The sequence below is a fragment of the Streptopelia decaocto genome, assembly GCF_964273445.1.
Source record: "Streptopelia decaocto genome assembly, chromosome: 2".
In the NCBI taxonomy this organism is placed as follows: domain Eukaryota; kingdom Metazoa; phylum Chordata; class Aves; order Columbiformes; family Columbidae; genus Streptopelia; species Streptopelia decaocto.
This window is the reverse complement of record NC_138655.1, coordinates 160,589,582-160,661,670: the sequence shown is the minus strand read 5'-3', so window position 1 is coordinate 160,661,670 and position 72,089 is coordinate 160,589,582. Positions and strand designations below refer to the sequence as shown.

Genomic DNA, 72,089 nt, shown 5'->3' with positions numbered 1-72,089 from the left:
TAAAAATATATATGCATACATATATATATATATTTTAAAAGCCATTATTAAGGCAGCGCTGGCTGGTTTCAGGTGACACACGGTGCGGGGATGGGGTTCAGAAAGGTGGCCTGAGGACAGGGGTGAAGCCCCCGGCTCTGCGAGCAGGATGGTCTCCGTTCCACAGGCAGCTGCTGCGGGTGTTTATCCTCCCGTGTGCTGCAATCCAAGCCGGGGAAGATGTCATTACTATTAAACATGATGTTGGGTGCCAAGTTCATCCATCCACCGCTGCAAACCCCGGCATCTCGCTGCCCGAGAGGGAGTCGCCACCTCCCAAAGCTGCAAAACACACCTGGGCCCAAGTCAAACGGTATTTGCCTTTTGAGGGATCGCAGCTCCGCAGGGAACAGCTTTTTCTGTTTGGTTGGCAGAGGCAGGGAGGGGAATCCCTGCCCAGAGAGGTGGTGGATGAACCATCCCTGGAGACATCCCAGGCCAGGCTGGACGGGGCTCTGAGCAACCTGAGCTGGTGAAGATGTCCCTGCTCATGGCAGGGGTGGCACTGGACGAGCTCTGAAGGTCCCTTCAACCCAAACTATTCTATGATCCACATTGCAAGTAAGACCCCAACCCACCAGAAAGTCCAGCGAAGCTCCTGAGTTTGTATTTTTCTGTATTTTCCATGCACCCAGTAACTTGCCCGCTCACAAGTTGCAGCAGCAGCAAGGTTTTCATTCCTAGAGAAGCTCATATTGCATTCCAAGTCCTGTTTTCCAGCAGATTTGCAATAATCAGGTTTAATTTTATCATGTGGTAATGCCAATATTAGGAAGTTTACTTACAACCCTTGAATTATAGCACAGTGATGAGGAGATCCAAGTATTAAAGAAAAATTTCCTGGAGGAGGAATGTGGAGACCCCCCCAGTTCATTCCCTGAAAAATATTTAGCTTATTTTACTCCTCAAAAAGAAACTGTAAGGTCACGGATTTATATTGCAAAGGGTCTCCAGAGCTCACGTGGTTCAATGTCTTGTCCATAGCAGGGGGTTTCTCATCATTTTATTTCCTCGCTCCTTTCTCAGCGCTCAATCCAACGTCGTGGACCAAATCGGAGCCTTGACCCACATCATTCCCAGCCCAAACATCTGCCCTGCTGCTGGACATCAAGAAATACTTCTTGATGTGCCTTTTAGGATAAGGACTGAAGCTTGTTCTTGATCAAGTCTGGAGGCGATAAGTAGCAATTTCATAGAATCACAGAACAGTTTGGGTTGGAAGGGACCTTCAAAGCTGATCCATTCCCACCCCTGCCATGAGCAGGGACATCTTCACCAGCTCAGGTTGCTCAGAGCCCCGTCCAGCCTGGCCTGGGATGTCTCCGGGGATGGTTCATCCACCACCTCTCTGCCCAACCTGGGACAGGCTCTCACCACCCTCAGGGCCAACAATTCCTTCAAGACCAGCCTGAATCTCCCTCCTTCAGTTTAAACCATCACCCTTGTCCTATCACAACAGGCCCTGCTCAAAAGTCTGTCCCCATCTTTTTTACAGGCCCTTTTCACCTAAATATGTTAGAAGGGAGGAGGGCACGGTGCAGTTAATATTACCCAGCTTTTTGAGCTGGTCCTGCTTGTCCCCGGGCTGAGTTACAGCCCAGGAACAGCGCATTGCCAGGTCTTCATTTTGGGGTTAAAGGGCCTATTTCAAGCGTTACTTAACTGCAGGTTTCAATACTGAGGCCCCTGCACTGGGTGCATCAAGCAAGCCAAGCAACGCAAGCCAAGTTGTCCTCACCGCTGTTGCGCTGGAGAAACAATCTCTATTAACAACTTGACTTGGCAGTTCCAACATATTGGGGAAAGAAGTATTTTTATTCTCCCACCAGGCCTTTCTCCAGCCATTATTGGCTACTGCTGTCCTGCATGAACAATTTAACTCTGTTTCGTTCAGGGCACTGGGCAAAAATGAATTCAATAAAATTTAACCCCTTTCATGGAAAAGCACGTGGGTTCTAGGTGGGAATACATATAATATATCTGAAGGAGACCAACATCTCCAGGGTGGCAGGTGAGCTCTTCAAGGTCACCAAGTGCCACACCAATGGCAACCAGCTCCGGAAGGCTCTCGGAAAAAGGCAGAGAAGAAAGTTTCAAATGAGCTTTGGGGTAGGAAAACGTGAAGTCTTGAGAAAAGAAGTCTAAACTACGCTTGTGCAATGCTGAGGTGGGAACCAGCAGCTGCAGATGAGATCTTGGCTTGCCACCAGCAGCTCTCAATGCGTGGCCAAGGTGTGTTGAAGCTGTGAGCCAATAAATTGTTATTTCTTCGCCTTCCCTGAGCACGTCCAGTGCTCAGGGCATCACTTTGCTGCCACAGACAACCCTGGTGCACCTGTGTTATGGCTATTCTGTGTAGTCCTGATCTCCAAAATGGGCACGATGGTGCTGGAGAAGCAGAAGAACAACTGAAATGGGATGGGGCAGCTGCTTTACAAGGTGAGATGGTGGAAGTGGTGGAGTCGCCATCCCCGGAGGTGTTTAAAAGACACGTAGATGAGGTTCTTAGGGACATGGTTTAGTGACAGTGTTGGGTTAACGGTTGGACTTGATGATCTGGAGCATCTCTTCCAACCAAAGTGATTCTATGACAAGCTCAGGACTCTTCGACCTGGAGAAGAGGAGGCTGTTAGGAGCTTATGAGCAAGGTGCAGCAAATCAAAACTATTACTCAAAGGAGCAGGAGGTTGGTTTAACACAAATAGTAGGTTGCCACATGAGCCAAATACATGACGAGATTCAAAGAAGGGATGAAGAAATTCATGGGCAACAGATCTGCCAACAGATATGAGAGGGAATGGGCAGCCTGGTACACACCAACGCCCATGATGCTGGGAGAGCAGAGGGGAGTGAAATGAAGAGATGTTGCCTTGCATGTCCTCCTGAAATATCTCCTATAGCTGCTGGAAAAGACCCTTAGGCTACATAAACTTACAGGAAAATGGGGCAGTTAACAGGACAAGATTATGCCACTGTCCCAGGTTTCCTAGAGAGGTGGTGGATGCCCCATCCCTGGAGACATCCCAGGCCAGGCTGGACAGGGCTCTGAGCAACCTGAGCTGGTGAAGATGTCCCTGCTCATGGCAGGGGTGGCACTGGGTGAGCTTTGGAGTTGCCTTCAACCCAAACTATTCTATGATTCTACAAAATCACTACTTATCACCTCTAGACTTCACCAAGAAGCAGCAATAACCTGCAGTCCTTACCCTAAAATGTACGTTAAGCGGTTCCTGCATTGCATCGTGTGAACTTCAAAGCCCCAAATTTCTGCGACAGCTCACGAGAAGCTTTGGTGTCACCTCTAAGTCACGTTCGCAGTGATAGGTTTGCCTGTTGACGAGCCAGGTGTGGGAGCTGCACGGGTCTTCCCAGCATGGGGCTTGCAGTTCAAAGGCATCTGCACACATCAAAGGGTAAGGCGGTAAGAAACAGCGTGTCATCAGCCAGGAAGTTCTAAATTGATACCTTGATTGGAATAATTAGCAAGAATTACAGGAAACACCCGGAGATGCGTTGATATTCAAGAGAGTCTTCAGAAGCTTTGACCCAAATAGGAGTTTCTGCTCAGAGATGCAGCACATGAAGTCCCACCAACGAGACCCACCACATTGGTCTTGCTTTTACCTGTTTTCTTAGAACAAACCTGTTTTGTACTTTATTTTTCCCTTAGATAAGCTTGGGTAGGGAGTGATTTTTAAGGCTGCTGTGGAAATGCCAGAACTTGGTGGAGATGCAAATCAAATACAAGGGAACTGCAGTAACTTCAAAGCCCTCTGGTTTTTAGGTCCCTGAAGTCCACGGGAACCTTTCCATCACGATAGGGGTGTAAACTGGTAACGTGAAAGACAAGAAAATCTTATTCAGTGAATACTCATGTACAGAAAAAACAGTGAATTTTCTTCTCTTGACAAAGCCATACAAAATAATCCCCCAAACAACAAAAAATCCCAGGGTGAAGATCATATAGAAATAGTCTGGTTTATATCGGTGCTAAAGAACAATATTAAATGCTGGTGTCTGTGCTGGCATCCTCGATTCAAGGAGGATGCTGAAGAGAAGGTCACAGGGGTGAAGTGGAGGCCTGGAAGAGAAGTTTTGGGGTGAAAAGCTCAGAGACAGCGCAAGGGCGGCTACGGAAAATAAGCCACGAGCACCTTGAGCGAAGGTTTTGCAAGACTCGACATGCAGAAGCTCGAGTCAGACAAGCTGAAGTTCACATGAAATGAAGATGCCAGCTCAGCTCACATCCCCAGCGCGGCTGGGAGGGGAGAGACGGCAGGGACAGATGACACAGAGCCGGAGGAAAGCAGTTCTGGAAGGAGGGAACATCGCTCGGGGGAGTTATTTATGATCCAACAGCAAACTGAAAAGATACACAGCCCGGGAGTCCTTGGGGATCTGTTCCAGGCCTGGTACAGCTCAAAATATTTTTTTTAATAATTACTTGCATGAATAGAATAGAAAATTTGCTTCTTACAGCTGCAAATGATACCAAGCCGGGAGGGACTTCAAGTACTTGGGAGGATGGGCTGGAACTTCAAAACAATCTTGACACATTAGAGAAACAGCCTGGAAAAAAAAATAGGCTGCAATTGAGTAGAAACAAAGGGAAAACTTGCTGCTTGTGTAAGAATAGCTGAGCTGCAGAGACAGCACGGGCAGGGAGCGGGTGAGCGGGAACCATGGAACAGTTTGGGTTAAAGGGACCTTCAAGCTCATCCAGTGCCACCCCTGCCATGAGCAGGGACATCTTCACCAGCTCAGGTTGCTCAGAGCCCCATCCAGCCTGGCCTGGGATGTCTCCAGGGATGGTTCATCCACTACCTCTCTGGGCAACCAGCACCAGGGTCTCACCACCCTACCTGGGTGCGATCGGCCCTCCTCACGCTGCTGTGAAAGCAGCAAACCGCAGGCAGGGACATGTAGATGTCTGCAGGACATGGGGAGCGATGCTTTAGATCCGTGTGGCACCATGAAGCCTCAGCTGGAGTTTGTTCTCCACTTGGGTATGGTGATTTGGGGAGGTTGTGGGCTGGTTGCAGAGTGCAGGAGGTCATAGAATCATTTCAGCTGGAAGAGACTCTCAGGATCATCAAGACCAACTATAACCCAACTCTGGCACTAAACCATGTCCCTAAGAACCTCATCTAAATGCCTTTTAAACCCCTCCAGGGATGGTGACTCCAGCACTGCCCTGGGCAGCCTGTTCCAATGCCCAACAGCCCTTTGGGGAAGAAATTGTTCCCCAGATCCAACCTCAACCTCCCCTGGCGCAACTTGAGGCCGTTTCTTTGTGTCCCTGTCTCCACTCAGCTCCTGTTCTCCAGCTGAACCCCCAGGTCCCTCAGCCGCCCCCATCACACTTGTGCTCCAGCCCCTCACCAGCTTTGTCACCTCCTCTGCACTCTCTCTAGTACCTCAAGTGATGGTCAGAGCTAAGAAGCTGAAAAAATAAAACCCAACCAAACCCAAAATCCTTCCAAAAAACCAAAGGCCTTGGAGATATTTAGTCCAGAGAAGACCAGATTTGGGAATCGCCACAGTAGGAACCACCTGAACCAGTGGAGAACAAGCCCCAAAGTCATGGACTAAATGACCTCGATGGACATCTTGTGGACATTTCTGGACTTTTTAATGACATTTCACAGGGGGAGTCCATAAATCAAAGCAATTATATCTGTAGTGTTGTATCAAAGGATGGGAAGTGGGGTGGTGGTTAATGAAGGTGTATTGGAGAGTGTGGGACCTGAGCATGATGTAAATGGTATGGAATAAGGGGTGGAGAACGCACTGGTTTTCACTGGGATACGGTTACACCAGTAGCTGGTGTAGTGCTGTGTTTTGCATTTAGCACGAGAAGAATGTTGATAACAGCCCGATGTTTCGGTCGTTGTTTATACCAAGTCAAGGACTCTTTGGGGCGAAGGGAGGGGACATGGGTGGGACAACCAACCCATTGACCAAAGGGATATTCCACACCATATGATGTCATGCTCAGTATGTATTAATATTTTGGGGGAAGAAGAAGGAAGAGGGGGACATTGGGAATGATGGTGTTTGTCATCCCAGGTCACTGTTATAGGTGATGGAGCCTGGTTTTCCTGGACATGCCTCAACACCTGCCTGCCCGTGGGAAGTGCTGAATGAATCCCACGTTTTGCTTTGCTTGTGTGTCTTTTGCTTCACTTCTTAACCTGTTTTCATATCAACTCATGAGTTTCCTCGCTTTCACCCTTCCGATTCTCCCTCCCATCCCACCAGGCGAGGTGAACGAGCGGCTGCGTGGGGCTCAGCTGCTGGCTGGGGCTGAACCACAGCACTAACAGACAATGAGATATATTTATTTTCCTTTTCTTTGTGCAACTACAACTCAGTTATTACCACGGCTACTTTTGTTCTAGGACCTCACTTCTTTTACACTAAACAAGCTTTGGAGCTGATCGGCCCAAACTTGCAGACTACCTGAAACTAAGTCCTCTGCATTTGAGGCTGCCCCTGAAATTGAGTGTATTTTCTGTGAGCGAGCCATGTCATACAGTTAATTGCTTTTAATCTGAAACAAGTGGCATTTGGTTTGGCCACATCGAGGGGCCGGGAAAGTTCTCATCTCCCTTTAAGTTTTGCAACATCAAGTATAAACGTGTAAAATTGACATAGCTACATACATTTCAACAAAGCTTATTTATGGCAAATACCTACCCCTTTCAGTAGAAAGTTTGCTTTCTCATTTTTTGTTAAACACGCTTTTTCAACCAGCACTTGAAGGCTGGACATGAGGAAGGAATTGTTGGCCCTGAGGGTGGTGAGAGCCTGGCCCAGGTTGTGCAGAGAGGTGGTGGATGAACCATCCCTGGAGACATCCCAGGCCAGGCTGGACGGGGCTCTGAGCAACCTGATCTGGTGAAGATGTCCCTGCTCATGGCAGGGGTGGCACTGGATGAGCTTTGAAGGTCCCTTCAACCCAAACCGTTCTGTGATTCTACAGTTCTAAAAGCCTCTGACTGATGTACATTCCCCACTCAAGTGTTTCTCCTGGAAATGCAGCAACCAGCCCCTTCACCTCTCCCATTCCCAAGGATGTTCCCAACCCTCCTCCTGCTTTTTGAGGCTCTTTTTCCAAAATGCATCAGGGAGAAGTTCACAGAATCACAGAATCCCAGAATGTCAGGGGTTGGAAGGGACCTGGAAAGCTCATCCAGTGCAATCCCCCCATGGAGCAGGAACACCCCGATGAGGTTACACAGGAAGGTGTCCAGGCGGGTTGGAATGTCTGCAGAGAAGGAGACTCCACAACCTCCCTGGGCAGCCTGGGCCAGGCTCTGCCACCCTCACCAGGAAGAAGTTTCTTCTCATCTATAAGTGGAACCTCTTGTGTTCCAGTTTGTACCCATTACCCCTTATCCTATCATTGGTTGTCACCGAGAACAGCCTGTCTCCATCCTCCTGACACTCACCCTTTATATATCTGTAAACACTAATGAGGTCACCCCTCAGTCTCCTCTTGTCCAGCTCCAGAGCCCCAGCTCCCTCAGCCTTTCCTCACACGGGAGATGCTCCACTCCCTTCAGCATCTTGGTGGCTGCGCTGGACTCTCTGCAGCAGTTCCCTGTCCTGCTGGAACTGAGGGGCCACAGCTGGACACAATATTCCAGGTGTGGTCTCCCCAGGGCAGAGCAGAGGGGAAATTCCGCAGATGCTGCCCGAGAGACGGGACAGGCAGCTCACGCAGAAGGAGAGGAGAAGAATCTTCCTTGTCCGCTCTCACAGAGGAAAAAGCAAGCCCAAGAGGGGCAGCCTCTTCCTGCCTGAAAGAAGGAATTAATTAAGGAATTTTGCAAAACACAATGCCAGGGTGGGAGCTCCAAGTGTTCGCAAGCTGTGCTGAGCTCAGCACTCTGCCCATCAGCCTGTTCGTTGGGGAAGGACGTGGGTTTTCTGGGGCTGTGCTACGCTCTTAGATACACATCCCAGCACAATCAGTTAATATCAAATTAATGCCCCCCCCCCCATCAACCATGACTGTGAAATATTACCTTGGTTTTAAAAAAGCCACCACAGACCGATTTCACACATGCAATCCCAGCTACTTCACAGGGATTATATGGACATCATTACTAAATTCAACGCTGGGTCACTTTAATTGTTTATATCATTGTTTTTAAAACAGTTTTAAAACAGTTCTAACTCGCCCCCAGTTAAGCAGCTAAAGCGCTTTAAAAGCGGGTGGAAACTCCTGACAGTTTCACAACCTTATATTAAGGCAAAAAAAATCAATCATGCGGTTGTGAAGCAGAGGTGGAGCGTGCAAAGCTTTATCTTCCCCTGATTTAAATCCCAGGCAGCGTTGGGTTTGGAAATCGCACCAGATGGATTCCAGAGCGCGGCTCAAGGTCATCGCAATCACCACGTCCCGCTCGCCACCGTAAGCGCCATCGTCACCGACCCCACAAAGCCATCAACAGAAATTTAATACGCTGTCACATAGCCGGGGATCTTCCCAACGAGCACTTTACACCCTGGAGTGCAAGGACACAAATAGCCCTTGTTTCAACGTGAGGAAGGAAATCTCTCCGCACGCCGATAATTGTAGGAAAAGCGCGTTTATGCTGCTGCTTTTGAAATATGTGCTTTGTCAGAATTAGCTGTTTGAAGGGCAGATGGTTGATTTAATATTGTTTTATTGTAGGGGAGTCGCTCGTCTGACACTGGAGACAGAATATTTGCTCTTAGAGCTGCCCCATGATATTCTGCCTACTACGGGGTGGATAATCTATTGCAAATCAACCCAAATCACGCAGACTTCACCTTATTTATACCCCACTCCACACTTTGATTTTATGAAACCGCTCCTACCGGAGTACTGATTTTAAAGCATTGCAGGATTTAAGGTTTATTTTAATGGCACTAATACACAGGCGCTATTTTTACCTCTGTGCGTCTTGGCGACCTCTGCGGCACCCGAGAGCGGCCTCGATCCTCACAGGGAACTTCCGCACAAAATATGGCTTTTTCAGCACAAAAAACATGATACGCTGAAAAAAAAATAAGGAAAAAAGTTGTTTACTTCCCTTCGATGAATTTTACGCAGAGGTTGTTTAACATTTCCTACGCTATTGTTTTTGGCTGCTCTTTGATGTGGTCATTCACCACTCTGCTACCTTAAATTAAAAGTTTTGTTTCCTTTTCTTTTTATATCCTGTGTCACTTGGAGTTCCTGCTTAGGGTTTGAGCCAGCACTGTGCCCTTGTGGCCAGGAAGCCAATGGGACCTGGGGTGGGTTAGAAGGGGGTGGTCAGTAGGTCAGAGAGGTTCTCCTGCCCCTCTGCTCTGCCCTGGGGAGACCACACCTGGAATATTGTGTCCAGTTGTGGCCCCTCAGTTCCAGCAGGACAGGGAACTGCTGGAGAGAGTCCAGCGCAGCCACCAAGATGCTGAAGGGAGTGGAGCATCTCCCGTGTGAGGAAAGGCTGAGGGAGCTGGGGCTCTGGAGCTGGACAAGAGGAGACTGAGGGGTGACCTCATTCATGGGGATCAATATGGAAAGGGTGAGTGTCAGGAGGATGGAGCCAGGCTCTTCTTGGTGACAACCAGTGACAGGACAAGGGGTAATGGGTTCAAACTGGAACACAAGAGGTTCCACTTATAGATGAGAAGAAACTTCTTCCTGGTGAGGGTGGCAGAGCCTGGCCCAGGCTGCCCAGGGAGGTTGTGGAGTCTCCTTCTCTGCAGACATTCCAACCCGCCTGGACACCTTCCTGTGTAACCTCAGCTGGGTGTTCCTGCTCCATGGGGGGATTGCACTGGATGAGCTTTCCAGGGCCCTTCAACCCCTGACATTCTGGGATTCTGTGATTTCTGGTGCCTCCTCCAAGGCAGGTGGGGAAATGCCAAGTTAACCAGACTAAAACAAACAAGGAAACTCTTCCCAACGCTTCCACTCATCCTTTTTACCTTAGACCCAGAGTCATCTGCTTTACCATTAGGATGAAAACAGGATTTTCCCCACGAAATCCAGTTTTTCTGGAACAAAAGAGCTGGAAAAAAAACCAAACCAACACACTAATGGATTATTCTGCTGAGCAATTACCTCGACTCGAACCAACAGCCACATTGCCAATATGCTGGAGAAACAAGGTGAGAACGCGTATCTGGGAAAAGAATCACAGGCATGTTTAGGGATTTCCATGTAGATCTGTTAAGTGTCTCTTCTCAAAAAGGCTGCGAACCTCTTATATAATCTTTAGGAAATGCTGAGAACTCAAATCACTTGGAAACGTCAAAGTATTTGTCCCTCCAGTGACTCTTATGTAAAGCCAGGACGGTGTTGCTGAGGAATCGTTCTCTATGTAGGTCAGGAGAAGGAAAAGCAACTTGGACGCGGCTTCACGAGGGACAAAAGCAGATACGGAAATTGAAGTGTATTTTTAATTTTCCTGCCCGTTTCCCTCCAGCAACGACAGATTTTTCCAGATGTAGAGAAAACAGCGTTTGCAGATCTGTATAAAAGTTTATTTTACAAATTTTGAAGAACAAAATGGCAAAAAAAAACCCCATAGAGCAACCTTAGAAAAGCAGCTCAGGGGAATGTTGTTGATGTGAAGCGCAACTTAACGGACTTCAATAAGTAAAAATACTCCTCCCCTTCTTCTTTCCAACTATCTACCAGATGGAATTTTGTTATGAAGCTCTTAATTCAAGATATAAAATAGCCATTAGTGACACTGCAGTCATTTTGGACAATTAATTGACTGACTGTGTTTCTATCCACAGAATCCCAGAATGTCAGGGGTTGGAAAGGACCTGGAAAGCTCATCCAGTGCAATCCCCCCATGGAGCAGGAACACCCAGATGAGGTTACACAGGAAGGTGTCCAGGCGGGTTGGAATGTCTGCAGAGAAGGAGACTCCACAACCTCCCTGGGCAGCCTGGGCCAGGCTCTGCCACCCTCACCAGGAAGAAGTTTCTTCTCATATTTAAATGGAACCTCCTGTGTTCCAGTTTGCACCCATTGCCCCTTGTCCTATCATTGGTTGTCACCGAGAAGAGCCTGGCTCCATCCTCCTGACACTCACCTTTCATGTATTGATCCCCATGAATGAGTCACCCCTCAGTCTCCTCTTGTCCAGCTCCAGAGCCCCAGCTCCCTCAGCCTTTCATTTCTCCCTCAGCCTTATTTCTATTATTCTTCTCCTGGTCTTACAAATAAAAAGTCAGATCTGAAATATGCCAAAGTCCAATTTTGGGGCAGTTTTTTCTCTACTACTGAATGGCATTGTTTATATTTGTATATTTTGTGACACCAGTTCTGTTTTCTCAGTAAGGGGAAAAATCCAAATTACATTATGAAACTACACCAAACCTTGAGTTAGGACTGAAATATTTGCTAGAAACACGTCTGTAAACGTTCGGACTCGAGTAATAAATGTATTTAATGTCAAAAGCATAAACAGCTTACAAAATATTAATTCAAAAGGATTACGGCCACACAGAGAGTTTCTCATTGAGCTACAATAAGTCCAGAGTTTTGGGTTCTTCTAGAAAGTGAAAAAACTGATCAGACAAATTCAGTTTTAGGAGCCCGAATACAAACGTTTCATGGAGAGAAGTGCAGAGATTCCCTCCAGTCTTCAAACCTCATTGCGAACTTTGTGTCCGTGTCGCAGATGCGGATCAAAAGGTGGTTTTCAGTGAGTTCGATTCAATGGGACACGGTATGAACTGACACCCGAGCGAGAAATGACCGCTTTTCATTTTCAAGCTGTTGGGTCCTGATGAGATTTTAAACCAAAATCATTTTCAATAGTTGAAAACACTTGAGAGCATCCCAAGTTATTACAGAAAATCAGTAAGGAAAACTACTATAATACAACAGTGCTCATTAGCTCTAATAAAGCTACATTAGTCTGGTTTTTGCACTACAGACCCCACTTTCCGTTATGGCGTTAAAAAACTGTTCCTTAGTAAACATCTTTCTAAACGCTGAAAAAACGTTACAAATTTAACAACTCAATCGGAATATTGCAAAAATTACTCAATTACTTCAGCTGAAATCTGTGTATTTGTTTGCAAACCGTTTACCTGTAACGCGGAGTCATTTTTGGTATTCAACTTGAAAGTATTGTCCATGCTTTTTATCAGGCATATGTGCAGTCATATTAACAATATATATACTTCAATATCAATATTCAATATTCCCTGTGGTAAATGGGATCCATCTACAGACATTTTATAAAGGAACCGTTTGTTTTCTCAAATAAATCATCGTTGTGGAAGCTTTTAAAAAGCGTTTCGAACAAACTCATGATACACTCAACAGTTCACAACGTTCGACTTCAAAATGTGGGGAAATCTGCCAAGCAACATAATACGAATTGCAATTCAAAAAGAACCACTTGCTTTAGACTCTTAAGAATATCGCTCATCACAAAATCCACTTTTAAACATAAAAGTTTAGACAAGTCGGATATTAAGATCAAACGCCATTCATCGGTTTGATTATTCCCATTGTGTATAATCTCATTTTCTGCAGATTTCTGTAGTATCACAGTACGGGAAGGATTAAGACGGAGCAGCAGGCGTCGTTTTTATCACCCAACTGCTGTGTATATCCTGTATATAACACAATAAACAAACAAGACAGCACGGACCCCATTTTTCAGCATTAAAAAAAGAGCATTTCAATAAACTAGAAATGGCATCCTTTGTAAGAAGTTTTCTTCACAGTTTTACAGTTAGAATGTATTTAATAACAGGCAGAACGCCTTAAGGTGTTTCTAAACATACTTAAGGACGGTACCGATCGCTGCACTCAGGAAAGTGGCGACAAAATTCACCTCGACGTCATTCATGGCTTGGAAAATCCAATTCAAGGCAATAAAACCGTTCGTTTTCTTTTTCTTTGACTTTGTAGAAGTAGCATTTGATGTAAACCATACAAATAAACCACAACGCAAACCAATCATCCCAGTTGAGTTGAGCTCGGTGCTTCTCTCCGTAAGTACGCGGTCTGGCAAGTGAGTTCATTTTAAATGGGAAAGTTTCAGCTAATTCAGTAAACACCCTTAGACTTCACTTGTGACGCTGCCAAACCAGCTTTTAACATAACACTGAAAGAAAATAAAACATTAAATATGCAGTTTCCACCATCAAATGTTTTCAGCTGTATCTGCTGCTTCCACTGGGGCTTCGGTTGTTGGAGTAACTGCGATCGCTTTCGCTGTCAGAGCCGTACGATCTACAAAGAAAAGATTGTAGTATGAGTAAGGCATTGACACAGTCTCCCACAGCAGCCTCACAGCTAAACTGAGGGAGTGCGGTCTGGATGATCGGGTAGTGAGGTGGAGTGTGAACTGGCTGAAGGGGAGAAGTCAGAGAGTCGTGGTCAATGGGGCAGAGTCCAGTTGAGGCCTGTATCCAGTGCAGTGCCTCAGGGGGCAGTGCTGGGGCCGGTGTTATTCAATATATTCATCAATGATTTGGATGAGGGAATAGAGTGACTGTCAGCAAGTCTGCTGGTGACACCAAGCTGGGAGGAGTGGCTGACACTGGAAGCTGTGCTGCCATCAGAGACCTGGACAGGCTGGAGAGCTGGGCAGGGAGAAATTTAATGAAATACAACAAGGGAAAATGTAGAGTCTTGAATCTGGGCAGGAACAACCCCAGGTTCCAGTGCAAGTTGGGGAATGACCTGTTGGAGAGCAGTGTAGGGGAAAGGGACCTGGGGGTCCTGGGGACAGCAGGGTGACCATGAGCCAGCACTGGGCCCTTGTGGCCAGGAAGCCAATGGTACCTGGGGTGGGTTAGAAGGGGGTGGTCAGTAGGTCAGAGAGGTTCTCCTGCCCCTCTGCTCTGCCCTGGGGAGACCACACCTGGAATATTGTGTCCAGTTGTGGCCCCTCAGTTCCAGCAGGACAGGGAACTGCTGGAGAGAGTCCAGCGCAGCCACCAAGATGCTGGAGGGAGTGGAGCATCTCCCGTGTGAGGAAAGGCTGAGGGAGCTGGGGCTCTGGAGCTGGACAAGAGGACACTGAGGGGTGACCTCATTAATGTTTACAGATATTAAGGGTGAGTGTCAGGAGGATGGAGCCAGGCTCTTCTCGGTGACAACCAATGATAGGACAAGGGGAACACAAAAGGTTCCACTTAAATTTGAGAAGAAACTTCTTCCTGGTGAGGGTGGCAGAGCCTGGCCCAGGCTGCCCAGGGGGTTGTGGAGTCTCCTTCTGTGCAGACATTCCAACCCGCCTGGACACCTTCCTGTGTAACCTCATCTGGGTGTTCCTGCTCCATGGGGGGATTGCACTGGATGAGCTTTCCAGGTCCCTTCCAATCCCTGACATTCTGGGATTCTGTGATTAAAACGCCTCAAAATTGCGTTTCCAGCTTCAAATTCAAAATCGCTTCACATAATAAAATAACCCACTGTCAAGACAGGTGCACAAGACAAGAAGAAAACACACAAAAAGGCAATTACAGGATCACATTACGTATCACTGAAGTGTTCATTATTGGATGACTTCAAACTCAAAATACTTATTTTACATGATGAAATCCTGTGGAACTGAAGTCTGTGGTTTTAACTATAAAATTTCCTGCTTTCTCAGATACAGCTAAAAATACTCCAAAATAACTGCTTTTGCAAGTGTGAATTCTCACTGAGAAATATATTGTAACAAACAGAATTTAGCGTTTCTCAACTAAGATAATTTCACATATCTCGGTGTATAAATTGCAGGGTTTTTTTTTGTTTGAAAAAGGGTCTTAAGAATTTAGGGGCCATAAGAACAGGATTGTGTGAGTGTCTGCAGAGTGGAGATTGTAATTAAAATATTTTGGCTTCTCCAGAAGAATTCCAAGCTCAGCACCTGGCCAAACATCAAGAGAGTCCAGCTGGTTCTAAACAAGCCACAGGTCACATTCAAATGACACAGAAGTAAACTCGCAGTCGAGATTCTTCTACTGTTGTGCTTTCTACATGAAAAATGTGGGGATCCTAATCCAGCCTTGTTTCTCTGAAGCTTCCAACATCCTAAACCAATGATTTTCTATTTCAATACTCTTCGTTAAGTTAATTAGTTTCCCCCTGGACAAGATGAAATGTTTTCTTACTGTCAGAACTAGGTGGGGAAATGGGTGAGAGTAAAGTCCAGTAAGAGCTGGGACAAAGTTGGGAAAAAGAGGCTGAAAATTTATATTAGTCTTAGAGATTTGGTTGATTTGCCACTAATAGGTAACATATTAAAAACATAAAACAAATTGGCGTGTGTATATGGCGGCGTGTTCCATTTCTCTTTGTGAAACGTACTCACACCTGTAGAATTCCCCTGGACTGAGTATAATTAAGCTTACCCTAAACTGATCAGATGAAAACAGGATCTGCAGGTAAAATGTTATTTCAAAATCTGTCCTAGGAAGTTCACAATTCATTCCAGATCCTGCAATTTTTAAGTTCCCTTACCGGTTTTCTTCTGTTCTGTTCTATGTTTTTTAAATCCACTCTTGCAGTCTAACTAAGAATTTACCATCCGAAGGAATTCTTTGCATACCAGGTAGATTTTAATTCGTAACAGGGAGCTTGATTTAAATCTTGGGAGCTGCTTCATTGTAGTTTTTAGGAAACATTTAAAATTATTAAAAAAAGCCCAAACGTGCTTATTTTGAATGCAGACACACAATGAACTGGACCAACCTCCCTTATCCTGGTTTCTTCCCCATCTTCAAAATTCATTATGTCAGAAATTCTCATTTCCTCACTCACACACTTGCTCTAATTTTAATTGTGTTTAATTATTTTGGCAACAGTATTTTTTTAAGCTTGGAGGGAAAAATCCACGAGCTTTCATAAACATCCGAAGTATGTATTTAGCTCATTCTTTTGCATAAATACAGCGTCAAAGTCATACCTGGATCGCCTGTCGTAGCTTCGAGACCTTCGATAACTGTCGCTCCTCTTGCTTCTGCTTCGACTTCTGCTGTAGTAACTGTCGTACGTGTACGAGCGACTTTAAAGGGAAAAGAAAGTCACTGAAAATCTACAATTTCTTGTCTAAAATGCTATTTAAATGCCCGTTTTAAAGACGTTTATATACAGAGTAAGTGGCTATGCAGAAATGGCTTTTGAAGAATGCAGCAAACGGAGCAATTCTGCGTTTTATAGAAGTTCAAATACAAGAACAATAATCTCGAAAACAACAGCTACATTTGCAAATTTATTAATCTAGAAAAGACTTCAGCATTTAAAAAGTTGTGTTGTCTCTACAAATTGTAGATGCAGTAAAAATCTTGCCTGCTAATACTTCCGAAAACAAGCAACAGATTCTGTTTATAACTCCGTTTTATTGTGACAATAAAGGGAAATGTGTTCATTATGATCTCGATCATCACCTATAAATAATACCAGGATGATTTGGTTCTTCTCACCTTTTAAAAGTCTTATTTTGATTCGCTATCATGATATTCTAAAGTACCACAGATAAAGAGGTGTTCTTCTGAGATATTTTTATATTGATTGCAGGGTTTATATAGAATTATAATCCATACCTGGATCGACTGTGATGACCGTAAGAACTACTTCTGGATCTGCTTCTGCTGTAGGTTCGACTGACAAAAGCAAAAAGACAGTTGAAGTTAATCAGAAACAAGCGCTGAAGAAAGTGAGGGGAGAGGAACATGTTTTGCTCGCAATCTCTTATCCATCCAACACAATTATTTTACAGTAACAGGAAATTTTGCAATCTGCCTGTTCTAACTTGCGCATTCCAAGAGATCCTTCAACACATTTCCAACCCACTGGGCGCAATTTACTGATTTCATAACATACTCAATGCTACTCCGAGTAGAGAAACTCACCTACGACTCTTGTAACTGTGGTAAGAACTACTTCGACTTCTTGAGCGATCTCTACTGTACCATCCTCTGCTTCGGCTTCGCGTGTAGCTCCTTGACCTATGATCAATGAACAATTTGAAAAGCAGAAAATAGAGTATGATTGAAAAGAGCAGCACAAAACAGGAAGCAAAAGCATTACGAAGCTTTATCTTTTCATCTAAATATTTATGCCACGCTTGCTAAACGAGACAGTGCTGTTTAAAAGAAAAAGGCAAGCTGAAAAACATCAGAACTTTCAAGTTCTGTGGGAATAACCCAAACTTCTTACCTATACGAATACGTAGAACTTCGGGATCGACTTCTTGAGTGACTGTAAGATATGGACCTTGTTCTGTGTCTGGATTTAGATCCGGATTTACTTCGTGACCTGCTGAGACTCCTGGACGGGCTGTTGTCATCTCTACTCGGAGATTCCTCCTCGCTGGAGCTCTCTTGGTTCCTTGGCCTCCGATTCAGCCGCGCTGTTTTCCTCACTTCATCAAACAGAGATCCCGGCCTTACTTTGTTCTTGGCTTTTATTTCAATCCTTAAACCCGCCGGTTTAGGCTCTGGTGCCGAAGCAACGTTCTTCACTTCTGCGGCAGCACTAACTGTTGCTGACTGTAAGTTACCAACGCCTTGCAAGGGTTTCCACTTATTATCGATCACATTGCTCAGTGTATTTTCAGGAATTTCGCTTTTTATACTACAGTCTTTAGCGCTGGACGCAGGGACAGAATTATTTTCTTGCCTTCCTGTTTCTTTTTCTTCTTTAATATTCATAAAGTCTATAATATTGTTTCCTAGTTTGGCAGCATCTTGTTCTGGGGGCTCGTCCTGTAAATCTCTGTTTATAGCGGCGGTTAAAGCCGGAGGTTTAGCAGTGAGGATGACAGGAGACAAAACATCCACGTCAACCTTCCCGGGCGAGTTCCGATCCGGGGTACAAATCTCCATGTTGTCATCTGTCTCAATCACATCTTCCAATCCATTCTGGTTACTTTCCTCAGCTTGTTTCACCTCATTCTTGCAAGCGGCCACACTTATTCCCGAGTTTAAAACACCGGTCGAAGCGTTTGTTTCAATGTTATCTTTATTAAGGTTGCTGCGATCTGGTGAGGCATCACATGTAGTGTTTTTACCAAGAAGCTTTTCGTCCTCACAAGCCTTTTCACCATTTCCCATTTTATCTTTGGCTGTTTCATCCTTTTCATAAACTTGGTTTTTATCCTTTGTGTCCTTGCTAAGCTGTTTTTCTTTTTTATCATCCTTGGGAAGCAGTTTTTCATTGACCTCATCATCATCTTCTTCATCAAACTCCAGGGGGGGCTGCCAGTGAAACATTTCTTTTCTTTTCTGAACTTTGTGCTTCTTCTCCTTTTTCCCTTTGGATTTTTCTTTCACCTTTTTGGAATGTGATTTTTTCAGAGGTTTTTTCGATCCGTGTTTGTGTCTCTTTGACTTTGCTCTGACGTTTGTTGAGCTGGAACAAGAACTCTCTGATTCAGAAGACGACAACCGTTTGCCGACCTTCCACGCGCCATCGGAATCCAGAAATTCCGAAGAACTCAACTGTTTTTTGATCCTTTCAGGAACGCTGAGCTCTGTGTCAGATCCTGATGTGGCTTCTCCTTCTTCTTTACCAGAGGAGGGTCTGGAATCTCCCCTATTACGCTTTGTCTCCCCTCTTTCAGAATTGGACTCCGAGTCCCATTTACTACTCGAATAGGATTTTCGTTTGGTTTTTGCACCACCTCTAGGTTGCTCGGAAGATTTCTCCTTAGTCACTTTCTTTTTGCCACGATCGGAATCCCGCTCGCCCTTGGATTTCTCCTCCCCTCTCTCCGAATTTAATCTATTTTTGTCCTGTTTCTGAGGATCTCCTTCTAATTGCAAACGGCCTTCTTTTTCTTGGCCAGCTTTCCTTTTGGCAGAACCCTCGCTGTCAGTGGAGAAGTCCGAAGATGATAAACTGTCGCTCTCTTTCAATCCTTGCGAGGAGTCATCGTAGTCTTTTGTACTCTTATAAGGGAGAGTGCTTTCCGAGCTCGTTTCTTGCCTCACTTTAACAGATCGACCTTTTTGATCCCCCGCTGTCGATTTTCTTTTGTTTCTACGTCTCTCATCATCACTAAGGGAATAATAAGATGTCGAATCGCTATAACCCGACCTCTCGCTGCGGTATTTACTCGGCGACCTGCCAGAAGAAGGAGATTTTGTCCTAGAGCTGGACGGGCTTCTAGATCTCGTGTAAGACCTCGAGTACGACCTGCTCCGAGAGGACCTGCTTCTTGACCTCGGCCAACTATCCGAGCTGCGCTCGCTCCGAGATTTGGAATAACCGCTTCGATCGCTGTCCGAACTCCTTTGCTGCTTACGATACGAGGAAGAAGTGTTGGCCTCTTTAACGACGACTAAATTGTAATTAGTTTGCAAGGGTATTAAATGAGTTGTTTTCGCTTTCATCTCCTGAATACGCTCATAGGATGGTTTCCACGGTTTCTGGCCAGGTTTCCACCTTGAAGGTGGGGGACTGTCACTTAAGGGTATAACGGGGAGGTTTTCTGGGACAACCGGTGGTATGACGACTTTATCAGTTGGGAGCATAACTGCTCTAACAGGCTCCGCAGTCTTGATCAACTTATTTTCATTTAATTGCGTTGAAATATTTCGTGGAGAATTGGAAACAGTCTTTTGGTGCCTCGAGTTAGAACTCGACCTTGACCGACTTCGAGAACGTGACGATTTAGAGGCGGATCTTGATCTAGAACTTCTTCGGGAATAAGATCTTGATTTAGACCTAGACCTGGATCTGGACCTGGACCTGTAGTATGACCGGGTCCCTCTGCTTGATGAAGTCGATGAGGTCTGGTCGTCCTTATCAGATTTAGACCAGTTTCTTCTGGATGAACGTCTAGAGGACAATGAAGAAGAGCGAGATTTCCTCTCGCGATCGCACGATGATTTTGTCCTCCTGAGGAAGGAATGCGAGGACTCTACATCCGACGAGGCCGATGTTTTCTTTTTCTTCGTTTGCTTGTGCTTCTTGAGATGCTTCTGCTTTTTAGATTTCTTTTTATGTTTCACCTTCTTTTTCTCTTTCCTGTGCTTTTTGTGATGGCTCGAATATCTCACAGTACTTAGATCAGAATAACCATTGCGTGACCAAGATCTTGATCTCCGGGATGTGCTTCTTTCATCCCATCTGCTTGTACACGGGTCACTCAACCTAGAAACCAAACAAGCGGGAATTCTTTAAAAACTTCAGATAAACTATTCTCCCCACCTCCAATACAATTAATTAAGTTTAAAAAAAACCAACACACACCCCATTAATACTACCAGACAATTCTGTTTTGACTGAGCTTTTAGGAGATGCAATTATATTACTATCGAGAGATGTTAAATCAGCAAACATCAGCAAATTCTGCACATTGCTGAACCTGCGTAAAGAGATTTAATGTTTTAACTACTCTAGTCCACAGGACTTTGACCTCTCCAACTATAGGATTCTTAAGCCACATTTAAACATAGATTTGAAAACATCATCTCATTTAGTTTTCTTTTAGCTGCAACACAGCAATAAACTGAACACACTCTGTATATAAAAAGAACTATCAGAAACATTTGCAGTTAATAATTATTTATATAATATTCTTCAGCTTTCCTTTTGAGGTTTATCTATTATAATCCGATAGGAGCTCGTATTTAGGATCAAGTCACAGAGTTTGCAATGACAAGAATCATTAAAGCAATCTAGGATTGGTGGATTTGACCGTCTTATTCGGCATCCAAAGAAACCTTATAACCAAGTTTGAGGCTAAAGGAGATCCGACAGGATTAGGCCTTTTGGAAAGCAAGAGGAAAACTGGACAGGTCAATTAATTACTGCTTAAATAAGTATCCAAGGTGGCACACTCTGTGATGCTGCTTTTCAGCCCAGGTTCATCTGGTACCACGTTACCAAGCAGGAAGGTTTTGAGAAAGTTTTCCACTTCTAAATATTTGGAATTTAAATGGAATGTGTTAACCACAGAGATATTTACATTTTTTATTCAAACACCAATGACACGGTAAACCTACAAAAACTATTAAAGCCTGTGTAAAAAAAACAAAGACACTTTTAAGTCTGTAGTAAGGATCTTACTTATCGCCTTTACTCCACTTCTCTCCACTCGGTGGTCGATACGTTCGCAGTCTCTGCATCTCCTCTTTCCAGTGAGGGGGGGTCTCGCTGCTCTCATCATCATCGGATTCCGAACATGACCGTGACCGAGGTGGGGTGTGATACCGCTAGGAAAGCAAAGACAGTTGGAAAATGGAGAAAATATATGGCATCTCTTGCACAGATTTTGCACGTGTAAGACAAGCCAGACAACATTATCCACAGAGAGTCATAGAATCGCAGAATGTCCTGGGTTGGAAGGACCCACAAGGATCATTGAGTCCAACTCCTGTCCCTGCACAGGACAACCCCACAGTTCACACCGTGTGTCTGAGGACGTTGTCCAGTCTCTTCTTGAACACTGTCAGGTTGGGGCCGTGACACCTCCCTGGGGAGCCTGTTCCAGTGTCCAGCACCTCTGGGTGAAGAACCTTTTCCTCATGTCCAACCTGAACCTCCCCTGGCACATTTTCCTGCCATTCCCTCGAGTTCTGTCATTGGTCACTAAAGAGAAGAGTTCAGCACCTGCCCCTCCTGCTCCCCTCGTGAGGAGCTGTAGCCGCCATGAGCTCTCCCCTCAGTCTCCTCTTCTCCAGGCTGAACAAACCCAGTGACTTCAGCTGCTCCTCATACGGCTTCCCCTCCAAACCCTTCACCAACTTCGTAGCCTCCTCTGGACACTCTCCAGAAGCTTTATCTCCTTTTACTCCTGTGCCCAGCCCTGCACACAGTGAATGCTCCAGGTGAGGCCCGAGCAGAGCGGGACAATCCCCTCCCTGCCCGGCTGGCCGTGCTGTGCTGGGTGCACCAGGACACGGGTCCCTCTTGTCTCCAGGGACGCTGTTGGCTCATGAACCCCCAGATCCCTCTCCATGGAGCTGCTCTCCAGCCTCTCATCCCCCAGTCTGTCTGTACAGCCGGGGTTGCCGTGTTCCAGGTGCAAAACCCAGCACTTGCCCTTGTTGAACCTCATGTGGTTGGTGATTGCCCAGTTCTCCAACTTGTCCAGATCCCTCTGCAGGGCCTCTCTGCTCCCCAGAGTGTCGACAGCTCCTCCCAATTTTGTGTCACCAGCAAACTTACCAAGCAATCCCTCAAGTCCTGAGTCATTTATAAAGACATTGAAGAGCGCCGGCCCTAAGATGGATCCCTGTGGAACCTGCGAGTGACTGGTTGCAGCCTGAAATAACCCCATTTACTAGAACCCTTTGAGCCCGTGAAGAAAACACAAATTCTAGATTTCCTGCCCCAAATACCCACTTTTGGTTTGCATGTATCCCACATGAGACTGGATTACATAGCTGACCCTCTCTTTTCATTCTGAGAGCCTTTCACAAAGCCTGAGAGGGGCCAGCAGCTAATTAATTTTTATAAACAGAAAAGGAAGATTTAAGGAGAGGTCATGGATTCCCTTGACCTTTTGGAATAACACAATTACTGAGGATAACCAACTTTTCAGGATGCTAAAGCACCGACATTTCACTCCAGTTCACAGACACTTCGCTGTTTGTACGAGTCAAGACAAGCCCTGTTTCTAAAGCGACTCTTGCTCAGCTGGTCAGAAACGGGAATCCAGTTTAAGACAGCGTCCAAGCAAAAAAAACCCCAACAAAAATGACCTTTCACAAGAAAAACCTTTCACAAAACTGTAATAAAGCTTCATACTTAAAAAAAAATAAGCAAAAAGAGCTGCTTGTACAGCAGAGAAAAACCTATAATATTGCTAACTCATTGTTTTCCATTACCCAGTTAGATACACACTTGGGTAAATCCTGTGAGGAAATCAGATGCTGCTTGCCTCAGAGAAAAAGACCCAGATTTCACTCCATTTCGGGCCGTTTCTAAAAGCAAGTAATATGTGAAAAAATGCAGTTTACGCCCCATAAAAAACAGAAAGATATGTGTATTGGTTTATTCAGTTAGTTACAGGCAAAAGTCTTTTAAGACATCCTATTTATATTAACAAAAAAAAATAAAGATAAGCTGTAATGAAGATTTGGAGCTTCCTTACCCTTCCAGATGAAGCAACAACTACTTGAGAAAGGTTTTTTCCAGATGAATGGAATATGACAGGCTGGGAAGGTTTCATGGAGCTCCCTAACTCTCATATGATACCCAAGAGGATTCAAAACTATAAATGACTATTTCAAAAAGCATCAAACAAGTTCACCCTGGGTAGAAACTATTGCTAATCAGACTATTAGAGATGGCGGATAAATGTTTTCCAACTAATTGTTAACTCTAAATTATTTCTGGTATTACTGGTTTTCATTCTTAATTTTGTCAAGAAGGTGGGAAAACCATGATAAAAAAAGACACCAACACCCAAATCCCTGGCAAAAGCCAATTCCACTCAGCTTTAAGCTGTTTTTCCAAGTGTCTTTGCATAACTATTTCAAAACACTCAGTTTAAAAGGCTTCCTTTGGTGGATATCACAAGCGTCAAACGCAAACGAGAGCTGTCAGATGCAGAGACAGCGATCAGATTTAACGTTGGCCAAAGAGTTGTGATGAACGGAGCCAAGTCCAGTTGGTGGCCAGTTGGTCACCAGTGGTGTCCCCAGGGCTCAGTGCTGGGGCCAGTTCTCTTTAATCTCTTTATCAGTGATCTGGATGAGGGGATCGAGTGCACCCTCAGTCAGTTTGCAGATGACACCGAGTTGGGTGGGGTGTTGATCTGCTGGAGGGTGGGAAGGCCACACAGAGGGCTCTGGACCAGCTGGATCGATGGGCTGAGGCCAGTTGTCTAAGGTTCAACAAGGCCAAGTGCCGGGTCCTGCACTGGGGTCACAACAACCCCATGAACGCTGCAGGCTGGGGAAGAGCGGCTGGAAAGCGCCTGGGGGAAAAGGACCTGGGGGTGTTGGTGATAATGGGTGAACATGAGCCAGCGTGTGCCCAGGTGGCCAAAAAGGCCACCAGCATCCTGGCCTGTGTCAGGAACAGTGTGGCCAGCAGGCCTAGAGAAGTGATTGTGCCACTGTACTCGGCGCTGGGGAGGCCAAACCTCGAATCCTGGGGACAGTTTTGGGCCCCTCACGCCAGGAAAGGCCTTGAGGTGCTGGAGCGAGTTGAGAGAAGAGAACGGAGCTGGTGAGGGGCTGGAGCACAAGTGTGATGGGAGCGGCTGAGGGACCTGGGGGGTTCAGCTGGAGAACAGGAGCTGAGGGGAGACCTTCTGATCTCTGAACTGCCTGAAAGGAGCTTGGAGCCAGGGCGGGGGTCGGGCTCTGCTCCCCAGGAACAAGTGATAGGACAAGAGGAAACGGCCTCAAGTTGTGCCAGGGGAGGTTTAGTTTGGATCTTGGGAAGAAATTCTTCCCCAAACGGCTGTGGGGCATTGGAACAGGCTGCCCAGGGCAGTGCTGGAGTCACCATCCCTGGAGGGGTTTAAAAGGCATTTAGACAAAGTTCTCAGGGTCATGGTTTAGTGCCAGAGTTGGGTTATGGTTGGACTCTATGATCCTGAGCGTCTCTTCCAACTGAAATGATCCTATGATTCTATGAAACAAGGGCCGGTTCTCAGGCCAGGCTCAAATACTACAATACCTTGGTCCACACTAAGGTTATCTATGTTGTTAATTTTGTGGTTTAAAATAACTGCATCACAGGGGATCAGTAGAAAAGCACTTCTCAAATCCAGTGGCTATCACATACTCAAATCACACAGCTCAAACTAGTTTCAGTTAAGACCATTCTAACTAAAAGTGTCTTCAGCTATACAGATACCGATTTCTACATATAAACTTGTTTTATTTTTTTTAGCAATTCCAAAATTTCACAAGCAACCCTTGGTTTGTTTTCTAGTCACTCAAACACTGCGTAATAAATGGATCCAGGAAAACCTTCTAAAGGGGAAGAATATGTTCAGCCATAGGGTGCGACAAGTTTAATTGCACAATTAAATGCACAATTAAATTGCACAATTCAAATGCACAATTAAAAAAGCTTCTTTTTTTTACTTTCTCCTTTTTCTACTGACTGAACAACAAGTGTTGCTGTGCAATGTCTTGGGGGTTATTAAGGAGACAAGAAAAGGGTTGCTTGAGTACAGAACCAAAGCAAAAGTCTTGAGAATAGCAACAAAATTAAGCAGAAATTAAATCTGCAAAAATAGTGGCAGGTTTTATATTGGAAAGTAAAAACCAAAAAGGATTGAGTCTGTATATCTGTAAAAATGCTTCACTAGCAGCACTGCAAAGAAACTTCTTGCCCATGCCAGGTTATGTATGAAATTCCACAGACTTAACCTCAGCCAGGACAAAATTGGACGAAACTACACGAAGTAGCTAAAAAAAGGAAACAAAAGGTTGACTTAAAACGTCAAAAAGCACAACAAAGAATGGAAGTGATTCTATCGAAGGTGCGAAGAAAACTGTTGCTCCTCAGCATTGTGTGTGTGACCATCAGGAGATGCACAGCCCAGAAATTCTAGATCTACAAGTTATGAAGTGTCAGACGAAGCCCCCGAGGGAATTCAAAGCTCAATGTCAGAGAAGAGAGGAAAGAAAAGAACATAATTAAAATAGTCACTTACTATTGTGCCTCTTCCTTTAATTTTTCGTCCAGATTTAGAGACCGATGGTTTCTGGTCGGTCGGAACGGGCGTAGCATCAAGCAGCTTCCTACGTAAATCAGTAAAATATGAGCCCGCATGAAAAAAGAATGAACTTAAACTAATTTTAAGTTAATAATAAACTAATTTTAAGTTCAAATTTGCATGCCCTGCGCAAACCCCTTGTGAATCCCCACCCTGTGCATCCCACCCTTGTGCAAACCCCTTCTGCAAAACCCCCCCATGCAAAACCCCTTTGCAACCCTCCCCTGTGCAAAATCCCTGTGCACACCCCTTGTGCATCCCACCCTTGTGCAAACCCCCTGTGCATCCCACCTTTGTGCAAAACCGCCATGCAAAAACTAATTAAACTAATTTTAAGTTAATAACGCCAAATATTAATCTTATTCATTTGAAATGGTAGAGCTAAGGACTCAGTGAGTTCCCCAAGAAATAAAGCAAGATATGCAGATGATCTTTTGAGGTCCCCTTCTGATCCCTAACATTCTGTGATTCTGCAACAAAAGGCAAATCGATATATATTTGTTTTTGACCAAATGTGTGGCGTATCTGACCTCTCTACACGTAAAAAATTACAAATAATGACATTGCCAAGCACACTATTAAAGTTGTATGTGGATTTTCTAAAGTGGTTTGATCACAAATCATGAAGACAACACGGACAGAAGAGTTTCAGGATATCAGGAGCTACCCAACAATGTTTTAGCATAAGAGGTAATTCAACACTCCTTGCACATTTTGGGTAATATCCGCAAAAGAAGTAGTTACTGAGGCTTTGGAAATATAAATAATGTTTCAACAAAAGGTTTACAGGAGAGTATTCCATTAACTGAAGTTAAAAACAAACTGATTTTAGAGATATCTGGCAGTGTAATGTATGAGCTCATCTCAGTCCAAAGCAAAGATATTTGCTAGAAACTAAATGCAATTTAGTAGAGGCACCAAACACAAACTGAAAGTCACTTGTGAACTCATGACTTTGTATCAAAACGAGGGTATTTTCTCTCATTCCCAAAATCATAGATGGATCATATAGGTTCTGGTTGACTGATTTTAAACCAAAGTTTCTTCTTCAGTCTAAGAAAGATGAAAAATCACCTCTGCCAACCAAGTCTACCTTGTAATCAAATATTACCTGGGGTTTACACTGCAAAATTCCTTCTGAAATTATTCACTCGTTTTTTTGCATCATCTGTAAATGAGTTTAAGGTCACAATATGCACAATCCTTAAAAAACACTGGAATTAACCCATTTGATTTTGCTGAAATATCCTGATGCAAGTTGGACAGGCTGGAGAGTTGGGCGGGGAAAAAGTTAATGAAATATAACAAGGGCAAGTGTAGAGTCTTGAATCTGGGCAGGAATAACCCCAGGTTCCAGTGTAAGTTGGGGAATGACCTGTTGGAGAGCAGTGTAGGGGAAAGGGACCTGGGGGTCCTGGGGACAGCAGGATGACCAAGAGCCAGCACTGGGCCCTTGTGGCCAGGAAGGCCAGTGGTACCTGGGGTGGGTTAGAAGGGGGTGGTCAGTAGGTCAGAGAGGTTCTCCTGCCCCTCTACTCTGCCCTGGGGAGACCACACCTGGAATCTTGTGTCCAGTTGTGGCCCCTCAGTTCCAGCAGGACAGGGAACTGCTGGAGAGAGTCCAGCGCAGGGCAACAAAGATGCTGAAGGGAGTGGAGCATCTCCCGTGTGAGAAAAGGCTGAGGGAGCTGGGGCTCTGGAGCTGGAGAAGAAGAGACTGAGGGGTGACTCATTCATGGGGATCAATATGGAAAGGGTGAGTGTCAGGAGGATGGAGCCAGGCTCTTCTCGGTGACAACCAATGGTAGGACATGGGGTAATGGGTTCAAATTGGAACACAGGAGGTTCCACTTAAAAATGAGAAGACACTTTTTCCCAGTGAGGGTGGCAGAGCCTGGCCCAGGCTGCCCAGGGGGGTTGTGGAGTCTCCTTCTCTGCAGACATTCCAACCCGCCTGGACACCTTCCTGTGTAACCTCATCTGGGTGTTCCTGCTCCATGGGGGGATTGCACTGCATGAGCTTTCCAGGTCCCCTCCAAACCCTAACATATTGTGATTCTATAAGAATTATTACAAAGAAAACTGTAAAAAGGACAATTGAATGCCCTCATTTCAAATTTTGGACACTCCATCGCTTGCTATCGGTACAAGCAATCCAGCACTAGCCAGAAAATTTTACGCAGAGTTTCCACCAAGCCAAAAGAATCAGAAAACTCAGCGGTTCTTACGGTTCAGGCTCTACATTGACAACGGGCACATCTCTTCGGAGCAAAAATCTGTTTTCAGGCACTGGGGGAATTTCTTCAGGACGTACCACAGGTTTGTCCCTCTTAGTAGAAATGTCGACGGCTTTTTCTGTTATATCACTCTTGTCGGAAAGGCTGCTACGGGCAAAAATAGGTTGATCAATCCAAATTAAGCATTGACTGAGAAATACAACTTTTGAAAAGTAATTCCCCAACAAGCCCCCAGGATGCATCCAACTTCGAGATGGTTTAACAACTAAAATGTGTTTTGCTAACAACCCGTTTTAGGCCCAAAGAAGGATGGTGCTCTTATTGGAAAGAAGGTTCAATTCTTGCTCTGCAGCAAATCATTTTGCTTTTAAGTTACGCTATGTCACTAAATATTTTTAAAATATAATCCAAGATTATTTATTTATTATTATTATTATTATTATTATTATCTCAGCATGTTAAAGTCTTCGGTTCTCAATTTAACACAGTTACACTGAGTCCCAAAGAATTTAACATGCTGAGATTTACTTTTCAAAGTCACCCTGGCTTCTATCTACAAAGATCTTAAACTCCCTCATTGAAATATCATCCCAACAAGCTCCACTTTATGTTTTTTTGCTTGCTTGGTTTCATTTGCTTATAAAAAGTATCAAAATCCAAACTTCAATGTGTTTTCGCACTCATTGCTTGAGCACTTTGTGCAAAGTAGAATTTCTCAGTTTTCTCTGAAATTGTTAAGAGATTAGTCACCGTCTTTGGTTTGAGGTTCGCTTGCCCCTTGGATCCTCTTTCTTCCTCTCCTCCTTCCTGCGTTTTCTTGCCTGTTTGGTTTTAGCTCTTCTTTTACGCTTTCTTCTGCTTCTTTCATTTTCAGCTTCGCTTTCAGACGATGTTTCTGAAGAGCTGGATGCGCTGGAGGACGAGTCGGAAGCTTCTGAGTCAGAACAGACTTTCTTCTTCTTCTCCAAAGCTTAAAAGAGACATTTTAAATTCACAATGTGTGTGTAGCGTGCATATGCGCAGCGCAAAACGTACCATTTTATAGAAGTATAAATACACACATGTTCTGCTTCAGAGGAGCTCTGTGAACTTATTTCAAAATAAAATACAATCATAAAAAGTCATATAATTATGTCCGGTCTAAACTTGTACAAATCAAATGAGACAAACACCTCAAGGGTCAGTACTGGGGCCTATATTATTCAATATATTAATCAATGATTTGGACGAGGGAATAGAGTGACTGTCAGCAAGTTTGCTGGTGACACCGAGCTGGGAGGAGTGGTGACACTGGAAGCTGTGCTGCCATCAGAGACCTGGACAGGCTGAGAGTTGGGTGGGGAAAAGCTATGCCGAAAACCATGGCAACATTGAATTAATCTGTGTGCTTACCATCTTTCGCCGACTTTGTGGCCAGCACCCCGCAGTCAATAACTCGCACGTCTGCGTAGGGTCTACTCGCAGTATCGGTTTTCAGGTTTTCTATTTGTTCTATTACTTCAAAACCAGAAATAACCAGCCCGAAGACAACGTGTACGCTGCAGAAATTAAAGTACAAACCTTTACATATTGCTGGAATTATTTTCCAATGAAGTTATTCTGAAACAGAGACTGGCATCTGCCAGCTTCGCTGGCATCATCTGGCTCTTCAAATGTATTAAACTTTACAAGGTTTTGATGACTTTGACATCTATGACAGTGTTAAAGTTTCGTGCAACATGAAACAGATTCATGCCAGTTCAATTGGAGATAAATACTTGATGTCATTGTACTCTCTTTTATACGGGCAGAGTAAACAGATCATTTCCAATCCATCCTCCCATATCTGAAATTTCATGCACTAGAGAGGTCAAGAATCCATATATAAAGATGTCAAAGAAATGGAGTTTTCCCCAAAGAAGAAGCATTTATGGTTCTATACAAACCAGTATCCAAATTCCCCCTGGCACTGCAGGGACAGTTATAACTGAGGAATCCTCAATTCTCTTCCCCACAGCACATTCTGCCATTTGCCCCATAACTTGTACTTTCAAGAACTAATATATTTTAGGGATAAAACAGCATACCACAAAAAGAGGAGTATCTAAATATATTACACTGGACATTTCAACTCACTGATTTATGGAGTGAGGCCAGCAACCAATTTAAAATAAATTAGCATTAAAGACATTGCAAGTTTTTGACCAGCTTTAGGGAATAAGTTGCAACTCGGTATTTTTATAGAACTGAAACGTTTGGTTTCCATCTTGTTCTATTGTATAATCTTTCCAATAATTAATGTTTCTCTATTGTTCTCCGCTCCCAATATAACATGCAAAGACTTCAAAACTTCACATTTTAGCCATCATTGTAGAGATTATAAAGGGTTCTTACCCATCGAGATGAGGAGCAGGTTTTGTTGTTCTGTTGGACAAACAGCAAGATGGTAACATGGTAAAAAACAAAGAGAATCAGGGATTGAGATGAAGTAAAAGGGGGGAACGGCACAGAAAATAAAGAGGTGAAAGCAAGACAAAAAAATAGTGAAAAATCCAGTTACATACATGGAATTAAAAAGACTTCACAGATTATACACACAGATCTTTTCAGCTTTTACATGACATCTCTCGCATCTAATTGTGCAAACTTGAAACTTGTACCAAGTAGCATTTTCCGCATGCAATAAACAAACTTTGGATTGGCTTGGAATACACGTTCAAATGTAACTCGCTAACGTTTTTAATCGCGGAGAAGACACAATTTGGAATGCAATTTAATGGAATTTAAGTGTTTCTGAAATTGTTAAGTCCTTATATTACAAGGTGACTTTCAAATCAGTTCATTTTAAAAAGAGTTACCATGTTATAGGCTCTTTGCCTCCCCCGCCCCGTTAATTTCTTACTCTCCATTCACTCAATTGGCCTCATGACTCGGACCATAAAGCAATTTTTCCATCTTTAACCACCAAAACTACGGCACTTGGGCTCATCACCTCCCAACACAATACAAATGGACATTATACGCTACCCTATAGTTTAATTCTGCCATAAAATACCATAAAATCCCTATTTTTCAGCCTCCCACTCTGGGCTGTTTCTAGAAAGAGAAACGCAGCTGCGTTATATTTTGGACGCTTATCCTAAAAGGCATTTGGAATTGCAGCAAATATTCAAGGTTGTGAGTAGGGAATTCTACGGTAAGATTCGCCTTTTGGATGCTAACGCTGTGACCTGGTATCTCTCTATATCCTTTTTCAATAAATATTAATTACTTTTACAAATAAGCCTTCGTGATGTTGCAAAGGGAACCTTGCTATGCAGGCAAATTGGGTATGGAACAGAACTTGCATTAATCTTATATATTGGGGAAGAAAAACCAAACCAGAAATCAAGATAATTCGCATTTATTTTACTATTTGATAACATTCTTCTCTCATCCCCAGGTATTATTTTGCTTTCTTCCAATGGACTCCCCTCAAATAATCACGGATGCTTTATCTAAATTGACCATAAGGTAGATGTGGTACAATGAAGTCACTGGTAGAACAAAATACCAATTTTTGAGCACGGATCATGAGTTTTGAGCTCTTAGGTCCCAAATCACTGCAGTGCTGGGACACAACTGTGGACCAGGAGTGGTTACACTCTTGAGTTTTGGGTCTTTAAGCTCCAAATGCCGCCCAGACCTTCCTTCTGTAACGCTAAATAATACAGAAAACTTATGAAAAGCAGGGAGAAAAAGGCCAGCAAAACAACATTGAATTTCTAAGTAGTAGGGGGTGCTGATTATTTCTCCCTCGCTAATATTGCTACAAACGGAAAATGTTCTTCCAGCTTTGGAAGCTCTTTAAGCCAAAGTTAACGGCATTAACAACCTGCTGTTAAGTCCACATTTAAGTGGGTTTAATTATAAAGCTGATTTAAAGCAGCAAAAAAGAAAAAATAGGAGCGGGTTACTTCAATGAAACCAGAAATACACAAGACTTAGTGCTTCAAATGAGCTGGAAATAGCAATGGGTTCAACCAGACTGGAGTAGCGTGCTCCTTTAATTAAGCAAATTACCTGTAGGGTAGTCCTAAATAAGCAAAAAAAGAGGAATAGGTGGTACGTTAAAACCCATGTAGAGGTTTCTTCTATTACACTGGCAATTTGATGGCTAAAATGAGAGGATTTCTGATTGACTTGTGTTCGTGAAGTGAAAACACAAGGAGAAGCGTCACCCAGAAAGAACGACAAGGAGTGTGGGCAGCGGAAACTCAGCTCCTCGTTGTGCTTTGCAAAGCTCTCTCACCTCCACCAAGGGGCTGTGACGTGATTTATTCTGCAAACGCGCACTTCAAAAGACCAGTTTTCTGCAGATGTTTTGCCTTTCGATCCTTGCGCGTTCGCTTTGGCTTCAAAACTGAATCAGAAGAAACTCGCTGCTTTGGGCTCGAAAAACCCAGAGTTCCTCCCCCAAAGTATTTTATTTCAATTTTTCTATATGTAGCTATTATAATTTAAAGCATTTAATCTGCCTTTAATATATACTATCATCCAACTTACTTAGAGAAGGATAAATAAATTGGTTTGAATTGGTTTAAGATACCGCTGAAAAGCGTCTTGTTGATCAATCACCCACCCTTCCCAAAAACCTCAGTCCTCACAAATTCAATGCACATAACAATATGATCAGAAAAACGAGAAAGATTAAAAACAGAGAGAAAAGAAAGGCAAGGACACAGCCTTAGAGGAATGAGACATTACCTTTGGAGCGCACGGTGTAACAGTTTCTGTAAATTTTACACAAAAATGGCAGAAATAAATTGTAATACATTTCCAGACAAAAACCGAGTCTACACTTTATTAAACACAACTTTACAATTCATATTTAATCAAGTCGTATGCACAACAAGGATGCCTAAAAGAGGGCTCTAAATTTTCTTTAGGATACAAGGGACTTTGACAACTATGGGAAGTTCTCCTGAAAAGCAACAAGGAAACTAAAGACACAACCTGCTTGGATACGTTATTATAAAAATAAATGGTTAGAAAAGAGAGTCCTCCCGCTCCCCTCCAAGTGTCTGGATCCAGCAGAAGCATTAGAACCCATGCGCAACTTGAAGCAGATGAATAACTGATTTAAACGGGATTTTAATTCACATGCTCGCAGTGCTGTAGGCGTTGAAACGCTCTACTAAACCCAGTCCTAAGCAGAAACTGCACAGGGTGGCCCAGCGCAGCTTAAAATTTTTGATTTACAAATGCAATGCATTTGATGACTTCACACCTTTTGTAATTAGGTGATATTTTCCTTCTAAAACTACAAAAAAAATAGGTGTTTTCTCTAAAAGACGTGAATTGCTGTTAGATTGCTTGTGTTCAGAGTTATAGTAAAACGCACACATCCAATAAAACCCCCCAACTGCATCATCGCTTGAGCTTATAATTTATTTGCCTCCCAAATAAACTATTCGTTCTTAATTGTGTCTCTGCATAATGTATTTCTTATTTATTCCAAATCAAAGCATCCTGTGAACGCTTCCACACCGGCTGGTGCTTTTACATCAACTTTTGACCAAGCCAACGGCACCTCTTTGGGTACCGCGTTTACAAATCCCACTTTTGCTCGGAGATAACGCAACATCAGCCCCTTTAAGGTGATTTTTTAAAGATTTTATATGACTGTTATATCTTCAAAAATTAATTCAAAGGTATTTCACTCGTGGTAAAAAGAGTTGACTAGAAAAACACCTATTTTGGGACACTGAAAGATTTAGAGAAAAGGGCTTCTAATAAGCTGGTAACATTCAGATATCGTTTGTAAAATCAAAACAAGAGTCCTGACAACTTATTTCATCCTTCATGTCGATGAAAGCGATTAGTTTGAATTTAGTATCTAGGCACGGCACACACACACAAAACATTAAGACAAAAGAAGATGTTTAGTTTTGAGCAGGAAAGAGATTAAAACATTAAACCAACCCTTGATGTGGAAAGCAAAAATAACATCTAGCACTAATAGCAAAACAGCCTCAAGTTTTCAATGCCGTTGGAACACAGGGGCAAGAAATCCAAGCGTTAGAACTCAGAGAACACAAGCGAGGACTCCCCGTGCAGTTGTAACAAGGGCACATTCCTCAGTAAACTACACGGTTAAATAATGAGGCAATAAATTAATTACTACGCAAAATTTCCCAATGACAAAGAGGTTGGTTACTTTTTGTTTTGGTTGTTTCCTATTGCTTTACGCTTCGTTCTGCACGGTCAATTCTGTTTTTCTAGGAAGGGCAGCCTGACATTCAATGTGACAACGGAAGGCAAGTGCGAGGATTTGTAGGATCAGAAGTCTCGTTAATTTTTTAGCGCTTTATCTACCCATTCGCACAAAGCTCCACTTTTGTATCACGACTTTCCCTCCTAGCAGGTTGGGTACAGTCACAAAAATGATGGAGTTGCCATAAAGAGACAAGTTCCCGTTATCAGATGAGAAGGAGAATGAATTGCTCAAGAAGAACATCACCCAACAAGCTGGAACATCCAAGAACTCTAAATCGGAGACACGTCCTGTTCAACCTGTTCATCGGTGACCTGGATGAAGAGACTGAGGGCACCCTCAGCCAGTTTGGGCTGACACACCAGTGAGACCTGGACAGGCTGGACTGGGCAGAGAAGAACCTGATGAAGTTCAACAAGGGCAAGTGTAGGGTCCTGCACCTGGGGAAGAACAACCCCAGGCACCTGTACAGGTTGGGGTGGACCTGCTGGAAAGCAGCTCTGCAGAGAAGGACCTGGGAGTTCTGGTGGACAACAGGGTGACCATGAGTCACCAATGTGTCTGTGTGGCCAAGAGGCCAACGGTACCTGGGGTGCATAAGGAAGAATGTGAGCAGCAGGTCGAAGGAGTTTGTTCCTCCTCCTCTACTCTGCCCTGGTGAGGCCACATCTGGAGTTGTGTGTCCAGTTCTGGACTCTCCCCAGTTTAAGAAGGGCACGGAATTACTGAAGAGAGTCCAGCGGAGGCTACAAAGATGCTGAGGGGTCTGGAGCATCTTTGTGATGAGGAGAGACTGAGAGAGCTGGGGCTGTTCAGCTGGAGAAGAGAAGCTGAGAGGGGATCTCATCAATGTTTATAAATATCTCAGGGTGGGTGTCAAGAGGATGGACCAGACTCTGTTCAGTGGTGCCCAGGGACAGGGTGAGGGGCAATGGGTGCAAACTGGAACACAAGAGGTTCCACTTGAATTTGAGAAGCAACTTCTTCCCAGTGAGGGTGGCAGAGCCTGGCCCAGGCTGCCCAGGGAGGTTGTGGAGTCTCCTTCTCTGCAGACATTCCAACCCGCCTGGACACCTTCCTGTGTGATCTGCTCTGGTGAACCTGCTTTAGCAGGTGGGTTGGACTGGATGATCTCCAGAGGTCACTTCAACCCCAACCATCCTGTGATTCTGTGACCTAAAGACATGAACTGTATTTGTGCAACGCTCTAGACACCCTTCCCCAATAACTAATAACAATATTAATATTCTTCTGCAGCAGTTCCAAACAGATATTGGAGCATATAGAAAAAAAGGAAGGTTCTTCTAGAGTGGTTCCTGTCAAGCTTTACTCCATCCCTAGGGACGGTGTCAACACAGAAATAGGATAATTAAAAGAAGATTAACGTGCTCAGGTGTTGCTAAATAACTGGTGGTTCTAAAGAAGTTATTCACAGAAAGGAAGCAAATTAATACTGGCGATAGCTGAAAATATACCTTAAGTCTGTCTTCAACACAAACCTGCAATAAAACACTACAACAGATCCCTTTGGGTATAGAAAATGGAAATCCCAATATTTCGCAAACATTCCAAACATTCCGAAGGGATGGTGTTTATGACCTTTCTGCTGGATTTCAACAAGATGCCTTTCTTCAGCCTGGGAAATGTTTCTCAGACACGTGCGAAGACACTCGGCCTATTTTAAGTGCATAAGTGTGAAAAACAATCCTGCTTTAGCTAAACGTTCTCCTTTCAACCCAACTGTTGGTCCTATTCAAGTCAGAAAAAGAGAAGAAGTGGGGGAAGTGAGGCAACAAGCATTAAACACAGCACTTCTGACACTATACGTAGGCACTTCTGGCTCTTTATTCTGCTTTTGCATCTTGGTTTCTACCAGTGTTCTAATTTATGTCCATTATTTCTACACTGGCTTCACTGGAGCTTCCTATCAACTCTTCCTCTTGCTTTTCCAGCCTCAGTTCTCTGTTGTTGCTTATAAACGCTTCAACCTCAAATTCTCAATGAATCAATGAAACTGGCGCTACTTTAGGACCGCTCAGATGCTCATCTACATTAAGATTAGTCTGGAGCTTCTATTTCGAGTCAAACTGATCACTCTTGAGCAAGAATAGTTATTCCAAGTGACACTTTTCTTTGGCAAAACCAGGAAAGTGTTTCTGATGAGCAAGAGACACTGTTCTAGTCAGGATTCCTGCTGCTATTTTAGCCCTTGGACAAATACTTATATAAAAGAAAGTTGTGCGCTCCTTGCCTGCTACATTCAACACGTCTATGACAGAGAAATACAAAGTTCTCATCCCTGGAGTTATCTGTGAATAAAAAGTTCAACCATCTAAAGAAGTTCAGATGGAGATTAACTATTTTCCTTTCTATAAATTTAATCAATAAAACTAAACATGCTCAAACCATTAATATCAATCTAAAGGCTGGCACTGCTGACTGCCTTTCACACCATTTTCAGGTGAAACACCTGAAGAACATATTTCCTAATGCTAAACTACTGAATAACTGAGCATTCTTTAAAGAAACACATTTTAATTTCAGCTTGAAGTGTCTCACTAAAGGAAATGAACATATTTTAGCAACGAAAAGCTCAACATCTGCACAGTGCAGCCCCTAAAAGAATCAGATAATTGTCACCAAGCAAGACTTAACTGCTTTAATATATTGCGTTTTCAAGTCAGAAAACTGCCCCAAGTCCTTAGCAGTTGTGTCTTGACATTCAAACTCTCCATGTTAAGAAGCAGAAACCATTAAGAAAAATATACAAAAATACAAGTTGTTAAACTATGTGTTTCACCATCCGTCCCTGGCTATTTGTAAATTGAGTCTAATGTGAACCTGACTTTGCAACTGACTGTGTATATACATATATACACATATATATATATAAAAAATATATGTAAATACACACACACACACATATATATATATATATATATATATATATACAACTGCCTTTCCAAGCAACCTCAGTGTCTTCTGTAATTATACACATTCATTCTCAGGATCAGCTGCAGTACTGGATAAACCTCACCAATTAAACCGGGACTTGACTTGATCCACTTGCCTGACTTTAAGACAAGCTGGTGCCATTTAAGACACTATAAAATATCCCCAAAACCTGCCCAGGGGAGGCAGGTAAGACCTAAAACCTTCTCTCCCAGCAGCAAAACAGCAGGTAGGACACCCCAGGACCCTAAAAATGGCTTGAAATTCCTACAAAGAGCTGAGGTGAATCTAGTTTACATAGAGACAACTACATTTAAGCATCTTACTCTGCCTGAATTGCCAAACACTTTCTTTTTACACTGTTTTGATTAAAAAACCCCAGAATTTTTAAGAAAATTGCACCTTTCCAAATACTTCTTAGATACTGTTCATTTTATTGTCATTATTATTATTAATTATAAATGATAATTTAGGATCTAACACAACCTTAAGGTTGTTTCGGTGTGTGGGGCGGGACAAGGTGTTTACGTCTGTTAAACCTCATTGATTTAGGTCTGTTAAACCTCACTGAACAGATAAGCTGAGTCTAAGGGAAAGAAGATGATTTCGAATCAAACGCAGGAGAGAAAAGAAACTTTAGAGCCCTCAAGTTATAACTCCTGGACTGATGTGACACAGGAAGTTTTCATGTGTATCGTTCAGATAAGCTTAAAAATGGAAAATTGCGACAAGGGAACCAAAAGAGAAGACACCGAGTAGTAAATAGTGAACCCATGTCTTGCATGGAGTATATTAAAGCACAGAGGGTTTTTTTTAGAGAGAGATTGTTTTCCACATTAATGCGTCTACATCCCCATTCAGATTTACTGAAAGGAAGCACAACATCTACAATTTCATTTCAAGGTGATAAAACCCGTATTTTTGACACGATTTTCTCTCTATGGAAAGTCAGAACAGCGGTAACTGCGAAAGGTTCCTATTCATTTTCCATTTTTAGGGCATTCTTTAGGAAGAGACCTAAAAATGTCTCTTATCTGAACTTCATCATATCATACTGAAGATCTTTTTCAGGCAAAGGAAAAACTACAAAAAGATCCTTGAGGACAATTTACTCCTTAGCGAAGGCAGTGAAGCGCCATTCATTCTGATCCCCCAAGAAAGATGGCAAAGAAAGGACAGTTTCTCTAGTTAAATAGCTACACGACAATTCACTTTGGAAAACAACAAGTGTTATTTCACAAAGTTCTTCTCAGCACAAGCCCAAAGTTCTAATCCAGATCCTTCCAAGTGCAAACTGTTAAACATGAATAGGAGGAATTAACTGGATGAATAGTCACATTAAAATTAGCAAGTTTAAAAATACTAACACTGAATATAGAATACACCTACTTTAACCAGAAGACCCTGATGTATCAGACCTGAGTATTTATTGATGGTAGAGAGTCATGTGTTTAATAATTTAACAGAATTTAACAGAACACGGCTACACACTAGAATGGATTATTATTAAGGTAATGAAGGGAAAAATCTGATTATCAGCACATTGTTTTACATGGTGTTGGGACCGAACTAGTTGGTTGATGTACGAGTAAACAGGACTATGCGGCAATAGAGAAGAAAAGCACACGGGGAACAAACGCTCCAAAATAATAATAGTAATAATAATGATAATAATAAACCCCCAAACCCAGGATGAATAAAACCGTTACTCCTCCCCCGAACCACACCCCCCCCCCCCCAAATTAAATCATAAATCATATTTTAAAGGGCACATGCAAACCCACCTCTGGATCCCACTCCCATCTGCATACAATGCTCACCATTGTAATTTGCAGATAAATCTGTTCAGATTGGGTCGGTGCATACAACAAATAACCTCTTTTCCAGACACTAAGAACTTATTGCATAAGCCGTATTTTTAGGGTAAAAAGCAATAAAGAAGGAACATCCACATAGTAGCAGCTTCTAATCCAAATGAAGCAAATTACGATTACTGTTTCCTCTTACCCACTCAACCCTACTTAAAATAAGGCGGATAACATCATTATAGATAATTTAGCAATACCATCTTTCTCATGAACAGCGCTTCTCTGCTTAAGAAAAGCTCGACTGGCGTATTACAGCTACTCACATGAAAAATTGGGAACCATTGGTATGTTTCCCTCGGTTTGCCATTGACAAAAGGAACGCTCTGTCATGTTTGAGAATAAAGTTTTCATCTGTTTGAAGAAAAAATATGGTTGTCAGATTTTTTTCCTGCCCGGGAAGGCAAGTTTAATTTACTTAGTAACTTATGGATGTTATAAGGAGAAATTCTTCTGCTGCTGAAGAAACATGAACAGGTTGCGGAAACAAATAATCAAGTTTAAAGCCTCTTAAAAGCGACAGTAATAGCAGTTATGAGACAAAGCATTTTTTCATCAAGTTTCAGATATAGCGCAAATATTTCTAATAAAGGCATCTTAGTGTCCTCAGTAACATGAGATTCTCCCAGACTTGGATTTAAATCCAGTATTTTCTGGATAACAAGTTGGGTGGACTTATATCCTAAATCAGGACTTAATATACATGATACTGTTATTTATATGCAGCATGTGCCTCGGGTATTAGGGAAATATCTAGAGAAAAAGGTATTTTCCTGGTATGGCATGTGAAAAGATACGCACTTATCAATCTAAAACTGCAAGTTTCATAATGTACAAGGGAAAAAAAAAGAAAAACAACAATAAAAACCTAGATAGTGGAATGAGAAACTAAACATATTCTTCCTGCGGCCTAAGTATCAAATTAGTTAAGACTAAACTAAACACGCGTTTTATACTCCAGTGAATTAAAGAGGACTGTGGGTTGTAGAGTGTAATATAAAACTAGATCTTCTGGAGCTCATTTTCAAAGCTAAAAATAGGAATTTGAGTCCACAAAGCCGTTATTTTGAAGGTTATATGTCAGAACACGCTGCTCTAGCACTCACCGCCTTTCCAAACAAACCCTAGTGCATTTTTGGCAAAAGGATTTACTGGAGGCTTTTTGAACTAAAGGCTGCAATGCTCCAACACCAAACTACGCCTGGGTTTGAGACAAACTTAATGACATGTGCTTAACCACGCAGAGCTGCTTAAAAACCATACAGAACCATAATAAATACACGATAGCGCCTTGATTAACATTTCAATACTAGAGTAACTACCTTGTTTTTTTACAGTAAAGAATTGTATGGCTTGAAACAAATACTTGATAAACTCACCATTTTCCTTCCCACAACAGATTTTCAAAAAAGAGGTAAACACGTATTGATTTACAAATTCTTAGCATGTAAAGAGTCAAAACACTTTTTGAAATGAACACTGAGCATACAAACCTTGAATGGGGAAAGGGAGGAAAGGGACATTAACAAAAGAAGAAATAACTGTTTAGAGCTGGAAAATAGGCCAGTATTCTTGGTCAGAATAAGTCATTAACCCTCAGAAAGGTTAGACACAGAACTCTTCATTTCTCCAAGCAACACAGATACCCATCTACAAACGGACGTTATCAGTTGTCTAAATATTTACTAGGGAGGGTACAAGGGAACAGAGTTTGAATTTGTGTTACTGAGCTTTTGTCTCTTACCTTTTCATTTTGCAAAAGACCACATTCTCTATAAACAAAAGAATATGTTGACAGTTTTAGGCAGGAAGATAGGAGTTTATTCATGAATAAAGTTGCCTAACCTCCATGCTGAAAGTCATGTTTAACCAATAATGTTAGCCTTAATTAATTGTCAGTTAAAGTTAAATATTACAAAAAAAAAAAAAATATCTGAAAGTCATGCATATAAAAATAATTCTCATGCAACATTAATTTCATGCAAAAGGTGATCTATAAGTAGACCTGTTTTCATTAAGTAGCTTGGGAATCAAGACTTATCTCAGAACTGAATAAAGAAGCTGAAAAAGACATATTTCCTCTTACCTTTAAAATAGCCACCATAAATAGATTCGCCTCCTTTTCCATTACCTACACGTTAAAAAGCATGAATTAAACCTTTTGTTTCATTTATGAGAAAAACTGCAGGTAACAGTCCACCAGTTTATAATAAACCGGGATACTCCAGTTACTGATATCTGAGTATAATGATTCTCTGATAGGCTCCTTAATATTTTTAAAAGGCACAGCAGCACATTATCCTGTTGACACTGAAAATACTGAGAATGAAGATGAAGATTGTCTTAGTGCCTCTGAACACAGGGAAGGCTCAAGTGAGGCTCCAAGTGCTAATCCTCACTGGTATTTGCTAAAGCGACAGCAAAACATAGATCATAGAATTGTTTTGGTTGGAAGAGACCCTGAGGATCATCGAGTCCAACCATAACCTAAATCTAGCACTAAACCATGACCCTAAGAACCTCGTCTAAACGCCTCTTAAATCCCTCCAGGGATGGTGACTCCAGCACTGCCCTGGGCAGCCTGTTCCAATGCCCCACAGCCGTTTGGGGAAGAAATTGTTCCCAAGATCCAATCCAAACCTCCCCTGGAGCAACTTGAGGCCATTTCCTCTTGTCCATCGCTCGCTACTTGGGAGGAGAGACCAACACCCCCCCAGCTCCAAGCTCCTTTCAGGCAGTTCAGAGATCAGAAGGTCTCCCCTCAGCTTCTGTTCTCCAGCTGAACCCCCCAGGTCCCTCAGCCGCTCCCATCACACTTGTGCTCCAGCCCCTCACCAGCTTCATCACCTCCTCTGCACTCTCTCTAGTATTTCAATGTCCTTCTTACGATGACAGGCCCAAAACTGATCCCAGGATTCACGATTTGGCCTCCCCAGCGCCGAGTACAGTGGCACAATCACTTGTCTAGGCCTGCTGGCCACAAGCCAGGATGCTGGTGGCCTTTTTGGCCACCTGGGCACACGCTGGCTCATGTTCACCCATTATCACCAACACCCCCAGGTCCTTTTCCCCCAGACACTTTCCAGCCGCTCCTCCCCAGCCTGCAGCGTTCATGGGGTTGTTGTGACCCCAGTGCAGGACCCGGCACTTGGCCTTGTTGAACCTCAGACAACTGGCCTCAGCCCATCGATCCAGCTGGTCCAGAGCCCTCTGTGTGGCCTTCCCACTCTCCAGCAGATCAACACCCCACCCAACTTGGTGTCACCTGCAAACTGACTGAGGGTGCACTCGATCCCCTCATCCAGATCACTGATAAAGAGATTAAAGAGAACTGGCCCCAGCACTGAGCCCTGGGGACACCACTGGTGACGAGCCAACAACTCAATTTGGCTCCATTCACCAAGCAAAAAAAAGACCCCAGTAGGTACAACCAACAATCTCACCTGGCTCAAAGAAGCTGAGAGAGCACTGGAACAGATAAGAAAGTAGCTACTGGTTTTAAAGGCACTTGTATGTGACTGTCAAAACAAAATATTCCCTCACTGTGCCTATTTTATCAGGGACAAGATTTCAGGATCCAGTGAAGACGCTCGCTTTGATGAGGACATTTCAGGGAAGGACAACTGGCTAAAACATCACGTTGTTCACATACCGCAGGGAAGGAAACAAAGAAACTCCTGGAAACATGTCCTCTTGGAGACCTATCCATTAAACACTTCTAGCTCATTAACTTAAAATAATTAAAAAAGTAAACTTATTCAAATAGCGAGGTCCCTGTATCAACAGAGCATTACTAGTGTTGCCTCTACTGCAAACACAAAAGTGAAAAGCAGTTTGGATTTGAATTCTGTTTTAAGAAGATAGGGGTTAACTCCAGAAAGGGTTGGTTTCTTCTTTAACTTAGCACGTTTTCTAAATAAATATCGCTTCAGTTGAAACATTTCAGAATTACAAACATTAACAAATAAACAGGTAATCTATGCTATACTTTACAGCAAATAAAATACTCATTTTGCCATTGTAATGCTTCATCATTAACTTCCATTTCTAAAGTCACATTATAACCATTTAAGTTTCAATATTTCTGTTCTGCTTCAAACATTTCAGGTTTAAAAGTGTATTTTACCTTCGCTGAAGTCCCCACCCTGAATCATGAAGTTTTTAACCACCCGATGGAACGTGGTGCCTTTGTAACACAGCTTCTTCCCAGTTGTTTTGCCAATTCCTTTTTCACCTGCAAGAAGGTTGAAAACAAAAAGGCGGCTACAGATCGTTAATGACCCAATTCCAAGGGTTCTACCTCCTTAGCGTTAATGAATTTAAGACAGTTATCAGAATAGCACAACTACAGGAGATAACACAGTCCTACCTGTTGCCTTTTTTCTGCCCCAGAAAGACTCATGTACAAGGGGAAATTAGGTTTCTTCTTTAAAAAATTCCTTCCCTCTCACAAAGGAGTGAACTTATTAGCAAGCTACTCAGGACAATTTCTAAGAGTTCACAGTTAACAATGGGTTAACTATTTTCTGTGGTTATAGCTCACACCAGCATCCTTTCCAAACCACTTAGATGTGATGTGCCAGCTGAATCCCAGGACAGAAATCGGAGCTCAGAACTCGGGTACAACATGATCCACTCTTGGAAATGTGGTGATTTGTGAGAAAAACACCCCAGAACCTCAAGCGTCATTAAGTTTCCTTCCAAAATTCAGCAGAAAAGCTGCACTGGGTATGTGGATGAGGGCACCATGACCTGTTCTATAGGCAGGAGTTCTATGTAGTAGGTTTATAAGGGATTTATACTGGTCCAGTTGGGGAACACACAACAGTCCCTGACTTTGACTGCCAAGTAGAGGGGAGCTGGTAGAATACAGCAATTAAGAGTAATAAGTATATTATACAGCTAAAATCGTATGAAAACCACATGTGCAGGAGATATTCTGCAACGATACAGAACAAACAACCCAATGTTCAGCTTCATCCCATCACCTCTTATGGAACAGGTCAGAGACATTTAACCGGTATGTCCTGTGCCTTGTAGTGCCCTCAGGTGTGTCCGTGGACCTGTTACGGAGAGCCAACCCCCCCACTTTTGCAATCTATAGTTCCTACACCACTAATTAACTAATGGCCAAATCACCCCAAATCTGCTATTCTAACCAGCCCATTGCTGTCAGGATAAGGACAAAGAGCAGTTTGCGACACAAAACCCACCCATGGCATTGCTGTTTATCATACTTGTAGACGCCTTTGCTCAGAAAATACAAATTATTTTCCATTACCCTCACTCTCCGTACCCTCCTCCTACCCTATTCGTATTTTCCACAGAAGTTATCCAATCAAAGCTATTTATTACAGCGATGGACACAATCCCTTAACCCCCCAAACACGAGGGGCCCAGAACTGGACACAATACCCTTCTAATCCACCCCAGGTACCATTGGCCTTCCTGGCCACAAGGGCCCAGTGCTGGCTCATGCTCATCCTGCTGTCCCCAGGACCCCCAGGTCCCTTTCCCCTACACTGCTCTCAAACAGGTCATTCCCCAACTTATACTGGAACCTGGGGTTGCTCCTGCCCAGATGCAAGACTCAAGATGAAACTCCAGAGGTTTTAATTTCAAAGCAAGGAGCCTCTCGCTGTCAGAGCAGACAACATTCACAGCAGCCAGGTCTATTTCTGACAACACCACCCGGTTGCAGGAAGGCAGCCGGAATCACCGTGTCCTCCCCCATCTGCTGCTGACAAAAACATCCCGCTCTGCCTCACGGAGATTCCGGGGGGAGCGGGAGGCGTGATGACGGGCACAGCATTTCAAACATCGGCCGTATCGAACACTTGAGACAAGCGAAAAGGCTCTTCACAACGACGTGACAGAAGCGCACAGCCCAAATCAAGTTGCTACGAGGTCCATAACGGCGTGAGGACACGTTAACCCTGCAGGTGTGATTGCTTTATCAGATACAGCGCAGATGGGTACGCACATGTCTAAGGAAAAGAAGATGCTGGATTGGCCTAACATGCAGAATTCTGAATTTATGTAGTAAAAAAGTGCAAAACGCTCACAGTCTGTGGCTAAGATATTCCACTATGTGGGCTACACAATCCAGAATGGGACAGCATCCCCTTTCTATTATACACTACATGTTATGCTTCCTTAGATAAGCACAGACCTCACATATGGCTACAAGACACCCGCACCAGAAAGTGATGCTGCACTGAGTAAACCTCCAGTGATTCAAAGACTTCTTGCAGTTCTGGGCTCCCCAGTTTAAGAAGGGCACGGAATTACTGAAGAGAGTCCAGCAGACGCTACGAAGATGCTGAGGGGTCTGGAGATCTTTCTGATGAGGAGAAACTGAGAGAGCTGGGGCTGTTCAGCTGGAGAAAAGAAGCTGAGAGGGGATCTCACCAATGTTTATAAATATCTCAGGGTGGGCATCAGATGGACCAGACTCTGTTCAGTGGTGCCCAGTGACAGGATGAGGGGCAACGGGCACAGACTGAAACACAGGAGGTTCCATCTGAATATGAGGACAAACTTCTTTACTGTGAGGTGCCAGAGCCTGGCCCAGGCTGCCCAGAGAGGTTGTAGAGTCTCCTTCTCTGGAGACATTCAAACCCACCTGGACATGATCCTGTATGATCTGCTCTGGTGACCCTGCTTGAGCAGGTGGGTTGGACTGGATGATCTCCAGAAGTCCCTTCCAACCCCAACCATCCTGTGATTCTGTGACCAAAAGCTAAAGACAAAAGGTATACTTGGTAGGAATTAAAATTTCTATGATGACTGAAGTTCTACGAACGCACTCTGCAGGAGTCAGGGGAGCCCAGCTTCTCGAAGCAAATGACTTACTTGGTCACTGAAGGTGCTACAGCAACTCATAACTCTAAAAATTTAAAGCAACCCTTCATATCTCAGTTCTGGTTGCCGGAGTTCAGTGCAATCTTACGGGTCTACTTTTATCTCCCGTCACAGCACTGCTGCAGGAAGGCAGACACAACGGTTGACAGGAAAAAATAAGAAACTCAGGCAAACTGAGAAGCAACACAGATGAATACAAGAATTTATGTTGGCCATGTGGCTCTAGCCCCCAAGCTCAGCCATCCTGAGCTCAAGTTTGAGAACTACCATGGCAGAAAAGAGATGGCTTCTAGCCACAAAAGAAATGAATATAATCTAATTCTCTTAAACATTACATTCACCAAAAGAAATGCAATTACTTCAGGTTCTTCTGTATGCCTTTTTTTGTCCCCTGCAGAATTTAATTATCACGTTTATTAGCAAATTTCTAAAGATACCTGTCAAATCGTCATTCTGCCCTATAAGTACAGGGTAGTAACAACAATTTGCAAGAATGAAGCAAATGTTTCAGGTACTTTTTAATTCTGCAAGTCCGATCTCAGAAACAGACCTCCTAACTTTCTGCTCACTCTCAAATGTTCTTATAATTCAAGACAGGTTCCAGCAGAAGACGTCAACGAAACCTGCACAGCCAGATATAGAACAGAATTCCAATCGGGATGCATACAAAGAAGTCACACTTGTTTATTTTTAAGTTATTTCTTCTGCTTGTTTCACGCCTCATCACCTCCAACACCTTTTCCTTCCTTTATCTCCACCTACATTTTTCTAGCAAAGCTGCTCTAAGGATTTAAACAATCCTACGGAGCTCCAGAACTCGAGGCTCAGACATCACACTATTCAGTCTCCTCAGTCTCTCATTTTATTTCTTACCTTTTGTAAATATCCTGATTAAGATAAATTGCAAGCGAGTTCCCATCTTTCTATGATAGCTGTATCATTCCCATCCTGTCTATTCCTAAATATCTCTTTAAAAAGCATCAATGATTAAAAGAAAACCAACCAAACAAAACTCAGTAAGTAAAATAAAGAGTTGGCACAGACCACACAGACCTCAAAAATAGATGAAATATGTACCGTACCTTCCACAAGTTCACAGTACTATAAAGCTCTGCTAAATCTTCACAGAGAACACACCACATTCTGGGATCTGAACTCGGACAAGATGAGCTTTAAGGAGTTAATGCATAAGCACATCAACAAATTTGTTTCACAACCAGTTAGCAAAAAGCTCTCGCTAAAGCCAGATGTTAAAATGCTGCCTGGAAAGTCTTGCTGGAGTGTTTAAATGATTTGGAAAAGAGTTATTTTATATAGAAGGTAGAGGCTATGCTGGTGCGGTTAATTCAAGGTATATTGCAGATCACTGAGTATTCAGGTATCCAAGACCAGGAGGTCACCAAGAGACACAAAACACATTCTTCAGATAAATAACACATACCAATTCCTGGAATGACCTCATCAAGATTAATCTTCAACTTACAACTGAAAAATCCCTGAGGAACCCTCACTACCCTTATTCTTCCAGTCATTAGAAACCATTTAAAAAAAATTAAGTCCTGCTTAAGAAACAAAAAGGGATGGAGAGTGCTATATTATACCCAGACACTCTGCTGCCAATGCTGTCTCTTTGACCCCACAGATCTTTCCTCTCGCCCACCAAACCATCCCACAATTTCTAAGGGACCATCATGGTCCCATTCAGTCCTTCATTTAGCTAAAAATGACCACGTTTTCTCAGATTTAATAATGCTCTGGCCTTGTGTAGCACCTGAAATACACGCAAAATTTTATTGTATACAATCGGTGTATATAAGAAAAAAATCATATATATTCAAAATCTTATGCAGCGTCCCAAGCCAAATGTCACCATTACACTGTGCAGTGACATTAGTACTTAATGTCTCTCCCAATAAATCCTAAAGCATCGCTTGCCTTTATCACATTTGTCCAACTGGAGCCATCAATAATTCCACCATAATCTCAGCCTTGTTAATCATTTCTACCTGCAGGAGCTCCACATGAGGGCCCCAAAAATGTGGTTTTGTTGCACAAATTCACAGCTTTGCATTCTGTAATTATCTATTATCTCCATCACTAGTTATAGAAGAACACAATATCTGTGCATGACTCAAATTCTCCTCAGCAATAACAAGTCTCAGCTTTGTTTTTAATGGGAAAAAAGTGAACAGCAGTATTATTATGCTGTGCTTTATACTTGCAGAAACAAATGATCATTGTAAGAAACATTAAAAGCCTTAAATATCAGCAGCTTACCTGAGCACAAGCAAAGGAAGTTTTTGCACGTCTTCGGACATATGTCTGAGAAGAGCTGAAACATAATTCGACCAACTAGAAGATTAAAAAACAACAACAAATTAAGAGTTTTGTAACACTTTGTAATAAGAAAATTTGTACATAAATAACTCTGTACGTTCTGAAAATGTCTTTTTCCTGAGAAAATGTTATTTTATCAAGCAGAATAAGAAACAATCTCATATATGCCTATATAAAACAGGCGTCAGGAAAGAACAATACCACGATTGTGGAAAAATGAAGATTAAGTAATAACATTCCATCTAATTTATTAAAACTTGATCATGACCCTATGATCATTACCTAAAAATACAGCTGCCTTAGGCCCGTCCTGTGTTAAGGATTAGACACACATTGGTACTCTTGGCCTAAAATCCTCGGGTTTAAACAAAATCAATTCAAACAGATGAATCAAATGGGAAAGTTGCAAGGCGGACAGAGCAACGTCGGCAAGTTCAGGACTAATGCTCCTCTTCTTCCAGATGCCATGAACCCAATTGTACTTTCTATGCAAAGCGAACAGAGTCATTCTCTCCGTCATGCTGTTGGGTGGAAAACTATTCAAATATAAAGCAAAACTATTTTAGGACTGCTTCGCTTTTTCTATTTTATTTTCCAAGATACTAGGAGGTATATTACTAAAGAAAACAAAACCAAAAAGCTCCCAAATGTATGAAATATTTAAAAATAGATAAAATTAGCAATGAAAAAAGTTGTTGGCTCTATAGGTTGTGAAATAAGACAAAAGCTTTCTGTTGGCCAGAATGACAAGACTATTATCTGTCAATGAGCACTACCCTCTAGTGGTATATACTGGTAAGACTTGAAAGATAATTAAAAGAGAAGTAACTAGTCCAGGAATTATTTCTCTTTTACCTCCCCAAAGGAAAAATATGAGTTCAAATGTATTTTAATCAATACTTTGACACCAAAAATTCTGAGATGCTCCTAAGAAACCACATTCAAGGCTTTGTCCAAACATATGTGATTGTCAGCAAGGTGAATTGTTGGTTCAAAATGGAGAGAAATAAAACAAAATAACACAGAGACCACCTGTATTTTGTATTCTTAGACAAAAAGCTGTTTAAATACCTGCCATGTGAGAGAGATAATGATAAAGCTTTCAATTTCTGGGCTGGTACTGCATATTTTTAATGCATAATATAAGTTGTGTGGGTACTTCCAGTGCTGCTTTAATCAGGATTGTGAATTTATTTCATTACAACTGTCACGAAACTCTTCTGTGGCAAATAAATGTTCATGATTCTTATACAGGCAGAAGGAATGGTGACAGTGACTGAACTGTATAACTCATACCACAGAACCTTAAATGTAGGTAGTATTTTCATAGCATACATAACTTCCTATTTTGTTTTATTTGTTTTATAACTATGGAAGTTGAATGTTCTGAGAAATGACAGCGGCAGCGGAACCAAGAGTTCTATTTATAGTGCGTTAAAAGTTAATAAATGATTAGTGGATGTCTTAATAAATAATTAGATGTTGTTTATAGAAGGGTCAAATGTGACTTATAACCACCTTTATCACTTACTACTGACATACATGGAACCATCCGTAACCATTTACAATCACCACAAAAGCTACGAGGGCTTGCAATATGCATTAAAAAAAATGTATTGATCACATATTAACCCTCTATAAACCATATCGAATGGATTCTTAACATGAAGTGTGACTAACTTAAGCTCCAGGTTCTGATTTTAAGGTCTGGCCTTGAAACGGTAGTGAGAACGTTCTCTGAGCATTTGGCATTACAGCAGGAAAATCTAAAGAAAATGGGTAAGAATGAAGAAATAGGGAGTATTCAGAGATTCCACGTTAAACAGGGGTAGCTGTGAGCACCACTGTGAAAAGAGAATCATTCTGATGTGAAAAACGTATTATAAACCATACAGATTGAAGATTCATATAGACAACACAAAAAAGAAGAGAGTTCTGTAAAAGAGTTATTAATTTTCATTCTAAAGAGAGTAACTTAAGAGAGCAGAAGTCCGGCTCCTCTGCTTGCAAAAGTGCTGAATCAAGCAGCAACCAAGTGCTTCAGAAAGTGATGTCCAGGCCTCCTCTTGCATTTGCAATGTGAAATAACACGTCGCATTTCAGAGAAAAGGTTGTTACCATCCCCGTTCTACTAAGAGATGGATACAGACCAGCTGCTGATGTGCCAAGGTGACAAATTGTACAATCATAGAATCATTTCAGTTGGAAAAGACCCTCAGGATCATCGAGTCCAACCAATAACCAAGAGGTGTTACCGCCTACAGGCTCCAGAAGGGACATTTGCCCTCAGAAGCCTCTGCTTGCAAGTCCCTGTCCCATATACAAACCCCAATGTATTTAGCACCTTCAGCAGGAGACATCACCGTTTCTGTTTTCTGGTGGAAGAACATCCTCTGAAGCTCTTCAAGATGTCAAAGCAGAACCTGGAAAAAGACTGAAGCAGCTGAGGGACCTGGGGGGTTCAGCTGGAGAACAGGAGCTGAGGGGAGACAGGGACACAAAGAAAAGGCCTCAAGTTGCGCCAGGGGAGGTTGAGGTTGGATCTGGGGAACAATTTCTTCCCCAAAGGGCTGTGGGGCATTGGAACAGGCTGCCCAGGGCAGTGCTGGAGTCACCATCCCTGGAGGGGTTGAACTGATGTGGAGATGAGGTTCTCAGGGACATGGTGCAGTGCCAGGGGTGGGTTATGGTTGGACTCGATGATCTTGAGGGTCTTTTCCAACCAAGACAATCCTATAACTAAGGCAACATGATTTAACCAGTATTTTTCCCTAGTGTTGTCTCAACAATAACTCCTGCTGCCTTCCCACACCTTCCATAATGCACATAACTTTAAAAGACTATAGATCCAGTTTGAAATATAAGGACGTTTCTCCTCCATATAACCTCAAGTACCGATTACCTCGTTATATTCAGCTATATAAAATGTCACTGTGCACTTACAATACACAACCCCACACTGCGCACCCATCTGGGAGGTTACTATCTGTATTTTACCTAAACTGCATGAATACCATTATCACCGAAAGGTGATAGTTTTCCACTGACAAACAGTCAATTAAATGTGCCAGAGAGAGATCAAACATTTTCACACCTTGATCAAGTGCATACATATGAAATAACAGCTGTTATTTTAAAAAATATATATAAAACTCTCTATTAAAAGTATGCGCAAAAAGTACACTTAGAACCTACAAATCTTCCTCTTACCTCTTCCCTCAACAAAAAACAAATAGAAAGATGCTAAGAAAAATTATTCAAATAGGTGAAGTCTGCTCACAAATGCACCCAGATTCATCGGCTTCAGCCAAGAAAGTGAAATACTTCACTTATAAGATAAAGCAAAAACTGCTGGGATTATATTGTTTAATGATGAAATTCTCACCTAATCTGAGATTTAAATCTTCCAGTACCATAAGGAAGTTACACAAACTAAAACGAACCCAAACCAACCCAACAAAAAACCCAACAAAACCAAAAAAAGCCCAAATAAACAAATAAAAACTCCATAACATTTATTTTAATGCACTAGCAGGCAGGACACTTCTCTAATTTTAATCTTTGGGTTGTTCTCAATACAAAACCAAGTCTCAGCAGCTCATAGCTATGAAGACACATTCATTTACAACAGTGTACGGTACATCCCTATACTTTTTGTGCTGCCAACACCATAGAAATGTATCCAACCGTAACTTAACATTTGTCTATTACATGTAAAGCAATACTTTGATATTCTTATTTGTTAGGCTTTAAACCTATTTTTTAAGGATATTTTTTTATAGAAATTAAGAGTAAGTGATGAAAAAGCTATTAAAATTACTGGTAGTTACATACAGTGATACATATATGAAAACTAAGATGTTTTGAAGTTTGATTTCATAAAGTGCCATCTGTTGCTAATGAGTTTCACCAATTACAGAAACCAGAAGGCACAATGATCAGAAATAATCTGATTTCAGAACTCTATTTTCAAAGTGAAAGTTGAAAACCCTTTTCTTCTTGTTTTGTTCTTGAATCCCTGATCAATTCGTCATCGGAGGCAGAACTAGTACTTAAATTAAGCGGTAAAAATTATAGGTAGGAATATTCATGCTATATTGTAATAAGGGCTCCTGCTGGCGAAGTTTATTAAAATGATCACTGATTTCAAACGTTTATTCAGTGATTTCATCCAATTTATCTACTTAACTTTTTAGAAACAACCTCGAGAGGCAAAAAGATCTCACTTTAATGTACTTTCCACGTAACACAAATTGTTTCGCTGGATTATGGTGTGTTCAGGCAATAAAGGTGTCCATTGCAAACAGACATTCCCCAAATGAACCTAGTTATTCAAAATATAAACCTAGTTATTCAAAATTAAATTTAAATATACTGATTTGGGCTTGTCCCAATTTCTCAGAGCAAACTAAGCAGCCACTTTTCCCAGTATATCAACAGGAATATCCCGCTGAAGGAGAAATAGGGGATTACAGCCATTAAGACAGTGATTCATGTCCCTTGCAGACCCAGGACAAGTGTCAGAGGCCCAACGGCTCAGCCAGATTTGCATCCAAGTTCAAATAACCGCTCACTAAAACACCCGTGTTTTAATTTCATTCATTCATTTATCCGTCAAGTTGTGAACGCTTAAGTCACATCAATTTTAAAAGGCTGTTTTAAAGTAGAAACGCGGCTACAGTTTTCAGCTGGTGGTGGAAAATGAGCAGATTTTATTTAAAATGTCGGTTAAAACAATGGATGTCGCAGTTCCCCCGAGGAAGAATCTACGGTCTTGATCCATTAACACTTTGTTGATGCTTCCTTACAATCTTTGCAAGTAAAACCTCCATAAACTTATTTTCCTGGCTCTCTACCAAGCCCAGTCTTCTGCAAATACCACCTGAAGCTCCATCTACTCCAATCTTCTGCAGCCTCCACAAAAGTAAAGACATTTCAATACCGCATGGACCAAAAACTCCCCGTGTTCATTTACACTGAAATATTAAATGAGAGGCTACACTTTGTCTCCTCCCAGCAAAAGAGGCCAATCGGTTTGGCCTTTCACTCACTAATCCCCTTTGTGCTGCGCCTCAAGGTGAGTCTTCAGGGTATTTAATTCTGCATTGGCAACAATAATTCTACATAATGAGTAAACTACAATTTTTATTAAACATTTTCCCCCTGAATCTACCTGTATGTATCTCCCTTACACCCTCCCATGGGGGATCCCATACAGCATCACCACACGGCTCCTGTTGAAACCCAATCAGAGTCAAAACGCTGATTTATTTTCTGCCAATCTACAACTTTGTGCCTTCAAGGGGCTAAAAGTGAACAGGAAGCCGGTTAAGAAAAGCTTCTGTCTTCAGGAAGGGTAACAAAAACTCCATAAGGCATCCCTGGTTCTGCTAATGCAGGCACAGTACTGCCCTCTTTCCCCAAAAATAAAACCTATCAAAAAATAAGCCCTAGAGTGATTTTTCAGGATACTCAAAACATAAGCCCTACTCCAAAAATAAGCCCTAGCTACAGTTCATTTAAAAGTCAATTTAAATAGCGTCCAGGCAGCTACGCACGTAAAAAAGTGATCATCTTTTGGAGCAAAAATTCATATAAGACCCTGTCTTATTTTTGGGGAAAACAGGGTGTGATGACTTTTGTGTGGGGCTTATTTCACATAAATTCGTAGCAGCTGAAATCCCAAACTTTACAAATACACCAAACTTTAGGCAAAAGTGACTAGATGGAGAGAAATAGCGAAAGAACAGACTGAGGAGGGAAGGGACATAGAAACTGAAGTAGAATGAAAAAGCGAGCAAAGGGTCAAACAATAACAGAAGAGAAAAAGTAGTTAAAAAAAAAGACAAGAAGGAAAATTCTTCTGTGAATAAGAATGAAACAAAGTAAAAATGAGTAAACAGAACATGAATAAAGCCAGTCATGGGGTGGGGAGGGGAGATCTTGGATGGCCACACAAAGCGCTACAGCCGGTATGTCACATCCCAGCCGGACATCTGTCCTAATTATCGTCACACCTGAAAGTCTGGAGCTCCGCACAGATGCTGCATCACAGAGTTTAAAGACAAAATTATTTAAATAGGCATCTGCTGCCATGCCAAAATTCTTGGCGCTCTGTAAATAGTTTACGCCTCTGTGCACGCTGCAGGTGGCCAAATGCACTGGTGGGAGCCCCCAGAGGAAGGGAGAGGTGCCATCTGTGCTGGTATCCAAATAATTGCTTATTCCTTGATTTATTTTCCATTTGCTCTTTAAAAATTATCAGCCACGACATGAATTTGTTAAAATAAATGCTTAACAGACAACTTATTAAAAGCAGCCTACATTTAGACTTAAAAACACCGACACAAAGCCGACAAAGTTTGCCCCGCTGCAAGAAGCGCATACAAGCTGGCACGAAGTTTTATTCCAGGATTCTGTAGCTAAAATTAAAATACGGACACAAAAGCTGGAGCGCGGCTTCTGAAAGCACCCAGCTACAATATTCACTCCTGTATTTTCTAAGGGATCTAGTTAAACAGTCAAACTAATTCCAACTCTACACACACCAGCTTTTGTTCCTCATCTACTCTGTGTGCTGCTCTTTTAATTGCTACAGGTACCTGTACAAACATCGCGTGAGCAACGTCTGTGAGGGGAAAGCTGAGAGGTGGCAGCTGCGTTGGGGAAGATTTTTGATCTGTGAGCAACCTACATTGTTAAAATGACACAGTTTTGTATTCTGCAGGCATAGAGATGTCTCCAGTGCTGCAGGGGCACGACCTCTTATTTTCTGCATTTTGTGGAGAGATGTTAGTTCAGCTTTCCAATGTGGACAGGGCAGGGGTGATGTCTTATTTCTTGGCCAGCAACAAAATGCAGGATCCTTCTCTTCCCCAGTTCTTTCTCTCTATGTCTAATAAAAACCAAACATGTCGCCCAGCTTACTGTATTAAAATCAAACAGGCAAAATGTTCATTTGGAAATCTGCTGGCAGTTTAGAAGTTAAAATTAATACCTCCCTAGTGTCAACAGGAGAGCACATCTCCCAGAGTTAGTGCTTCGTGTCATCTGGAAGCACTGCTTTATCATTCACACTCACTCGGGTCAGCTTTTGAAGGTCATCTTACAGCTGAAAGAGCAGCTTTTTAAATCTAAACTTATATCCTGAGACATAGTTGTGTTAATAAACAAGACACTAGAATGAAGTAGTATAACCGGATTACACGCAAGTCCCCGTACTAATAATTTACAAACTGGCACGTTTTCCTACAGGAAACACAAGTCATTAGTCAGGGCTCTGAAATTCATATACAGCTCGGAGATTCCTGTTACTTTAAAGAAAAAATAACCACAGGCAGCCACGGACAGAGCCAAAGCCCCTGTGTCTATTCCAGGGAACGAAAACTCTGTGCCACCAAGAACACTAACGCTGCAATTCCTCCCTGGCACCGCTATCAGTCATCAAACCCAAATAGATTTGAGGGAAAACAAGGGAAAATCCGCTTTCGCTGGTGATATGTGGCACAAGGCTGGCAACAAGAGGGATTCTGAAATTGGAGCAGAAACGTGCACGTAAAGAAAAAGAAGAAGAAAACGGCACAGGGAGAGGTTCTACAGATGGAGAGTCAAAGCAAAAAAACCCTAGCAAATATTAAAAGCAAATGAGATGAAGAATGAATTAAATCAATCCCACCAAACTACCACTCCTAAACTGGAAGCCTATCCAATCTAAAGCATTTTACTAGTCTCATTCCACAGTAAATCTAAATTTAAGTAAACAGCAAATGTTAAAACTCCATCTACATTTTTCTCTTCAATAAAAGTATTCAGCAAAGGCACTGTTATTATAATAACTCAAACAGGAGCTACAATAGCAACAGATTTATAGATATGCCCTGTCAGGTCACTGAAGTTAGAATTGACTCTTTCTTTTGAAACTTTGGTGAAAACAAAAAGCAAGCAAAATGGGTTATGGTTACACTCCAAATCAACTGAAATTGGAAAATGCAAAGATATAAACTCATATTTCAAAGGTTTTCGGGGAGACACTGAAGCAGAAAATGAAAGTGAAAGCCAAATGAAGCCATCGCATTTATTCATTTCTTCTGAGAGACAAACTGTAGCGATATAAAGCGCCGAGTTTATATGAGACAACTAATATTCATCCATAAATTCATGTTCCAAAAAAGATGGGTACGTAAATCTGTACGACCATCTTTAAGAGGAGGAAAAACAGAAGAGAGAAACAAGTCGCTATTCCAGGATTAAAACTCACAGTCTAGCACTTACAATTCCCATAGGGAAAATATGAACTGAGACAGATTTATTTTAACTATTATTTTTTTTAAACAGGCCACCTGGTGAGATGTTCTGTGCTCCTACGGTCAATCCCCCATTTACATTCAGGAGCCTCATTGTGAGCAGGAAGAGGAAAGATTTAGACCAGATGACCTCCCGAGGCCCCTTTTCCAGTTTTAATTACTGTATATGATTAAAAATAGTTCTGGGAGCGTCTCTGCAGTTTCCTCACAACTTGCCCTAATTTTTCATCGTTCAGTACATAACCAGACAGCAGGTTTGTTTTCTTCAGAATAGTGTTAGTTTGGCTCACCGAATCTCTGTCTTCATGTATGGAAATATGAATAAATCGTAAGAGAGAATAAAAAGCATCCAGCACCCCTGTAAACATCTAAAGTTACTAAAAACTCACTCGGAAATAACGCATCAATGGCCAAACTCCTTGCTGACGGCCGGAGTCAATTATTAAGGGGAAAAACGCGGAGAAAAATAAAAATACAAACGCAACATTTGAGACGAACGGCTCACCTGGCTCCCGGTTGATCTCGATCTCGAAGAAGCACTGGGGCCGGTCCTGCACCCCCATGGCCGCGGGCGGCCCCTCGTCCTCGCCACCTGGACACAAAGAAGCGGCGCCCTGGGGAGGCTCGAACCGCCGGCGAGTCTCGAACCACAGACCCACGGGGCGGCCTCGAACCGCCAGGGAATCTCGAACCGCCGAACCCCCGTGGGGCGGAAGGGGGCGGGGGGGGGGGGGGGGGGCTCGAACCGCCAGGGAGTCTCGAACCGCCGACCCAGCGGGCGCCTCCCGCCCCTCCCGGCTACAATTACATCGCTGACAGAAACTCAAGGCGACAACGTCCCCCCCCAACCCCGCTCAAAACCCTCCGAGGAGCAGCCGAGGGTGCGGGCGCACTCCAGGAGAAGAGGCCGGGAGGGGAGATCCGCCCTGAGGAGAATTTGTGCCTCTCACAAACAGCCGATGTGGGGAGGGGGAGGAGGAGGAAGCGGGGGGGGGGCACATCCCCTCCCCCGGGCAGGGGGCGGTAGTAGCAGCCGCGGCCTTACCTGGCAGCTCCGGCGCTTTGTTCCCTCGCCGCGCCGCGCTCCCCTCAGCTCCCCCACCCCGCCCCACTCCCCTCACCCGCCGCCGGCCCCGAACGCCATTAACCGAAGGGCTCCATGGCCCGTCCGCCCGCCCCGGCACGGCGCCGCCTGGCCCCGCCTCTCCCCGCCCCCGCCGCGCTTTCCCGCCGCCCGCCCTGCGCTGTGAGGGGAGCGGCCGCCTGGGCTCAGGTTCGAGGCTGCGCTGCTCCCCCAGCCCTGTGCAACAGCGGGGGATCGGTGCTTTATGGAATAAAGCCCAGTTCTGGGCCCCTCAGTTCCAGAAGGACAGGGAACTGCTGGAGAGAGTCCACCGCAGGGCAACCAAGATGCTGGAGGGAGTGGAGCATCTCCCGTGTGAGGAAAGGCTGAGGGAGCTGGGGCTCTGGAGCTGGACAAGAGGAGACTGAGGGGTGACCTCAGTAATGTTTACAGATATATAAAGGGTGAGTGTCAGCAGGATGGAGCTAGGCTCTTCTCGGTGACAACCAATGCCCATTACAAGGGGTAATGGGTTCAAACTGGAAGACAAGAGGTTCCACTTAAATTTGAGAAGAAACTTCTTCCTGGTGAGGGTGGCAGAGCCTGGCCCAGGCTGCCCAGGGAGGTTGTGGAGTCTCCTTCTCTGCAGACATTCCAACCCGCCTGGACACCTTCCTGTGTAACCTCATCTGGGTGTTCCTGCTCCATGGGGGGATTGCACTGGATGAGCTTTCCAGGTCCCTTCCAACCCCTGACATTCTGGGATTCTGTGAAATAACACGTTGACCCCCTCACCTCCCTGTTCCCGACCCATCCTGCCCCTGCAGGGCTGACCCCGCTGGTGCTTCACCCGCTATGAGGAGCCTGAATGGTCTCCTCAATTTTGTAAAAACAACATTCCCTCATTAAACATTCCTTACACTTCACCCCCTTGGAGGAGCCTGAGTGGCCTTGTAGTGATGTCTCCATCTGAGGGGAAAATGTGTTTTGCGATCGCAAAAAAAGCCTCAGAAGATTTTTGCATGGCAAAGCGATCATGGCAAAATGTTAATTAATTAAAATGTTACTTATACTTCCAGTCAGAGTTACATTTCAAAAATGACGAGCACATGCTGAGCCAAGTCCAACCTTTGCATCAGCATCAACTCCAATAGGAAAACATATGCAATCTACTTCCTGATTTATATAATCAGCTGATAATACCAAAGATGAGAATTGCTGTGAACATCTTTTATACATGGGGACTTGACGAGAAAATGCCAAGGAGCAGATCCAAAATTCAGATTTAAACATGTAAGAAAGAGAAGAAAGTTAAAGTTCAGCATGTGTTAGAACCAAAATTCAGATTTAAACATGTAAGAAAGAGAAGAAAGTTAAAGTTCAGCATGTGGTAGAACCACCCAGGTTCTTCAACACAAAAGGGGCTCCAGGGCCCCCCTGGGCTGATTCTGTCCCTTGCTGAGCCTCAGCTCTGAGTAAACTGACCCAACCATGGCCTAGGAGCCCAAGAAAACTTAAACCAAAGAAATTTTGATTATTGCAACAGGCCATAGGTTATTCTGTCTGAATTTGGAATGTTGGGCCATCCCAAAGTGTGGAAGTGGTAAGTTCAGCAACTGAAGTGACCAAGTCTTCAGTAAGGACTATCAAATGTATAAATCCTAAGTCTGCTACATCCTTCAGGCTGAGTTGCTTCACACTGAGGATGTTCAGCAGCTTAAATGAGCCTTTTGTGTAGCCCCTGATATTCATAGAATCATAGAATCACAGAATAGTTTGGGTTGCAAGGGACCTTCAAAGCTCCCCCAGTGCCACCCCTGCCATGAGCAGGGACATCTTCACCAGCTCAGGTTGCTCAGAGCCCCGTCCAGCCTGGCCTGGGATGTCTCCAGGGATGGTTCATCCACCACCTCTCTGGCCAACCTGGGCCAGGCTCTCACCACCCTCAGTGTCAAAAATGCCTTTTATTACAGCCAGACAGAAGTTTTGACGCTTGCTAAGCGGTGAGGACACTCTTACTCAGTCCTCACCACCCAACAAGCAAACCATTTCCGAATGCTTTCCAAAAGCTGCACAAAGCAGGACTCATTGCAGTAATTTTACCTGGCAGCAGCATCTGCCGCTACGTCCTTGTCTGAGGAGAAATTCAGAGGTCCTAGATTAAAAAAAGTGTGCTGAGAATAAAGAGTAGCAATGCTGAAATCAAAGGATACTTTAGAAGTCAGGAATGCAGCAAAGTGGTTTATATGGAATTTATCTATAGCTTCAATGGCCGCTGTCACTGTAGTATTTAAGCATCTTATGAAATTTTAACAGCCAGATTGTGTCATTCTTTATTATGTCCAATAACACGTGATTGTCCCTAAAGAGGAGTTGTCACATAGGTTTGCTGATCCTTTGGGGATACTTGCATGGTAAGCTATCACACAACGTAAAAAAATGTAGCACAGTCTGGCCCTAAGTTATTTAGCTATGAAATGCTCTTATAAAATAGAAGGGTATTATTTGCCTCACTTTAAAAGAGTAAACTGAGAAATAAAGCTGATGAGAAACTGTGTTACTGTAGGTCCACATGAATTCCTTTGCAAAATTAAAATTTGAAAGCACCTCTCTTTGATTTGTTTAATCTTCCCAAACAAAAAAAATGACATATGTCTTGTTTTTTATGGGTTTGATTTGGTTTTGTTTTGAGCTGAAATAAAATGTTTATTCCCTTTTACCTGCAGTCTCTTGCTTTTCTGTTTCCAGAACATGAACTTGCTAAAGGAAGATGAGCAAAGAAGTAAGCAAAAGTCTCAACAAAAAGACATGGAAATGTGCTACTTGCTTTTCATGCAAGCAGCAAAGATTGTGAGCAATTAAAAGTTAATTTCAAGGCCTGATTATTTTAATACAGAAGCAAATTATAAATAAATTATGATCTCCTGGGAGATAAGCTCTTAAGATCATCTCTAGGACTAGAGCTGATAAATATGCAGCTTGGTGGAAGAAAGATATACCCCTCAAAAAAAGTTTCCAAGGCACATCTGAGACCAGGCTTTTGAAACATGAAGCATTTAGTTACAAATGAAGATTCTTTTTCCTCATGTTCCTGTTTGGGAACCGCTGCAGATGCTGTTCTGGTGACAAACCAGTGACAAAGTCCCCATTGATTTCAGCGACTGTGGATTTAGGCTGTTTGAGGGGGACTAAGGTCTGTGTGACAAAGCAGTATAGTTATGAATTATTGATCCATTATAATACTAATTTTTGATAAGGTATAAATTTGTGAAACACCCCATTTCATAGACTAAAATTTTTCCCAGCTACATTCTAACCCTACAGACACCTTTTGCGTGCGCCAAGATCAGCAGACCCAACTTCATTCTACCTAAAATCAACTTTACGGATTTCTTCATGGTACATTTTCTGCCTAAGAATTCACGTTGACAAATCTTGGCTAAAAGTTGCATTCTTTTCTCAGACAGAGCATGCTTGGCTATGGGAGATTGAGAAGTAGGAGGGTGCAAAAGCCACTGCTGAGCAGTTCTGCAACCTACGTGCACATCGGGGTAAAAACTGCCTGAATTAGGACACGGTCTTTATTTTGCAAAGTGTCTTTGATTGCCCTAATAATTACCAGCCTACACGTGGCCATGAGAGGTTGAACTAACCAGCTTTTGTTTAGGTATTTCTAGAGATGCGAACGGATCCAAAGTATTGACACCAGAAGAAGTGACTCAGAGCTGTTCACGAAGTTCGGAACACTCAGAAACCGTGGATAAATGAACCAGAAAATTCTACAGCTGCATATAAAACTTGCGCTACGGAAGAGCAAGCGAGCGCTTGAAGTGTCTTCTTCAATCATTCAGTCACGCAAAACGGTTTCTTCGGTATTTTTTTTCCGAAGGATAAATATTGCAGACCGGAATAAATGAAAAAGGGCTTTCATTATGGAAAGCCTCACTGCTGAGCAAACAAGAAGTTAAAAGTGAAAAGCCGACAGGCAGTTGTTTATCTGTTAAGCAAACTTAAACAGCAAGGAGGCGCTTAATTATTATAAAAAATACCCATGTCAGCATTTGAGTGTGGAGTTTAGCGTGCTAAAGGGAGGTAAATAGCTTGGGGATAAGTAATAAACAGCAAAACCTGTCAGCCCTGGGCTGCTGATCAAAATCCACACCATGTCAGTAACATCTGATGCTTTTCCACATGTTGAATACCAAGATGTTGAAGATCTGTTGAAGCTCCAGTCCACATTATCAAAACCACTAAAACTCTGGGCTTTTCTAGAACCTTGAAAGCAGTTAGTGGTTCCTATTTCGACAGGATTGAGTAAACCAAGAATTAAAGGACATGAAGGTGAGGATGTTCCAAGGGGTTTGGGCGGGTGGGACTATTGCCAGTGCCTGACTCTGACTTAAAAGGGGCCGATAAGAAAGATGGGACAGACGTTTTAGCAGGGCCTGGTGTGATAGGACAAGGGGTGATGGTTTTAAACTAAAGGAGGGAGATTCAGGCTGGACATGAGGAAGAAATTGTTGTCCCTGAGGGTGGTGAGAGCCTGTCCCAGGTTGGCCAGAGAGGTGGTGGATGAACCATCCCTGGAGACATCCCAGGCCAGGCTGGACGGGGCTCTGAGCAACCTGAGCTGGTGAAGATGTCCCTGCTCATGGCAGGGGTGGCACTGGATGAGCTTTGAAGGTCCCTTCCAACCCAAACTATTCTATGATAAATAAAACAAAACCAGATTATACCCTCCCATACGCTGAGCCACCTCCAATGAATTTCCCTCTCTTTTGCTCCCTGACAAACTCTTCGGACACTTACACATCTGCCCCACTGCTGAAATTAATGTCTCAAGCAAAACCTTTGTCTTAGGACTCACTTTTGCTGAGAAAAGAGCATTAATGTGGGCACACACGTATCCTCAGACAGGCTATAGGGATATTTATAGCCTCACACATCCATGTGCTCCCTGCAGTCTCTTCATTCCCGCTTCCCTTGCCCCAGGGCTTTCCTGCACACCACAACCCAATTAATACCTGAGCAGTTAACAAACTTCCTCAAGGATTACTGAGCTTTCACCCATCCTGCCCTAAAGCTTTAGGAGCGTTTCCATCCCTGGCACACGTAGGTGGAGCCACCTGCTATCAAGGCAGTAAGAAGAATTTGTTAATGACTGTCCCAGCGTGACAGAAATACAAGCAAACCATTACTCCACGATGTGCCAAATCGCTTAATGGTGCAGGGTATATTCCTGTACGTATAGCTTCTTTAGGGCCTGACACCCGTAGTTCTTGTGAATCAGTATAAGGCACTTTAAATGGACGTGATGTATATAGATTATTCGCAGCGTTTTGCTGGGAATATAAATAAAGTCAGGCTGTTGCTGAGAGGCAGGTCTGGTTTGGGAGACTTGAGGTCATCTCCTCCAGCTGCCTGAGCTCTCCCTGGATAAATAAACAGCTTCAGTGTCTCTGGCTGATACGGCATAAATCTCATAAGTGCCAACATCTCATCCAGAAAACACTTGAAAGGAAATGCTGTCAAGAAACCCGAATACGAGCGAGTTCAGAAGCTGGAACATTTAATGTAGCTTTCTGTATAATTTTCCCAACTGATTCCTACCTCTACAATCCTCCCATCTACCTCACTGCTTATTTGCTGCCCTTCATTAGTATCTGAGTCAATCCTCGAATAATCTTACAAAAACATCTCCGTTTCGCTTTTCATTCATTGCTGGTAGAGAAAGAGGTCGATGACTTTATAATTCCTTGACCAACAAATGCCAGATGTCTGAGGTGTGGGTTGGTGTGTCGTGTACATCTCCAGATCATATTTGGCCTGATCCAAACTCCGATGCAATTTTTACTTTTGTTTCCATTGACTTCAGGGGGTTGTAACTCAGGGCTATTGGAAGAAAATTAAGCCTTGCTAGCAGTCAGAAATACTCCTTATCCAAAGGGTGAAGCCTGCTTTATATTAGACTTGATCTACCCATTCAGTATTAAAAAAAAAAAAAATAGATAATTTTATATAATGTTTAATTAGCCAGTGAAACTTGATGCCACAGAAAAGGGCAGAAGTTAATGAGATGATGTCTGGTTTTGCATGTGGAATCTTTTGTGGAAACCTGTGAGTGGGCCACACTACGTAACAACAATACAAGTGAGTTCAGGGAGCTTTTATCTTCACCATAAAATTAGATTGTTTGTGTTACCGTGTTCTCGCAACCTCCCATCTGTTTCTCTGCGCCTGGTGTCTCTTGTATTAAGTTATGAGCTCGTGGAATGGATGAAAACAAAGGTCTCTCGGTAGGCAGTTTGATAGCTTATATCGGTCTTATGTCAGTAAAAGAAATAAGGCAATTTTACCTAAAAGCTACCTGTATTCTGAAGTGACACTGAGGGAGGGATTTGGAATAAAAAATGGTGCTGAACAAGTGGGGAAAAAGAAAGGAAAAAGCTGTATGTACTGCTGAAGACAGCTCACCAACCCTGGAAGGGGCTTGGAACGAAATGTAAAATCCTCAGGATCACTCTGATTCAAACTAATATTTAATTAATAGCTCTAAAGTTTAGCTTATCTTTTTACCTTTGCATTAAAGATGTATGAGCTCCAGCCCAACATTCTCCCCAAGCACCACCTGAGAACACTCTCTTCTGCAGCACAAGATGCTTGAAATGCTTGAAACCCAGTCAGCTCAGGCACTTCAGAGCTTGTTAGTTTGGGCTCAGACAGTTTGGACGTTTCTGCACTGCGGGTTGCAGGAGCGTTTGTTCATTAGTAAGTGATAGGATGAGAGGAAACAGCCTCAAGTTGTGCCAGAGGAGGTTGAGGTTGGATCCTGGGAACAATTTCTTCCTGAAAAGGGCTGTTGGGCATTGGAACAGGCTGCCCAGGGCAGTGGTGCAGTCACCATCCCTGGAGGGGTTTAAAAGACATTTAGACAAGGTTCTTAGGGACATGGTTTAGTGCTGGAGTCAGGTTATGGTTGGACTCGATGACCTTAAGGGTCTCTTCTACCGTCTCTGATGCAAACACAGGCAGCCAGCAGAGGGTCTGGACAATTTCCTGTGCTGAACCAGAAATGACTTCACTGTCCTCCCAAAGTTATTGTTTCCAGGAGTGTGACATGTGGCACAGAGATGCTTGAGCTGGTTCCAGACAGAACCAGCTGAGTTCTGGCAGAGGTTTACTAGCCCAGGCTCGTCAGCGTTTCAAAGCAACTGCATCACTCCTAGACCCAAACTGGCCCTAGAACAAGTACAGAATCACAGAATCGCAGGATGGGTTGAGTTGAAAGGGACTTGCAAAGCTCATCCAGGGCCACCCCTGCCATGAGCAGGGACATCTTCACCAGCTCAGGTTGCTCAGAGCCCCGTCCAGCCTGGCCTGGGGTGTCTCCAGAGATGGCTCATCCACCACCTCTCTGGCCAACCTGGGCCAGGCTCTCACCACCCTCAGTGTACAAAATTTGTTCCTCATGTCCGGCCTGAATCTCCCTCCTTTAGTTTAAACCATCACCCCTTGTCCTTTCGCAACAGGCCCTGCCAAAAGGTCTGTCCCCATCTTATTAGCCCCTTTAAAGCACTGAAAGCCCCAATAAGGTCTCCTTGGAGCTTCTCTTCTCCAGCTGAACACCCCAACTCTCTCTGTCTGTCCTCCCAGCAGAGCTGTTCCAGCCTCGGATCATTCCTGTGGCTCCTCTGCCGCTCCTGAACTAGTAAATCACACCGACGCTGAGCTGACTCGGCACAAACCCATCTCAGGCACATCTAATTCCAGAAGGCTGTCAGTGCTTTAAAAATAAAGAATTCAACTCATATCACAAAGGTAACCAGGTGAAATGTAGTAGCCCCACAAGCTCGGAGGTCAAACTAATTGATACGGCATTTTGTTCTGGTGTTAAATCTGTGAATCTGCAGCTGAGGCTCCAAAGCGGAGGGATGATAATAGCAAGAACGGTGCCAGTAAAGATAAAAAGCTGAGTGTTTGGCAGAGCCACAGCTGCAACGAGGCGGGTGATCCTCACTAGATCAGATTAAGCAAACGGGAAGAGTTACCTGCCCCCGAAACCGAGGGAAGGATGGAGAATCCTGTAACAAAAGAGATGGGGAAATTCTGGCTTGTGGATACAGGCAGAACAGTCGGGATGAAGGAGAAGGATTCACGCAGGGAGTTCCCACAAAGAAGTGGGAGGTTTTATAGGAATGGGGATTGAAGGATTGCGAGAAGTCCTGGGCTGGCACGGTGAGTTCAGAGAAGAATATTAATAAAATATGCAGCGCTAGCAATAACCACCCAGACAAATGGTAATGCTGATATAAATAAAGCTATATGCAATTACAATCAGCTGAACTCAGGAAGGCATTTTTCTGGGTTGAAGAATTAAGTGCGCACTTAAGGACAAAGGGGAGGGTTTATATTGTGTTCTGAAAGATTCCAAACTGACCATTGTCAGAGACAGGATACGGCATCGATCCGTTCGGGAACGACAATTTCTCTTCCTGCAACAACTGAATATTTGTGCTGGGAGTTCGGAAGTTTGGCCTCACTTAATTTGATACTAAAAGATCTTGGCGGGCAGAGATATATAAAAGTGCCAGTGTGATCTAGTGAGGATCTTGTTTATGCCTCCGCATAGGAAGAGTTTATCTTATCATAAGACAGGAGCTTAAAGTAAAACCTGAACGGAAACCTATAAATAAAATGGTTTGGTATTTACTGTAGACTCTAAATTCTGGCTTCCAAAATATAAAAATCATCTTGTTGTTTGCTCTAGGTCCCACTTGAAATGCAGGCGAGATCACCATAGGTGTGTTCTAGTTTAGTGGAATGCTAATAATTGCAAATATACCATCAATTGTGTTGACATATTTGTTTAATGGATTGCAAGCGTTGCTGTAAACAAGTGGTAATTGCTTGGGATTTAAAATATACTGCAATTGCACTTTCAACATTGAACTCCTGTTATGTAAAGGAGGTAATTATGGCATCTTTAAGTTCAATTGGTTTAAAATACAGGGGCAAGGGCAGTTTTGCAATGAAGACCAAGAGAAATAGGAGAATAGGAGCAGCAAAGCTCCAGTCCTGCCCAACAAAATCTCCCTCTCAGGGCAAGAAATGAGGACTGGCCACATAGAAAACCACAGAGATGTCCAAAATGGAGCCTTCAGGTTTCTGCACATAAATCAGGACTTCTCTGGGTATAACCAGAATGGATTTGCTGGCAGGAGGGAAAAAAAGGAGAGGGGTATTAATCCTGATGCCAAATTCACATGATGGAAGCGCGGGCAAGACTGCCAACCCCTTTCCATTTAGGTTTTATGTGAGTAAATAGCCTGTACCCTTTGTAAACTGTGAGTAAATTGCCCTGTACCCTTTGTTCTGGTACATTTAAGTATCCATCCTTCTAACTTTGGGCACTGAACTGAGCTCTCACCTCATAGGAAGGTTTCTTACAATAAGTGAGCCCATTGATTGACTCTCTGCCACCCGTCTATTGACTCTCTGCCTTTCATGGTCTCAACCTCCCACCACTTGTCCTGCTCACAAACATGAGACCCCCTCCAAACAGATATGAAGGAGGGGAGAGCAAGGCCACCACTTCTGGACACAGCAAGATGCTCAAGACTCAGGAATTACACAAAACTTCACGTATAGGTGCATAGGGCAGGTGGAATAAGATGAACTTGAACCACAGAGGTGTCACAGAGCTGGGGATTTTGGGGCATTTGGGGGGTTTTTTGGGTGTTGGGGGTTTTGGGGGGATTTGGGGGGTTATGGTGGGGCTGGAAGTTTTGGGGGTTTGGGGGCTTTTTTTTGGGGGGGGTGGAAGATTTGGGGGGTTATTGGGTGTTGGAGGAGCTATGAGGATTGGGGAATGGAAATGGGGATTTTGGGGGGTTTTGAGGGTTTTGGGGGTTATGTGGGGAGTGGTGATTTTGGGGGTTTTTGGGGTGTTGGGGGGGCTGGAAGTTTTGGGTGGTTTGGGGTTTTCTGGGTGTTGGAGGAGCTATGGGGGTGGGGATTTTGGGGGGGGGTTGGGGAGATTATAGGGTTTGGGGGGTAATGGGGGCCTGGAAGTTTTGGGGGGTTTTGGATGTTGGAGAAACTATGGGGGGGTGGGAATTTTGGGGGTTACGGGGAGCTGGGGAAAGGTGTCCTGATCGCCCGGGGGTCCTGGGGACAGCAGGATGACCATGAGCCAGCACTGGGCCCTTGTGGCCAGGAAGCCAATGGTACCTGGAGTGGGTTAGAAGGGGGTGGTCAGTAGGTCAGAGAGGTTCTCCTGCCCCTCTGCTCTGCCCTGGGGAGACCACACCTGGAATATTGTGTCCAGTTGTGGCCCCTCAGTTCCAGCAGGACAGGGAACTGCTGGAGAGAGTCCAGCGCAGCCACCAAGATGCTGCAGGGAGTGGAGCATCTCCCGTGTGAGGAAAGGCTGAGGGAGCTGGGGCTCTGGAGCTGGACAAGAGGTCACTGAGGGGTGACTCCTTCATGGGGATCAATATGGAAAGGGGGAGTGTCAGGAGGATGGAGCCAGGCTCTTCTCGTTGACAACCAATGATAGGACAAGGGGTAATGGGTTCAAAATGGAACTCAAGAGGTTCCATTCAAATATGAGAAGAAACTTCATCATGGTGAGGGTGGCAGAGCCTGGCCCAGGCTGCCCAGGGAGGTTGTGGAGTCTCCTTCTCTGCAGACATTCCAACCCGCCTGGACACCTTCCTGTGTAACCTCATCTGGGTGTTCCTGCTCCATGGGGGGATTGCACTGGATGAGCTTTCCAGGTCCCTTCCAATCCCTGACATTCTGGGATTCTGTGATCTGTCGGTCAAACAAAAATAAACGTCACTGTTCTGGTGTAGGATTATCCACCAGCTGGGAAATCCGTTGTGTTTCATCCCGCTGCACTCTGTAAGTTTTAGTCCTGGTGCTCCAATCTGTCAAGCGTTTATCTGGGGTAACTGCCTGGGTTTGGGAGAGCAATAATGAATAACTAAGCTTTTTACTACCGAGAGAATAATGAAGTATTAATGGTGAATTAAGGAACAGAATGAAAATCCACCCAGTTAGCGTCGAACTAGAATCCAGATGTGGAAGACTTAATGTATCAGGGTAAATAGAGGAGTGATATAATCACACAGTGTCTGTAAATATAAATCAAGATCAATAAAAACACCAGCTGCAGGGATTCTGAGGGTGGATTCAGTGGCTTTAAGGCTACAAAATGTAATTTCCTGACCACCTGAGTAGCATCTTTAGCATCCAACCTAAAAATGCTTCAATATCTTCCTGTGCCAGCGGTTGTGCTGAATTCCTGGAAGTATGTACGTGTGTTTTAGGAGAAGAAACATTGAACTGCATGAAGGATGGAGTAGAAAATGGAAAAAATAAAAAACTTTATGAGCAAAAAACTCTCTAACTTGAAATTATCTCATTGAGGTTCAAGTTATGACGGATAAACACCAAAAAAAGAGTATAAATCTAGTTGTTACAAGCAAATCTAGAAACAGCTATAAACCTGTATCCCTTTTAGATCTTGGCTGCACTAGCAAATGGTTTTTCCCACATTCTGCAAAGTCGAGCGTCAGTGCTACTGAGAGCTGGGAAAATCGGGCTACACAGTAACAAAAGGGTTTGGATGTAATTTCTGACCCAAGCATTGGATACACTCGGCTCTGGTTAAAACATATGAGCCAAGGAAAATCATTGGAAAGCTTAATTAGAGGGGATTTAATCACATCTCTCAAACGTGGCCACGTTTTCCCGTGTGTGCGTCGGCATTGCCAAGAGGCGGCCGAGCCAAATTCTCCTGGCATTAGAAATGGGAAGCAACTAATTCCCAGGTGAAAACAATTCAATTCTTGAAACTAAACTGTCTCTGCCTCCCACCTGGACCATTTCTCTCTTCATTTCCTTCGTGTTTTCCCCTCCGCCAGAGCACTTCATCAATCATTTTCCTTCCCGAAAGACAAGCTCTGCTGTCGACTTGTCCCAAACAATCGTCGGGTGAACTCGCTGTCAGGAAACACCTTCTGACGTTCGGTTTGACTGGACTGTCACTGACCCATCACACAACCGCACTCACAACCTCTCTGCGGTGAAAAATCCCACACAGCAGAGAGAGCCTCGGAGATAAATGCAAAGATTTAGGGCAGCCAGACAGTAATTGCAGTGTTTGCAAAAGCCAGTTTGCATGCACCATATTATTTTCTGCAAACACGTTCAGTCGACACGGCCCATTCTCTGCACCCGAAGCTGGTGATTTTCTTTGATTTTTGTTCTCTCCTTTATTTTTGGATCAGAGTTTCCAAATCGTTTCCCTGACGCTTTGGCCTCTCATTTGCAGTTTTATGGGCTGTTACAGGCACTGATGTTCTAAAACTGAGGCAAGTTGGTTAATTCGGATTAGTCATGACCATGAGCCAGCACTGGGCCCTTGTGGCCAGGAAGGCCACTGGTACCTGGGGTGGGTTAGAAGGGGGTGGTCAGTAGGTCAGAGAGGTTCTCCTGCCCCTCTACTCTGCCCTGGGGAGACCACACCTGGGATATTGTGTCCAGTTGTGGCCCCTCAGTTCCAGCAGGACAGGGAACTGCTGGAGAGAGTCCAGCGCAGCCACCAAGATGCTGCAGGGAGTGGAGCATCTCCCGTGTGAGGAAAGGCTGAGGGAGCTGGGGCTCTGGAGCTGGACAAGAGGAGACTGAGGGGTGACCTAATTAATGTTTACAGATATATAAAGGGTGAGTGTCAGGAGGATGGAGCCAGGCTCTTCTCGGTGACAACCAATGATAGGACAAGGGGTAATGGGTTCAAACTGGAACTCAGGAGATTCCATTTAAACATGAGAAGAAACTTCTTCCTGGTGAGGGTGGCAGAGCCTGGCCCAGGCTGCCCAGGGAGGTTGTGGAGTCTCCTTCTCTGCAGACATTCCAACCCGCATGGACACCTTCCTGTGTAACCTCATCTGGGTGTTCCTGCTCCATGGGGGGATTGCACTGGATGAGCTTTACAGGTCCCTTCCAATCCCTGACATTCTGGGATTCTGTGATCCCAGGAGCGCTGTAGTGCCGCGGTTGGATAAGCTTTGCCCTAAAAGGCAGGTTTCTAGGACAAACAGTATTTATGAGCTTAGGCATCATTTGCTGAGGGCAGTAAAAAATGGGCTTTTTGGAGGAAGACTCAGAAAACAAAATTGAAACTGCTTCTGAAACGGGTTCCTTGACTTCTGGGATTTGTGTAAATGTGAGTCCACCGCCGTTTTGTACAATTTTCCCTGCTTAATACCCAGCAAACATCCTTCTGTTTGCCCAGGATTTGTCTGCAGTGTGTGGGTATCACTTGGGAAGCTGCCGTCTTCATTCAGACTGCACAGAGGTTTAAATGATGCAGAAGCAAGATGGAAAAGTTCCACTCCCCGTTCATATCCAGATTTTGGGCTGTGGAAGCAAGTTTTGGCAGAAAATACACGGTAAAACATCCATGTGGAGTAACAGCGTTTTTGCAGGAAATCACGGGATCGTTATAGTTTCTGTACTCACTACTCATGAGTGGTTTAACCTGTGTTATCTCATTGTTCAGGGCATATTTCTCATGCATTATTTGCATGTCTTTACTAAAATGAGTCACTCCATAAACCTGATGCAAGGCTGCTCCTTTTACCCCATCAGCAAAGGTATTAACTGGGTAGCAGATGATTCACCCTCTGCTGCACCACTCCCAATGTGCATCATCTCCAGATGCTCGTCTCCTGTGTCCAGCCTCAAATAAGCCTAAAATTGAATTAAAGTCTATGAGATTTTCAAAGTAAAGAAAGTTGGGGTGCTTTTATGCTTTTAAGGACTCATATTTATGCTCTACTCTCCCATTGTGAGATCTAGATATTAACTTTGTTCTAGAAAGCAAGCTGGTATTTCCCCATTTTCCCATTATTCCAGAATTTTAAACATTAAAATCTCATATAGAATCATAGAACTACGGAATCATTTTGTCTGGAAAGGGCCCTCAAGATCATCAAGTCCAACCATTAACCCAACACTGTCACTTAACCATGTCCCTAAGAACCTCATCTCCACGTCTTTTAAATCCCTCCATGGATGGTGACTCCACCATATATTTCACAAGTCATTGTAAAATTTATAAGGGTGATCACAGTGCTCAAAATAAGCTATATAAGCTCTTTCCTTCTCTCTAAATACTGGATGAAGAACTGTCTAATTTTCAGACCACCTATCATGTAACAGGAGAAAAAAAATCAACTGACTGACAGAATGGAGCTTTCTGATAAGGACCACCTGGGATTTAGGTTTTATGGACTGAAATGGATTGGACCCCTCATGCCAAGAAAGGGCTTGAGGTGCTGGAGCGAGTTGAGAGAAGGGAACGGAGCTGGTGAGGGGCTGGAGCACAAGTGTGATGGGAGCGGCTGAGGGACCTGGGGGGGTTCAGCTGGAGAACAGGAGCTGAGGGGAGACAGGGACACAAAGAAACGGCCTCAAGTTGCGCCAGGGGAGGCTGAGGTTGGATCTGGGGAACAATTTCTTCCCCAAAGGGCTGTGGGGCATTGGAACAGGC

The 72,089-nt window shown here is 43.4% G+C and overlaps 1 protein-coding gene across 5 annotated transcripts; it reads right to left on the bottom strand.

The window, feature by feature from the left end:
• Window positions 1-11,450: 11,450 nt before the first annotated feature.
• On the bottom strand, window positions 11,451-57,555 carry NKTR (natural killer cell triggering receptor). Of its 5 annotated transcripts, none has more exons than XM_082046374.1 (17): window positions 57,509-57,555; window positions 56,969-57,055; window positions 48,101-48,175; window positions 43,086-43,193; window positions 41,046-41,090; window positions 39,226-39,313; window positions 30,281-30,310; window positions 29,300-29,445; window positions 28,658-28,877; window positions 27,899-28,054; window positions 25,608-25,695; window positions 21,053-21,198; window positions 17,195-20,134; window positions 16,888-16,983; window positions 16,579-16,638; window positions 15,942-16,040; window positions 11,451-13,273 (listed from the first exon to the last, which is right to left on the bottom strand). In XM_082046374.1, exons 2-17 carry the CDS (start codon window positions 57,024-57,026, stop codon window positions 13,195-13,197), a joined length of 4,434 nt encoding a protein of 1,477 aa, XP_081902500.1. In that variant the 5' UTR covers window positions 57,027-57,055; window positions 57,509-57,555; the 3' UTR covers window positions 11,451-13,194. The 5 variants fall into 5 exon arrangements, with proteins under 5 accessions (XP_081902500.1, XP_081902501.1, XP_081902503.1 ...); XM_082046375.1 differs by having other exon boundaries at window positions 27,899-28,051; XM_082046377.1 differs by lacking the exon at window positions 27,899-28,054.
• Window positions 57,556-72,089: the final 14,534 nt, after the last annotated feature.

Bases quoted from the DNA above. Each gene is read 5' to 3' on its own strand.
- NKTR (XM_082046374.1), bottom strand. From the start codon at position 57,026: ATGGGGGTGCAGGACCGGCCCCAGTGCTTCTTCGAGATCGAGATCAAC. The intron at 48,176-56,968 runs GTGAGCCGTTCG...TTAATCTTCTAG, and splicing joins CGAGATCAACCGGGAGCCAG to TTGGTCGAATTATGTTTCAG. The intron at 16,041-16,578 runs GTATGGATTATA...TTCCCTTTAAAG, and splicing joins GGTCATCACAGTCGATCCAG to TCGCTCGTACACGTACGACA.